At 43.4% G+C, this 72,089-nt stretch overlaps 1 protein-coding gene across 1 annotated transcript; it reads right to left on the bottom strand.

Annotated features, from left to right (window-relative positions):
- Window positions 1–35,576: 35,576 nt before the first annotated feature.
- FOXD1 (forkhead box D1) lies at window positions 35,577–38,616 on the bottom strand. Its single transcript, XM_039468845.2, has one exon. The coding sequence runs from the start codon at window positions 38,202–38,204 to the stop codon at window positions 36,798–36,800; it is 1,407 nt and encodes a 468-aa protein (XP_039324779.2). The 5' UTR covers window positions 38,205–38,616; the 3' UTR covers window positions 35,577–36,797.
- Window positions 38,617–72,089: the final 33,473 nt, after the last annotated feature.

Here is a 72,089-nt window from a genome sequence, read left to right as displayed (position 1 = left end):
CACAGTGGTGGGTGCCTGTAATCCCAGCTACTCGGAAGGCTGAGGCAGGAAAATTGCTTGAACCTGAGAGGCAGAGGTTGCACTGAGCCAAATCACACCACTGCACTTCAGCCCAGACAACGGAGAAAAACTCCATCTCAAAAAAAAAAAAAAGAAAGAAAAACAGATTCAGGCCAGCACAGTGGCTCATGCCTATAATCCCAGCAGTTTGGGAAGCTGAGGCAAGCATATCACTTGAGGTCAGAAGTTCAAGATCAGCCTGGCCAACATGGTGAAAACCTGTCTCTACTAACTATGCAAAAATTAGCTGGGCACAGTGGTGCACAGCACAGTGGCATGCAACTGTAATCCCAGCTACTTAAGAGGCTGAGGCAGAAGACATCACTTGAACCCAGGAGGCAGAGGTTGCAGTGAGCCAAGATCATGCCACTGCACTCCAGCCTAGGCAACAGAGCAAGACTCTGCCTCCAAAAATTTTTTTTAATTAATTAATTTAATTTAATTAAAATTAAAATACAGATTTATAGGCTCCACCCCAATCCACCAAGTCAGAATTGCTAAGTTTAGAGGCCAGGTACCTGCATCTTAAGGAAGCTCCTGAGGGTTTTATGCACATTAAAATTTGAGAACCACCAATCTGTAGTGGCAGAAAAGTCTGCCTTACATTCCCCATGGTGCTTTGAAATTCATTCCTTACTTTTCCTCTATTTTGAGTTGAAATTGAGAACAGCTGGTCAACAATTTTTCTTATATTTAAAAAACATTATAAAGATATTCTTCATTCCTTTTTCCCCTATAGACTAAATAATATAAATTCAAATAACATTAATTCCTTAGTCTTGATAGGATATATTTTCTAATCATTAAATCATTCACAAACTCTGGTCAAATTCTTTCCTCTCCAGAATCACAGACAGTAACTTCAAGCATAGAAAGAGAGCCTACTGTATAATATTTCAGATTAGAAAAATCAGAAGCTCAGAGAAGTCACACTGAAGCCATCTGTATTAGTCAGGGTGTTCCACAGAAATAGAACCATTAGGAGATACACATATATAATATAAATATATAAAATTATGGAGGCTCAGAAGTCCTATCATCTGCAAGTTCAAGACCCACAAATGCTAGTGGTGTAAATTCCAGTCTGAGTCCAAAGGCCCAAGATCCAGGGGCACCGACAGCATAAATCCCACTCTAACAGAAGGAGAAGACTGACTGACACCCACCTTGCAGGCACGCAGGAAGCAAAAGGGACAAATTCCTTCTTCTTCTGTCTTCTGTTCTATTCAGGCCCTCAATGGATTGGATGACACCCTCCCGCACTGGAAAGGGTGATCTGCTAGACTGAGTCCACCGATTCAAATGCTAATCTCATTTGGAAACATCCTTATGGACACAGCCAGAAACACTGTTTAATCTGGGCACCCTAGGCCTAGTCAAGCTGACACACAGAATTCACCATAACACTCTCCTAATCAGGGTTATTTCCAGCCTTGAAAAAAGGTGTTCTTATGTATTGAAAACCTAAGAGTGTCTGCCTCTAATTCCTCCTTTCTTCCTGTTAGCCTTTTGTGTTGACTTTGATCAGTGAAGGAACAAACCTAGTACTTACAGGCTGTGTCTGAGCCCTGTTGTGCCACAGAAGGATGTGAGTGATGATGCTGCAAAAAGGTACTCATGAGGTAAGACCTAAGCAACTTTTCACCTGACCTGGAGCTTTTGCAAGTCTTGAGAACCAATCACTCCTTTTTGAGCAACACAAAAATGACAATTGGTGAGGGCCATACACAGCATTCTGATACTGCTAGAGCCAGAAGGCTTAAAATCCTAGCACTGATACCTGCTATTTCTCAGCCTTTAGTTTTGCTCTCCCTTGAAAGAACTCTGCTGATCATTCACATATGCGTTCATCAAACATGAGTCAACATTCCCTGAGTATTTACAGTCTAGCAGAGTTACAACAGGTACTATGAATAAAGAATCTCTGAATAAGAGAGAACTTTGATGAGTTAGAGGAAAGGAAGAAAATAGAAGGGTTATTCAGATTTAAACTACACTGATCAAATGACTCAGAGCTCTTTGCATGCATCCACAAGAAAGAGACAGAGCCATAGGGAGAGCCAGGTTACCCAAGCTCCTGCCATTCATACTCTTCTAGCAGTAGAAAAGGTAACACTACTTGGCTAGTAGCCACTCCCAGATTTCTCATTCTAGAGACAACTGTGGGACTCTAGTGAGAGTGTCTTTTTTTTAGTCAGACTAGGAAAGTTAACAGTTTTAATGGCGTAAGTCATAAAGTATTTATGAATTACCCATTATGAGCAGAACTTTTTAAAATTAAGAATTGCTAAAGAAATTAGAAGATCAGTTAGGCTGTGAGGATTTTACAGTTTATTTAGGATAGAAGATATTCATATCATTAGAGAATGCTATAGGAATTCAAATTAAGAATTCCGTTTCCTGGAAAGGACGATTGATCACAAGAACCATCATGAGGAAGAGAGTCTAAAAGTGAGTCTTGAATAAAATGGAGGGTGGCATTGACAGAGAAGAGGAAGAAAGACTTACTGTGGAGGGTGAACTACACCAACAAAGACATGGCAAGGAGGAAGTTCACCAAAGTATGAGGAAGACCAAGAAATCTGGGCAAACTGAATAAAGGGATCATTTGGCAGAGCTGAAATAAAAGGTGAACCCAAGGGGTGGAATTATTTGAATTCAGCCTAATTATTAGGTCAGCCATATGAATCTTCTACTTCTGTAAGTCATTTACCAGGAATTTCATGTGGTTCAGTTGGAAATATGGTGGAGTTCGTGAAATAACAAAATGAAGAAGTTATTTTGGGAAGATTTTTCTGGTAATGGGTAGGCTGGAAGTCAGCTATACTAGAGACTTGGAGACAACTGGAATTACTCTAATAAATTGGGCATAAGATGGTCAGAACATGGATGAGGGCAGGCTGTGGATATGGAGAGGAAGAATCAAATCTGTAGACATTACGAAGGAAAAATTTCACCTAGACGTGATGACTAATTGAACAAGGGCAAAAAAGGAAGAAGGGTCCGAGATGAATACGAGATTTGCAGTCTAGGGGACTAGAAGGATGGCGTGGCCATTGACAATAGACGAATACCTTGATTTCTGCAATAAATGCTTTCCTGAAAATGTGTGTAGCACAAAATTTTACAAATCAGTTCATAATTTAAATACACTAAGAACGCTTACTGCATTTGTTAGGATACTGGTTTGCTGCTTTAACAAACAGAAAGATAAACCAGAATGGCCAGTAATGCCATGCCTTGGGGTTATCTTTACTGAATATGGGCCCTACTGAACAGAAATTAGAGTTTATCACAAGACAAGAAATTTTGTTTGAAAATAACCTTTTTACTCCTTTTTTTTATCTGACTTTAAAAGTAACATAGCGGCTTGACTAAAATAGATTTGTCTCTTATGTGAAGGTCTGAGCTGGTAGAAAACGCACAAAGCAGGATGGGCTTCGTGGAGACCCAAGTTCTTCTCATCTTTTTGTCCTATCATCCTTTATGATGTTGCCCTCATTTGCATAACCAAAATGGGTTCACTATCACCTGTTCTTGTGCCACGTTATAGAAAAAAGAAAGAGCGTGTCAAGAATAGCAGCTTCTACATTAGGATATACTAGAAGTTGTACACATCACTTCTACTCACATCCTATTGGCCAGATTGTGGTCACATGGACATATCTACCTGCAAGGGATCCTGAAAAATACAGTCTCTAGGGGTAGCCATGTGCCCAGCTAAAAATTAGGGGGTTTTATTCTATTAAAAGGAAGACTGGAACGCAGATATTGTGAGAAAATTAATAGTCTCTGTCACAGTTAGAAAGTCTTTTGTAAAATTCCTTTGAAAATAATAGTTAAGGGAAAATCCAGATTTTCAATTATCAGGTGGTCTAGGGCTGCCATATATCTGTATAGGGAATGGAAAGTAGAAAACATCACTTCCTTTTCCCAGAAATGTGCTCTCATCTCTGAGATTTTGAACTAATCAATGAGTCAGGATGCTTTCCTGACTAAAGAATTGTTTGAGCAAACTGGTTGTCAAATTTTAGAACTGGGAGGAATCTTTTAAGAGTACCTTATTAAACGTAGTGTAAACCAACAGGTTTTCTGGAAAGAGATTTCTCCATGTAAAATAAATTACCATCCAAGTGAATCTTCATTTCCGCCTCTGTCACCAAACCTAAGACCTTTCCAAAGTTGCATCTTCTGGAAGTATCACACTTTGATTCCAGCTGCCACTGCCATGCCTGGCTCCCTGGAATATCCAGTTTCTCCTTTAAAACTTAGCCTGGACACAAGCAAACCCCCTTTCTTTAGTGTCCTTTCATGCAGCTGGTATTAAAAAATGACTTAACAAGATATGATGGGAGAACCAAAAGAAAATCTAAAAAAAAAAAAAAAAAAAAAAGGTGTTACACAACAATCATCAAGTTATTGAGGTATAGAGAGAATTTTGAGCCAATGTTGACAGCAGTGGAAGAACCAGTGCAATGTCACAAACACCTTCCTTCCCAGCTCCCTGCCAATCTTTGCCAGGTGGCCTCTGGCCATTGCTTGTTTTTCTAACCTCTGGGAGCCAGGCCCAGACAGTTCTGCTCCTGAATGAATAGAAGACCTTTGCTTACCAAATTGGGGCTTCTAAACATGAACCAAAGGCACTAGTCTCCTAAGGCAGGGACTTAGGATCTCACAATTAGCAGAGAGTAAGGTCCATTCATTCTTGTTGGCCCCATGCCTAGTCTAGTAACTGGCACATGGTCAGGGTCCAGTGTAATGTCTCTCATGTAAAAAATCAAAACTTACCCTCATAAAAATGATCAGAGTTACCCAAGTCTTCCCACTTAACTCCAGTTTGGGATCTGAAGGCCTTGAATTGTTGGGATCGCAGTGTTGGGACATTCTGAATAGTCAATGCTTCAAGACTTATGTGATCTGCTGCACCCATCCTCAGACACTCCAAAACAGGCGATGACTTACAGACCTGACCTGAAATCAGCACACCCACCTCTTCATTTTGAAATGAAGAAGCTGAGGCCCAGAGAAAGATCAGTGACTTGCTCAGGCTCTCACAGTAATTCAGTGGCAGAGATGCTCCTGGAACCCAAATTGTGTAACGCCAGGTTTGTGTGTGTTTCACCTCACTACTCCTCATTGCTTAGCTCCTTGGTTTGTTTTCCCCAGAACCCTGATCTCAGAGAAGCTACAGAAGGCTCTGCTCACCCGCAGCCCGCAGGTGGTTGCTACTGTCCCTCAGCATCAGGCGGGCCTTCTGTTAGTTCCCAGAAGCTACATCATTCCTTTATGTTTACCCCAGAACCCTTGAAGTTCAACAGACATAAAAACATATTCTGCCCAAACCCGGGCTCACCTGTGGAGGCCTCTGGGAACTTGAAGAAGATAGAGTTGTTTGCTAAAGGCCTCTGGAGTGGTTCATAAATACATAAAGCACCTGTCAAAAGTAATGGTGACTTATTCTTCAAAAAAAAAAAAAAAGCAAAAAACAGAAACTTTTCTCTATTTTATTTGCTTTTTCCTTCTATTGGCCCAACTCTACCTTCTTGAAAAAATTGTAGGCAAACCCTCTGAATGTCTAATCCCTAGTTTTGAATACATAAAGCAGAAAGGCCAGTAACTCCATGCCTTGAGGATACCTTTACTAAGTATGGGCCCTACTGAACAGAAATTAGAGCTTACCACAAGAGGACAAATGTTCAAAAATAACCTTTTAAATACTTTTTAATCTGACTCTAAAAGTAACATACACTCTTGGAACAAAATTGTGGGGGGGAAGCAGAGAAATATCTTTTAAAGTTTTAAAAAATATAATCCCACCAACACTGCTAATGTTTTGGTATATATCTTTTCAGTCTTTTTTTTTCAACACACATGGAACTATCATATGGCTGCAGGCAGAGTTACAGACCAAAAAAAAAAAAAAAAATCAGTCTTGGGTGAGAAGAACAGGCAAGGAAAAAAAAAAAGGCTCACAGATCCTAAGAACTGTTGACTCATTTAAAGATAGGAAACAAGAAAACTTCATTTTTAAACTTGGAAAAAGAGAACTGCAGATGATATTCATGTTAATGCAACTAACTCTTTTCCATGAAAAAATATATATTAATCAGTTGTTGTTTAGAATTTGTTGGTCAGAATTAGAGTTAAGCGTTTGGTGTGGCTCTGACTACGGTCGGTCCGTTTCTGTTCTTTCGCTGAAGTGGAATGAATCAATGTGCTTGTCCAAGGGGACTATGGCAGAGGTGATGGCAGCAGTGTTTGCAGCAGCAGCAACAGCCTGAACGCAGGAAATCACATTCAAAGGGGGCGCTCCGGGCTGGCAGAAGTGTGTTAACCTTTCATCCATGTCATTGGGTTTAATATGTTAACTTTGTAGTAAAAGCTGCTTCTTTGAGCTCAGGGTTCATAAAAAGTGTGACTGGTCCTCAATGTTCCTAGTTAAGGATATTAAGGAAAACAGAACCCTGAAAGCTCACATTGATGGAAGCAAAGACAGAGCTGGGGGGTCAGCCCAGTGCCCCAGCTCCTCCCCAGCCTGACAGAACTGAACAGCTATTCATAGCCACTGGAGCACTTCCAAGCTGCGAGTGTAAATTTACTTGTATCATCTTTGCAGAGAGGAACTGTATAGTTCCCAGTGCCTCCTGGTTGATTCGGATCGACTGTTTATTTGTTTAGTCCTGTAATGATATTATCCACAGGGCCAGAGCCACACAGGGAGGACGAAGAATTCCTGGAGGAGGGGGGCTGTGTGTGTTTATTGCCCTGTCAGCCCTTCACGACAAAAGACAAAAGTTACCGTAATTTGTGTGTTCCCACACACGATCCATATGGACAATATCGAGTATAGGTGCTGATGAAGTGGGGAAGAAAGGGTGACTAAAAATCAAGACGCCGCTGCCTTGTGGGAAACATGGCGAAATGCTCTAGCAGGGAGCCTCTGACTGAACTCCACAGTTCCAGAGCTGGGAGGAATTCTGAGATGTTCTCCACACCAGAGGGAAAAAGAGCCACCAGCTCTTGACTGACTTAGGCCTTGTGTTGCCTCGGACCTTGAGTCTTATTTTTTTCTTTTCAAGCTTAAAGGTTTCTGTTGCCTTTGCAGGAGAATCTAGGTTTTTCTCCTACGGCAATGCTTATTGTGGGGGACCATGATTTCCCTTTTCCTCAGCACCTTTATTATTGCTCAGTTTCCATACAGTTCTTAGCTACGGGTGTCTTATCAGGGACAATTCTAGTTCACCTCGTCAGTGTCAGGCTGAAACCATCTAAAATGTGCTGCCAATTGGTTCCTGATTGTATTTCTGGAAGCTTGCAGCTCTGAAAGCTTTTTCTACCTCAGGAACATGCCATCCATCCAAGAAAGGCAGTACTCGAGACAAAGGGTACAATGAACACAGTGAGCCTGTCACTCAGAAGGCTGGCAAACAGTGATCTGCTAAGGGGCAGTTGTGCCCAACCTTCTTGTTGACTGTAAGTCCCCTGGGACCCTGCCACATGGAGGCTGCCATCACACAGCTTGATCAGTGCCAGGTCAGCCCTGAGGGTTTCACACAGTTCATTGATACCCAGACAGCAAAGGGCACTGCACTGCAGTGAGGGCTGACTGGAAAGTAAATGCAAGTGAGATGGATGGCTGCCACCAGCCTTGAGAAACAACACTCAAAACACCAAGCCGCCCAGGCCAGCGAGACATGATGGCACAGCCGGCAACCTCAAATCGCCTGGGTTCATTTTGAGTAGGAGACAAATCAAAGCATGGATGCATCGTAGACTTGCAGCCATCCCAGAAATAGTCATTATGGTTCCCAAACAATGGAATATTTCATGACCAACGCCAGGGAAAGGAATAGGAAGAGCCGCATTCATCTTCCTGGGCAGTATTACCATAGAAGCCCCACCCAACTGACACAGGACACCCACCCCCCCGCCCCGCCGCCCTCTGTATCTGGCGAAAAGCTGAACTGCCGCTATACAATTATAATGTGAATAATAAAGAAAATGGGATATGAAATAATAAGAGGAGAATGCTTAACGAAGGGACTAGAAATTCACTAGTAACCTTAAATTGCTGGAAGAGGCAGCGGTTGAAAGGCAGATGGATTCGTACTTAGCCGCGGGCTGGTACCCGCCAGCCTCTGAGCTTGCCTTTTCTGATCCTCTAAGAAAGAAAGAAAACCTCGAATAGTCCCCTCACTTTGCTTACCGGGTGTGAATGGGAGGCAGAGATTGAGGGTGGGAGAGAGGGAATAAACTTGCCCTAGAACAAAGCAAACAATTATATTCAACAGAGAGTTGTTACAAAAGCAAAATGCGGGCAGTGCATATATTTTTAATGAACAGGACTCGGTGCCCTGTGCAAACATAAACAGCTCCCTGCCTGCGGAGGGCTAGAAACCCTCCAGTCCTGGAGTTTGAGCTCCCTGCCACCCCCTCCTAAGGGTGCCTGACTGGCCCTGACAAAAATCATTTACAAATAAAGAGCTCTCAGAAATGTGCCCTACCTTCGGCCAAAGAGGAGAACCTCTTTTCCAATAAATATTTGGCCGGGAAGGGGGAAAGGGGGGCCAAGAGTAACAAAGGGAGGCAGCGGCCTGGTTTGTTTGGATTGCCCGGCCGGCGCGGGAGCGGCCGGGCGCAGCTGACCACGGGTACAGATAGGTTAATTTCCACATGGAGCTGCAGAAACCCTATCCGCGGGTTGCGAAGCGTGGGTCAGCCAAAGCATGTTAATCTGTTTAGCATGTGCGCCGCGCGGAGGAGCCAGACCACCGGGGTGCAGGAGGCGCGGCTGCAGCCGCACTCCTCCCGGGGAGTTAATAAAGAGCTTAAGGCAGGCAAGTAAGTCTATGGAGGTTGCGAGCGGCTCCGTGCCGGCGGCCCCGGGGATGGCGAGGCCCGGCTGCCGGCGCTCGCGTTCCCCGGCCCTCGGAACTGCGCGCCCTCGAGGCCAAGCTAGCCCCGCCGCACCAAGCCTCCCGGGCGACCGCGGGCCTAGCGCGCACCGAGGCGGGGGGCGCAGTACTGCGCTCCCGCCCCCCAGGAGCCAAGCCTCTTCGCGTTCGCACAGTGGAAGGAGGAGGGGAGCGAGGGGTTAGCCACCTCGAACATTTTTAACTAATCAAAATATTTGCTGATGAGTATTTATTTTTACAAGAACTCGGTTTGGCTGGAAACTTCCCGAGCAACAATATGGGCTGCCGTATTAGGTTTGTGACGGAGCCAAGTGCGGTTGGGCTTATTGAATCTGCGGGCCGGAGATCGCTCGCTCCGGAGATGTTTCTCCGTGCTGGGGAAGCAGCTTTCCCAAGACCTTCTTTAGGCAGATGGCTCTTAGAACACAACCACATGTCTCCTAAAGCACGGGAAGCTTCATGTATTATGTTTGGGCTGAATGAAAAGAGGAACGCACGCTCTTTCCTGTCCAAGCCAACAAAAGAGAAAATAGCGGGAAACGTCCCTGTCTTGAGAAAGGAAAGCCAAAGCTCAGAGGTTCCAGCGTAAGCACAAACAACAAAACTGGATGAGCGCAAAACATCCACCTCACCACATCGCTCCATCGTGCTAAGCTTTTTCTCTCTTGTCTTTCTTCCTCCCAATAGTCACCCAAGAAAGACTCACTTTTAACTTTACCGTAGTAAAGATGTTTAGTTCGGTCTGAAGGTGGTTGAACAACTGCTTCAAGTCATTGCAAAGCCACTGGCCACTCTCTAGGAAAAGCTATGGAAGATGAAGTTGAATCAAGTTTGAAAACGGACAAGTGGGGGCTTTATAGTACTTGAATTGTAAAGATAACATGAAAAATACTGGGCCATAATTTTTTGAATGTTACTGACTGATAATTAGCTAAAACATATCTCAACTGGTGGCAATAACAGTCACTAAGAAAATGGACTGCTATGGCAGGAACTCGTTATTTCTAACCTCTAACAATTCAACAGTCCTTAGAGAGTGCCCCATACAGAGGACTTTTCAAGGGCTCTTAAGAAAAGGGAAGTTGGGTAGGGCTTGTTCTGGAAGAGAGCATGCAGGGTATTGCTGGAAAGAAATGTCTGCAGAAAGTGTAAAAGAGCAGATATTGAAAATAGGAGGTTGATGGTTTATGCCTGTAATCCCAGCACTTTGGGAGGCCGAGGCAAGCAGATCACCTGAGGTAAGGAGTTTGAGAGCAGCCTGGCCAACATGGAGAAACCCTGTCTTTACTAAAAATGCAAAAATTAGCTGGTCATGGTGAGGGTCTGAAATCCCAGATATCCAGAAGGCAGTGGCTGGAGAATCGCTTGAACCTCAGAGGTGGAGGTTGCAGTGAGCCAAGATCACGCCACTGCACTCCAACCTGAGCAACAGAGCTCGACTCTGTCTCAAAAGAAAGAAAATAAGAAAATAGGAGGCTGAATCAGAGCAAACAGAGAGTAAATTTACCTGTAATGAAAAGACTTCCCAAGTGCAAGATGAGACAGAACTCATTCAAATAGACACAGAAGAGAAATATCTGAAGAGCCATAAAGATCTTAAGCTAAGTATCACTTGGCAATGCAATCTGGGGACTTTCAAAAGCAAGTGTAGTACTAGGAAATAGAAAGTAAAATGAACTATTTGGAACCATATGCCAACTTCTCCCTGGATTCTATACTAGAGATTTTTTATTCAGTCTGCGGAGCCACAACTGAAGAAATCTGGCGAATTAAAACAATCTTCTTTTTCTCCTATACTTCCTTCACTTGGTTTATGTTGCCCACGAAGTGTCTGAATCTGAATGACTTAATAACAGTGTCCACCTGTCTGATTTGGGCCCATATTCTCCTCCAACTCAAAATTAAGGTGTGAAAGAAGCTTAAGGCTCCTTTTGATCAAAGAGATCCATGGCCCTGTATTTAAAACAGAAAAGGAAAGATAGCACTAGTACAAATTGCCTTCAGTTTACATTATTTTGAAACTGATTGGCAGAAATGAGGGGAATAGGAAAGCAAAAATTTCAGCAAACCAGAAAAAAAAAAAAAAATCACAGCTGAGGAACTTAAATTCTCTGGAATCAAAGAAAATAGTTTTCAATAATTCCAACCTAAATTTCCTTTATTAGTGATCCCAGACCAAAGAGGACACTTTCCTCCTACTAATCAGTAGAAAGACAACAATAAAGAGCTTGGAGCCCAGTAAACCAATGAGACTGCCTCCCTGGACGATGGCATATTCCCATACTGAGGCTGAGGTTTCTGATGCTCCCCTCCTCTCCATATGAGAGTGTCTTTGTCAGATTAAGCAGCTATAACAAAATACCATAGACTGGCTTAAACAACAGACATTTATTTCTCACAGCTCTGAAAACTGGGAGGTCCAAGATCCAGGTGCTTTCAAATTTGGCTCCTGGTGAGGGCTCTAGTCTCCTTGCTTGCTGACAGCCACCTGCTTGCTGTGTCTTCATATTGCAGAGAGAGGGAGCTCTAATCTCTTCCTCTTCTTACAGTGACACTAATCCTGTCATGGGAGGCCCATTCTCAACACCTCATCTAAACCTAATTACCTCCCATAGGCCCCACTTCCAAATATCATGACATTGGAAGTCAGGCCTTCAATACATGAATCTGGAGTTGGGGGCACAAACATTGAGTCTATAATGGAGGTGCTGCTATGTCAATGCAATGCAGCTGGTGGCTGGAACATGGGATGACAATTTCCACCCCACCTTCAAGGCCCAGACCAAGGCCCTGCAAAGGGACCACCGACTCTTTGAAGCTTTTTCTCTCTTCCTTTCATGGTCCCTTATTCCTCTTTAAAAATTTTAGAGCATAAAATTTTATTTAGTAGCATCTTTATTTAGTAGCGTAAACTACTTTCAAATAATGTATATATGGATTTACATATAAAAATTTATATAATATATACATGGATTAATATATATTCCATGGCCTTGACTAGAATGTTGTATCAGTAACAGTGATAATGTGGTGATGATCATGATGACAGCAGCTGTATCATCTGCCAGTGCTTTGCATGAATTGTGTTGTATATTTTTCACAATAAACCTTTGAGAAATGAGTTACTGCCCATTTTACAAATGAGAACACTGTGGCTGAGGGAAGTTAAATAGCTAATCCACCAGGTTGCTATGTGACAGGGCTGATCTCCAATCATTGGTATATGCACTCCGAAGCCTGTGATCTTAACAATGCACTATCACATAGACCCCTTTTCACGTATACAGCATCCCCCAATGTCTATGAGGGATAAATCTAAATGTTCATTCCAATGCCACTGGGATCAAAGTTCTCTTAATAGAAACCTAAAATTTTGAGTATCAATACTTTCCTTACTGGGTAAAATTATATTTCCATTCTCAACAATGAATTAATTATTGCCTCTCCATTTCTTTTAAACTAAGGCCTCTTTCCATCACCTATAACTAGATTCTGTTGTGCACCTTCCTTCACCCTGTGTCATTTCATTTGCTGCAATGAGAGTGATTGATGGTTCTAATTCTTACGTATTTAATTTTTTAATATATTAGACACCAGACTGGGAAAATGTACTCGTCCCATTTGTCATTCTAAAAAAATCTAAGACTTATGAGATATAGAAAAAAAAGAACTTACATGGAACTGCGTTTCCCAGGCTCCCGAGTTGGTAGGTGGAGTCAGGGCAGGAAATGAACCTAAGGCTTACTGAGGAGCTCCAGTGGAAGAGAGTGCAGAAACCCGGGAAAAAGGCCAAATGGGCCTGGAACCAGCCTCCTGCTATGACAGTCCTTGGTGTAAGGAAGTAGATATCCTTCAATCAGAACAAAGAGAACAGGGCAGGGATTTAATTAGCTGACGGTTTTCACGCTTACAAAAATGGAACTGGCAATAGTGGCACCTCTCTTCTAATTAAATGTGCTGCCAGATTGAGGGACAAATTTGAATTTGGCCAAGTACTTTGAGTACCTCTGAGGAGGAGAGCACCACAGTAAGGCTCCTTCCTTCCCTCCCTCCCTCCCTCCTTCCTTCCTTCCCTCCCTCCCTCCCTCCCTCCTTCCTTCCCTCCCTCCCTCCCTCCTTCCTTCCCTCCCTCCCTCCTTCCTTCCTTTCTTCCCCCTTCCTTCCTTTCTCTTTCTTTCCTTTTTTCTTTTTCTTTCTTTTCTTCTTTCTCTCTTTCTTTCTTTTTCTTTCTTTTGTTTGTGACAGAGTCTCACTCTGTCACCCAGGCTGCAGTCCAATGGCACCATCTGGACTCACTACAACCTCTGCCTCCCGGGTTCAAGGAATTCTCCTGCCTCAGACTCCTGAGTAGTTGGGACTACAGGCAGGCACCACAGTGCCCAGCTAATTTTTGTATTTTTAGTCAAGACAGGCTTTTACCATGTTGTCCAGGCTGGTCTCGAACTCCTGACCTCAGGTGATCTACCTGCCCTGGCCTCCCAAATCTTCCCAAAGAGTTTACAGGTGTGAGCCACTGTGCCTGGCCAGAAAATCACTCTTCTAAAATGACATTGCCTCACTCAATTGTCAGAAAGTATTTCTTCCCAAATAATGTGATTGATGAACTGAAGAACTTTCGAAGTATCATGGGTCCATTTCATTTAGATAAGCCATTTGTCTGGGGTTCCAAAACAGAATCAATTCCCCACAATTCCTCAAACATCAGGTGTCCCTATATGGGCCAGACTTGCCTGAAAAGAACAGAATGATATTGCCCAGTGAATCCCCTAGGCTTCACATTCCAAAAGTATCCCATTAAATGAGTCCAAGCAGTTGCTTCTGAAATCATAAATTCCAAAAGACAATGAAAGTTGCAATCACAAGGGGTAACAGAAGCCAAACACATTAGGAACATGTTCCTTGTGCAAATAGCATAATCCTGGACACACGGGAACACATGGTTTGCCTCAGGCATGTTTCATTTTGTCATCGCACTGAGTGTACAGTATTTCTCTTTGGGTGCAAGAGTGATTGATTTCCTTGGGAGAATTGTTTGTAAGAACATGAAAGTTGCCAAAGCAAACACATTGGAGGGAAGTGTGGAGAAGGGGAGTAAGAATATTTGGAGTAGATCTGGGTTTGGGAAGTTCATGCAGAGGTGAGACAGTGAGATGTAGAACAAATAAAAACATTCTGCACACTTCATCTACATAAATTATGTTCTGAAATTCACTCTGTGTAGACATTAGCTGTGCAGCTACAACTCTCCCTAGTGTGCCTCTAGAATGTGGGCACAAAGCCAAGTCTTAAGTGAATGATTTGTAACTTTTCCTCCACATAAATTAATCTACTAATATTTAGATCATCCTGATTTTAATCCACAAAAGTCAGGTAGTCATTGTAAAAAAATACCCAATAACCTATTTGTCTTTTATGATAGAATTATAGTACTGACTTTTATTAATAGATCTGTCTTGAGATATGTTGATAAAATTGAAAACATTATGCATATTTCCTTTGATCTCTTTCTTTACCATAAAAAAACCTACCTAAATAAATACAGCAGCATTTATAAAATGTGAATTTGAAATGTTCCTTTTGGTTATTTACTTCAAATGTTAAATTGTTAAATATGAGCATTTTTAAGCTCCTATCTACCTATACGAACTTGCTTCTAAGAGATGTGAACTCATTGTAAAATACTCATGACACTTAAATGCTTAAGTGTGTCATGACAGAGTAACAAACGGAATTTGTTTACTCCATTAGAATTTTGTTTTCCATATAGCTATTCTTAGAGTACAAAATAAGAACTTCTGAGAATGAGCAACAGAATATCTAAATAAACATTCCCATTTAAAGATGATTCTCTTAGTAAAACATCAATAATTTAAGCCCCAGAGAATAAAATGCTTGACCTGGCTCTGTACAGCACCCAGAATAGCTTCGTTACATGAAGGTTCTCATCATTCACAATAAGGCACAGTTTTTCTCAAGTCTCCCCACTGTTGTTCTCCTGCCCAGCTAGTTATCTATTGCTGCCTAATAGATTGCCCCCAAACTTAGCAGTTTAAAACAACATTTATTATCTCATAGTTTCTATGGGTCAGGAGCTGGGCATGATTTGACTGGATCCCCTAACTGGGTCCCATGCCTGGCTAGTCATCTCAAGGCTTGCCTTGTAAGGGTCCACTTCCAAGGTCACTCATCTGCTTGATGGCAGGAATCAGTTCCATGCTGGTTGGTTGGTGGACTGAGGCCTCATTTCTTCCAGGGCTATTGGCTGGAGGCCTCCCTAAGCTCCTTCCCATGGGGGCCTCTATGCAGATCACCTTACAACATGTCAGCTGGCTGCATCAATGCTAGCAAGCAAGCGGGCCAGAGAGGGAGTACTAGCAAGATGGAAGACACAGTCTCGTCACCTGATCATGGAAGTGACAGCCCATCACTTTGGCTGAATTTTCTTTGTTGGAGGAAAGTGACTAAGTCCTGCTCACACTCAAGGGGAGGGGATTATACACAGTTTGAATTCCAAGAGGTGTGCATCATTGGGAGCATGTCGGAAGCTGCCTTTTGTATCACTGGTGATTATTAGGGATGTACTTCCCTTGATAGTTAATTTTAGGTGTCGACGTGACTGGCTTAAGGCTACCCAGAGAACTGGTAAAGCATTATATCTGGGTGTGTCTGTTGGGGTGTTTCCAGAGGAGACTGGCACATGAGTCTGTGAACCAAGTAGGGGGAAATCCACCCTCAATGTGGGCAGGCACCACCTAATCACCTAGAGGCCCAGAAATAACAACAACAACAACAACAACAACAACAACAACAACAAAAACAGAGGAAAGGTGGTTTCCTCTCTCTCCTGGAGCTGAGACATTCATCCTTTCCTGACCTTGGACATCAGAACTCCAGGCTCTCCAGCCTTTGGACTCTAATATTTAACCAGCAGCCCCCCGGGTTCTCAGGCCCTTGGTTTCAGACTGAGAATTAAACCATGAGCTCCCCTGTTCTGAAGCTTTCAGACTTGCACTGAGCCATGGTACTGGCATCCAGGGTCTCCAGCTTGTGGACGGCATGTCACGGAATTTCTCAGCCTTCATAACCATGTGAGCCAATTTCCCTAAACATTACCTCTCATCTACCTACCTTTCTATCTACAGTCATCCCTTGGTATCTGTGGAGGACTGGTTCCAGGATCACCCCTCCCAAGTGGATACCAAAATCCACAGATACTCAAATCCCTCATATTAAATGGTGTAGTATTTGCCCATAACCTAGATATATCTTCCTGTATGCTTCAAATTATCCCTAGATCACTTATAATACCTAATACAATGTAAGTGTTATGTAAATACTTGTTATACTTTATTGTTTAGGGAATAATGACAAGAAAAATGTCTTTACACGGTCAATACAGACAAAACCATCCATTTTTTTCTCTAATATTTCAATCTACAGTTGGTTGAATCCAGGGATGTATAACCCATGAAGGGCCAAGTGAATATATGCCTATATCTTATATACATATGGTGTACATGTGTAGGGTATATATAGAGAATATATCATATATATACACATACACACACATGCATATATTATCTATATATGTATATGTATATATATAGATATATATGCATGTGTATGTGTATCTATGTCTATAGATACACATATAGATACATGTCTATATATTTATATATATTTATATGTATCTAGATATATAGATACATATGCATATATATTATATACATATAGTGTACATATATAGGATATATCTCTGATTGGTTCTGTGTCTCTGGAGAACCCTAAACCACTTTCCTTGCATCGTGAACCCCACTTGATACCCTAGGACAGTGGTTCTCACAGCGTGATTCCTGGACCAGCAGCATGACTCAGGAACTTGTTAGAAATGCATATTTCCAGGCCTACTCCAGATCTACTGAGTCAGATACTCTGGGATTGAGGCCTAGTATGCTGTGTTCTAAGAAGCCCACCAGGTTATTCTGAGCATGTGAAAGTGTGAGAAGTACAGCATTAAAAACAAAAGGAGCAGAGCTAGCTGGGCCTCCTCATTTCCCTCTCACAAGACCAGGATCCTAGTCATGGGAATACTTGTTACTGCTAATGGGTTTAATGATGATGACTTGCTACATAAACCAGTAAACAGCTTATAATGGTACATCATGTGACAAATCTACAAGAGTATTTTAGTTTTTATTTATCTGGGATTTCAGTCTTTCAACCTAGTGAACCTCATGCACCTAACCCCAAAGGCTGGTACTTTACATGTTTTGAGGCTAAAAGGAACTAGGCCACTTAAAGCTTCAGAAATGCTGATCAGCAGTAGAAACTTCATTCAGTTGTACAAATGCCAGACTTACTCATATACTTCAATTCTCTTTTCTTTTCTTTCTTTTTTCTTTTTTTCTTTCTTTTTTTTTTTTTTTTTGACAGAGTCTCTCTCTGTCTCCAGGCGCCAGGCTGGAGTGCAATGGCGCAATCTCAGCTCACTGTAACCTCTGATTCCTGGGTTCAAGCAATTCTCCTGCCTCAGCCTCCCAAGTAGCTGGGACTACAGGCGCGTGCCACTACGCCCAGCTAATTTTTGTATTTTTAGTAGGGACGAGGTTTCACCATGTTGGCCAGGATGGTCTTGATCTCCTGACCTCGTGATCCTCCCACCTCAGCCTCCCAAAGTGCTGGGATTACAGGCGTGAGCCACCGCGCCCGGCCTACCTTAATTCTCTAAAAGGGTTATTCTTGTACTCTTTACCACTCCCTGCCCACCCCCACCCCCCAAATAGCCACAATTGTACTCCTAAGGTATAAGGTAGCTAAGAATAGCTAATTATGTGTACTAGGTCCTTCTAGTAGGAATGCAAACTATGAAGTGAGTTAGCATCATAGCCATGGAATACTATGCAAAATCTCCTCTCCTCCCCATTTGTGTTCTTTCTGGTTTCTCTATAATTGTTTCAAACTCATCATCGTTGGGAGACCTCCACGATGTTGTAGGAAAGAACATACTCTCTGCATATGGAAGATCTGGGTTCACCTCTAAGCTCTGATACTTAGTACAGTCATGCATTACATGACAATGTCTCAGTCAATGACAGACCACCACTAACAGACAGATATTGATCCCATACGATTATTAGACTCTATTTTTATTGTGTCTTTTCTGTATTTAGATATGTTTAGGTATATGAACACTTACCTTTGTGTTACAAGTGCCTACAGTATTCAGTATAGTAATACTGAACAGGTTTGTAGCCTAAGAGAAGTAGGTTGTACCATATAGCCTAGAAGTGCAGCAGACTATACCATTTAGATTTCTGTAAGTACACCCTATTATGTTCACACAACAACAAATTTCTCAAAACATATCCCCATTGTTAAGCGATCCATGACTCTACATCTATACTAGTCTATAAATTTTGGTCAGACCAATCAGCAGTCATCCAGCATAGCAGTGCAAATGCCAGGTATCTGAAAGGATGAATTACTACAACCCTTTGCTTTTGGGTAAGTAGACAAAGCCAATCGACTCCAAATGATTTTATCCACATTATTCACCTGGTAAATTAGTCAATTTATTAATCGGTCAAAATATTTATTCAATGCTAATTATGTATACAGAATTATGGAAATCTAAAGAATTACAAGGCATGACCTTATTTTTAAGTAGCTTAAAATATAGTAGAAACTTAACAGTGGACTTAGTAAAGATTGGCCCTTCACAAACACTCATAAATACCAGGTGAGTGGTCCACATAAAAAATTACTAGGGACTGGGGAAATGAGTCCTTCACTGGGGGCAAATAATAGTAATAGAGCCCAAGGGCTGGGCATGGTGGCTTATACCAGCACTTGGGAGGCTGAGGCGGGCAGATCACCTGAGGTCAGGAGTTCGAGACCAGCCTGACCAAGATAGAGAAACCCTGTCTCTACTTAAAATACAAAATTAGCCAGGTGTGGTGGCACATGCCTGGAATCTGAGCTACTCGGGAGGCTGAGGCAGGAGAATCACTTGAATCCAGGAGGCAGAGGTTGCAGTGAGCCAAGATCACTCCAGGCTGGGCAACAAGTGCAAAACTCCATCTCAAAAAAGTAAAATAAAATAAAAGATTAATAGAGCCTAGGCTCTAGAATTTAACCACCTGGATTTGAATTCTAGCTCATCCACTTATAGATCTATGACAGGGCAATTTGCTTAACCTCTTCATGCTTCAGTGATTCTTTTTTGTTTTGTTTCTGTTTTTATTTGTTTGTTTGTTTTTCTCACTCTGTCCCCCACGATGTAATGCAATGGAGTGATCATGCCTCACTGCAGCCTCAATCTCCTCAGCTCAAGCCATCCTTCTGCCTCAGCCTCCTAAATAGCTGGGACCACAGGCTTGTACCTCTATACCTAGCTAATTTAATTTTTGTAGGGATGGAGGGCGGGGGTCTCACTGCATTACCCAGGCTGGTTTCAAACTCCTGAGCTCATGGGATCCTCTCACCTTGGTGTCCTAAAGTACTGGGATTACAAGGGTGCGCGACCATGACTGGCCATGTTTTCCTCTTACAAACCTTGTAGGATAGCTCCGAGAATAAACGGGCTAATTTACATCACATACTTAACATAGTACTAGCCCAAAGCACTCCACACATGTTATCTATGTAGTGGTAGCTTTCATGGGGTAATAGAATTCATGAAGAAGAAAAAAGTCTCGGCAGGGTCTTATGAAGACTATAGAGTCAGGAGGAAAAAGTCTTACAGATATGGACTATAACATCAATAGCACAAATTTCAGTAAAATGGTGGTGTCGGCTGGGATGATAAATTTGGCCCAGTTGTAAAAGGGATTACAGGCATGAGCCAACATGCCCAGCCTAAAATATAAGTATTTCAATGGGAAATTTATTTGTATTTTTTTCAACCCTTCTGCTACTTTATGTCTACAATGTTATACAAATCCAAGAATCTCATAATAAATGCACATTTTGACACTTTTTATAACATTTCATAAGAAATGGTTTTACTTTGTTATTAATTTTTCATGTATTTTATTGACTTCTTAAATGAAAATGTTCACATTTTTTTCTAAGAATTTATGTAAGGATATTACAGAACAAAGTAATGTATCAAAAGTTGCATTGTTCTTAAACTGTTTTCAAGCAAAAGAAGAAATGAACAAAAACGTAACATCATTATTAGGGATTTTTCTATATAAAACAATTTTTGTCAGATACTCACGATGTAGTTTTTCTGCTCAAGTTTCTTAGACTCTGTGTGGTCTCCTCTGAATTATTTATATAGACAGGAGCCCATCTATGTGAGCAGGTAGATGAATGGGTGCAATGAAAGAAGCCAGTCTCTTTCTCTACATATAAATCTCCAAAAATAATAGGATACATGTGTGAAAAAGTGGTAAACCACTAATAATATTTATAACTCTACAATTCCTAGTGGAAATAAAATAATAAAGCAATAAAACATTTGAGGAAAGGAACAAGTACCATGGTTAAAACACTGGCATCAGGGCTTGAAACTTGTCTGAAACCCAGTCACTCACGATTTTGAATGTTTACAGTAGGAATTTAGATTGTTTTATGACATGGTCCACTTACAGACTGGCAGGCCAGATCTTGGGCAGGATCTGTATTAAACTTGTGCCATATTCCTACTGAGCACAAAGACTGAACACGCTCTTCATCATTAGAGATTTTTTGCTACTTAACTAGTGGTACTACTGGTTGAGTCACCCTTATACTTTGGTAGAGGGGCTAAGGGAGTTAAAATTTTGTGTAGAGTTTTAAAAAATTTCACTTGCATGGCCAGGTATGGTGGCTCATGCCTGTAATCCCAGCACTTGGGAGGCTGAGGCGGGTGGATCACAAGGTCAGGAGTTCGAGACCTGCCTGGCCAACACAGCGAAACTCTGTCTCTATTAAAAACACAAAAATTAGCCAGGCGTGGTGGTGGTCACCTGTAATTCCAGCTACTTGGGAGGCTGAGGCAGGAGAATCACTTAGACCCGGGAGGCGGAGGTTACAGTGAGCCGAGAATGTGCCATTGCACTCCAGCCTGGGCAATGAGTGAAACTCTGCTTCAAAAAAAAAATAAAAATAAAAAATTTCACTTGCAGTAGTTCAAAATTATAAAACACTTAAGATGGTGTATATTGCTTTGTCTTAGAAAAAGACCAATAAATGCTATCTTTTAAACATTTGAATACTTTGCTTAATATACTATTTCCAAAATAAGCCATACACATATTCAAGGACCATCTTTAATGCATGACTACAAATGACACAATTTTTTTTTTAACCTTCATCAAACTTACAGGAATGTTGTCTTCTAAGCAATCACCCTGGGAGCACACCAATCCCAATGATGCTGCCTTTCCTGAGGACATCTTGAGAACTCTCCTTTTGTAGCCAGTTTACAAGGCACACAAGATGATAAATCTTGAAGGATATGTCAGTTTTGAAAAAAAAATTTTTTTAACTCAATTTTTCATCCGCTTTATTCACCATATTTGACTTGGTAACAATGGCCATTTGCAAAACAATAAATCTACCTTCAAAGTATGAAGTTTTTCAAATAAATGAACAGTATTTTTTTTTACATTTAAAAAAGTTTTCATGATGGGGCCTATTTATAGAAAATGCAATTGAAAATTATCAGTCTTTTAAACATTGTTTATGAAGTAGCTGTTGCAAGGGAAGAGCTAATTACCCTTATTAATTATGAAAAAGACAATGAAAGTACTTGGCATCAGTGGACTTTTATTAATGACACACAGACTGAATAATTTTTTCCTTATTTTTAACTATTTTTTAAAAAATAATTATAGACTCAGGAAGTTGCACAAATAAAGTTCCACACACCCTTCACCCAGCTTTCTCTAGTGGTGACATATAATTGCAGTACAGTATCAAAACTAGGAAATTGGCATTGTATAACACTGTTTTTTATGTGTGTGTGTGTGTGTGTGTAGTTTTTGTTTGTCTTTGTTTTTGTTTTGAGACAGAGTCTCCCTCTGTTGCTCAGGCTGGAGTGCAGTGGCACAATCTCAGCTCATTACAACCTCCCCCTCCCTGGTTCAAGTGATTTTCCTGCCTCAGCCTCCCGAGTAGCTGGGATTACAGACACACACCACCATGCCCAGCTAATTTTTGTATTTTTAGTAGAGACAGGGGCTTCACCATGTTGGCCAGGCTGGTCTTGAACTCCTGGCCTCAAGTGATCCGCCTCAGCCTCCCAAAGTGCTGGGATTATAGGCATAAGCCACCATGTCTGGCTCAGAAATTGACATTACGTATCACTGTTAAGTACACTACAGGCCTTACTCAGTTTTTGCCAAGTTGTACATGCATTCATGTGTGTATGTTCTATGCAGTTTCATCACATGTGTAATTGAAGTAACCACCATAACAAGGTACAGAACTCTTCCATCACTACCAATGAACTAATTCCTGGTCCCCTCTTCTATTCGGACCCCCACCCTTTTCCCTGTCCTGTGGAGGCCACCATCTGTTCTCATACGTACAGTTTTGTCATTTTGAGAATGTTACATAAATGGAAATATGCAGTATGTAACCATTTAAGGTGGACTGTTTTCACCAAACATATTGCCCTTGAGATTTTATTTGTTGTGCACATCAGTAGTTTATTTTTTTTTTGTTCCTAAGTAATATTCCTTTGTATGAATATACCAGAGTTTCACCACTAAAGGACATATGGGTTGTCTTTTTTCTTTCTTTTTTCTTATTATTACAAATAAAGCTGCTGTGAACATTCATGTACAGATTTTTCCGAAAAGAGAAATTTCCATTTCTCTAGGATTAATGCCCTAGGGCATGGCGGCTGGGCTGAATGGTAAATGCATTTTAGTGTTGTAAGTAACGGGCAAACTATTTTCCAGCGTGACTGTGCCACTTTACATTCACATCAGTAATGTATGAGAGATCCAGTTTTTTTGCATCCTTGCTAGCATTTGGTATTATTGCTATTTTAGCTATTCTAGTAGGTCCATAGTTTCTTTTTTTGTTTTGTTTTGGTTTTTTTTGTGTGTGTGTTTTGTGTTTTTTTTGGAGACAGAGTCTTTCTTTGTCGCCAGGCCCCAGGCTGGAGTGCAGTGGCACGATTTTGGCTCACTGCAATCTCTGCCTCCAGGGTTCAAGCAATTCTCCTGCCTCAGCCTCCTAAGTAGCTGGGACTACAGTCGTGCACCACCGTGCCCAGCTAATTTTTGTATATTTTAGTAGAGACAGGGTTTCACCTTGTTGGCCAGGATGGTCTCCATCTCTTGTCCTCGTGATCCTCCCGCCTCGGTCTCCCAAAGCGCTGGGATTACAGGCGTGAGCCACCGCGCCCAGCCCTAGGTCCGTAACTCTAATTATTTCTGGAAATTGCCGATTCAATGTATTTGGTCCTATGAATTCAACAAAGCGGGCTTTTTGCCTTCACGATGTCTTCCTGGGTATGAACTTCAAGACTTATTTTATATTTATATTGAGTTTTAGCTTTAAAATTATAAAAAGAGGCCGGGCGCACTGGCTCACGCCTGTAATCCCAGCACTTTGGAAGGCCAAGGCAGGTGGATCACAAGGTCAGGAGTTCAAGACCAGCCTGGCCAACGTGGTGAACCCCCAACTCTACTGAAAAAAAAATACAAAAATTAGCCGGGCACAGTGGCACATGCTTGTAATCCCAGCTGCTCAGGCGGCTGAGGCAGGAGAATCGCTTGAATTGGGAGGCGGAGGTTGCAGTGAGCCGAGATCGCACCATTGCACTCCAGCCTGGGTGACAGAGTGACACTCCGTTTCAAAAAGAAAAAAAATTATAAAAGATGTGTTCACTACTTCATTTACCAATATCCAGTATAAGTGACCAAAAACTCACTTCAGGCTCTTTTACCTGCCCTTATAATTTCTCCCACATCATAAACATGCCTTTGTCTAAAAACTATCTTTCCTTAAAAAAAAAAAACAAAAAAAAAAAACAAGTCCTACTGGCTTCCTTCTGTTTCTGTTGAGGGAAGGAGGACTAATGTTGGGCTGTGCTGGTTGCCTCTTGTTGGTCACTGGCAGCATGAATTCTACTATGAGTTCTGGCTTTGTGGCTGGATTTCTGGTGATGCGAGGAGTGAACAGGACAATCATGATTCTGCCGGTTTGCTCTATTCAAAGTTAACTGGTCTGTATGGTGACCCACAGATAAGACAAAGTAGAGACTGCTATGTTCGTTGCAAAATGATCACTTTACTTCAAACAGAATTCAAAGTGCACTTGAGAGGCTGTTGCATTCAGTACTTGCACAGCTGAGGTAGAACACATAGGATGCAATTTACTTTCCCCCTCAAGTTCATCCCATTCTTTGTGAAGAGGCCCAAAGTGCTTACTACTAGTCTTAGGGAATGAAATGGCAAGTCGGAAATAGAATCCAATTACAAAGCAGCTTGTAGCTTCTGCTCCCCTTACGTTTACCTGCAACTGCATCTTGGAAATGATAGTAACAGTTACTATGTGTAAATCATTTCATTTTATTTACTTATAAAATTACCTCTGTTAGGTTAAAATGTTGGGGTTTGGGGAGGAGGCATATGTTTTAATTTCAGGCTAAGATAAAGCTTTCCCTATTTGCTTCCCATTCTTTATCTATCTAAATTGACTTATTATTTATATTATTTTATAAATAGGAGTTTGAAGAGATGAATCTCAACATACTGATGAGTTAAAAAAAAAAGTCAAACAAAAGACTCCATACATATTGTATAATTCCATTTATATGAAGTTTAAAACCATGAACAACTAATCTGTGGTGAAAGAAATGAGAATAGTGGTTGGTAGTAGAATGGCATTTATTGGATAAGGGCACAGAGGAGTTTTCTAAGGTGTTTAAAATATAACAGTGGTGGCTACACAGGTGCACATATATGGACAATTCACCGAGGTGTACACTAGGAATTGGATACTTTATTGTATGCATGTTATTCTTTAATTAAAAGTTAAGCTAACAACTGAAATGAAAAAAATACGAGGTTTGGTGATAACATCACAGACAGAATCAATTTGGTTTTTCCTTTCAAAGTTTCCAGGAATTTTTACATCTTGCAAATTGTCATTTTCTTCAATGCAAATGAACTGCTTTTCTCATCTCTTTCCTCTTCTCTGCCCCTCCCAGTTTGTAAACTAGTTAGATTTATGGTGCGATGTCATGCATATTGTAACTGTGAAATTAAAATATTGTGAAGCAGAGTGTGGAAGCAATAAAAACCTATTAAGATCAGTTTAGGGCTTTAAAAATTCCATGATTCCTTTCCCTCACGTGACATCTTTCATTCCTTTTTTTGAAGTTTGGATCCAAGGAATTTTGCATGCTGTGGGTTGACATTTAGTTAATAGCATCTTTTGCTGAGGTTCTATTTTCTAAATTAACAAGATCAAGAACAGTGACCTGATGATATTTCTCTGTACATTTGGCTCTTTTCCAAAAAGAAGGATTAAGGGGGGAGGAGGTGGAGAGAGAGGAGAGAGAGGAAAGAGAGAGAGGAATCAAACCCCTTTGGGTCACCTTCATTTTAGGGCAAAGTTTGTTTCAAATTTTTGTAAAAATATCAGACAACAACTTCTCACCAACAAAATGAACTAACAAAATCTGTAGTTGGAATATGTCTACTATTTCTCATTTCTATTTTGCTTCTCTATTATCTTGTGTCTGGAGTTCTTTCTAATAAGCCACGAAAAAGACAAAGAAAAAAGTACATCTACCTATAAACTAGGGGTACAAAATCAACAGCTTGCCTATGGAATTGAACTAAGTCAGTTTTAACTTCTTAAGACATACTTTGGGGATGGACTAAGAGGGAAGGAAGAAAAAACTGGGGAGCATAGTAAGAATCTGTCTAGCCACACAGTAGATGCTCCACACACATTTCTATATACAAAAAAAAAAAAAAAAAAAAAAAAAAAAAAAACTGGTAACAAAAAATACAAATTATTTATGCAAGCGAGGAACTCCTACAGCATAATGTTTGGCCAAGATAGTGGCTTCAGGATGGCATCCGACCCACTTTCCTCTGGTTCCCAAATGCTTTACTTGGAAATTCCATGTTGCTAAAAGTGAGGAGGGGGGAGAGGGAGGAGCCAGTAAGTATGTGAGAAATACGGAAGACAGATGGAGAGGAAAATATGTAGCCTACCGAATGCAAAGAGGTGCTTTCCAAGACAGAAGGAGGGAACTAGGCGCCTTTTTTCCACTCCGCTGCCCCTAACGTCTGGGCTGTGCGTTGTAACGCAGTTGGCGGGGCCTTCAGCTTGGGATGAGGGCGAAGGGGCTCGGGATGGGTGGGAAAGCAAGGGCTGGGCAACAGGTGGGGAGGTGGCGGACTTTTGTCTTGGGGAAGGAAATCGGCTGTGCTGAAAGGGCGGAAAGCAGTAGCGCGCAGAACTAGTGTCTGCGGGGTCCCGGGCGCTCTCGCCTTCGCCCTGGGCTCCTCTAATTAGAGCGGGGATGCAGGGTGGCATTAGTTCCCAAACGTTTTAATCGAGCCTCTTTTCAATGGCCTGGGATAAATGTAGCCACTGTTACTCTGTGCTGAATGGGTCGCAAAGGCCCCCGCCCGGCCCCCAGCGAGGCCATTCAGGCGTCTTTTCACAACCCCTAAGCGGTTCAGTCCCTGGGCCTAGCGACACTCCAGAGCGCTCCTAATTAGTCTAATTAGAAAGGTGGATTGATAGATGGAAAGAAGACAGAGTTGGGTTAGGAAGATGCTCAATGCTGCCAATCTCGGCTGGATTGCCGCTTATTCTCTGGGTAAAGAAAAGGCCGCAAAGAAGGAGGTTGGAGCCGAAGCCTGCCGCCCGCGCCAGGGCTGGGCTCTGGCCGGATCGCCGGCTGGGCGGTCTTTGACCCCCGCACCTCCAGCCCACAGCCGGAGCCCGGCAGCGGGAAGTATCCGCTTCGCCGAGGAGCGTCTCCAGTCACGATCTCGGGCCTTCGCCGAGCGAGGTGGGCGGGAAGGAAGGGCTGCGGTTGAGCGGCCACAGCCTCCCGCCCCAGCCCGAAGCTTCTCCGCCCCGCCGGGCCCCGCGGCCGCCCCTTCCTCACCCGGAAAATCGTGCGGAGACGCGGCCTCCGCGGCGCAGCGGCCGGACCCCGGACCTCCGCGTCGGGCTGCGCCACGTGGCAGCTCCCCGCGCCCTCCGGTTCCGGCCTAGCGTGCTGTCGGGGGAGTGCCTCGTCCCAGCCAGGCCGAAACCTCAGGCAGGAAGTCACTCTGGGCTGGGGACACGGCCTCGCTGCGCTGGCTGTCGGGTGGTGTGCCCGAGGTTTCTCTGCCCCTCTCCGGGCGCCGGCGGGTCACTGGAGCCGCGGCTCCTGAGGGGCGCTGGGCGCGGAACGGCCTCGGCCCCAGCCCGGCCTCAGGCCCGGGCCCCGCGCATTCCTGCGCTCCCCGCAGCCGGCGGGAGGTGGGGAAGGGAGCAGCCCGGGTGGCTTGGAGAACACTGAACCTTTAATTGGGCTATAAATCAGACAGGGGAGTGCGGTGGAGTTTATGCAGGTGTAAAAACAGAGCGGAAAGCCCGGGCAGAGCAGCCAAAGCGCCCGGGCAGGTCAGAACCTCCAGCAAACTAACATCTTGATAAGTCCGCTGACAACAAAATAAACAGTGGAGAGGGCCGGGGGCGGGGGGCGCCGTCGCCAGCGGCCCCCTCGCAGCAGCTCGGCTGCAGTCTGCGCTGGGAAGGCAGGCCGCCCTCGGCTTTTTGTTTGGGGCTTTAGGAGGGGCGGTTGGAGGAGAGAAAGCAGCAGAATTATCTCCCTTTCCGCGTCCCGTTCCCGTGGATGGAGGGCCCCGGGAAGGTTTGACGTTGGAGGTTTGGGACGTGCGCGCTGCCTCGTCGGCCCCTGCGATGTGGGGCGCCGGAGCTGCCGGGTTCTCCAGGCAAGAGGGGAGCGGCCCCCTTGTCCCTCCCGGACACAGCGCCACCGAGAGGCCAAGGCCCCGCTCCCGCTGCATTTCAAGGGCTGACGCCGGGAAAACACCGCCAGGCCCCTGGCCGAAGGAGGTAACTAACCGGATCGAAAGGGCGATCAGAAATTAATTCAGTGCCCTGCTCAGGAGCAAAACCCTGTCAAAACCCCATCGAGACGTTGGCACAAGCGGCAAGCGGATTCACACACAAAGGAAAACAATATAAGTCTCGTTAGATCATTTTTCTGGACATTGTTTAAGGTCTGAAAGGGACCAAATAGTTTCAAAATGTTGCCAGTAAAAATTATCCTATGTGGAATGCAACTAATCCTTTTAGGTTCCTGTCAACTGTTTCCACAAAAGGAATCCGATTTTTCAAATCAAAGATCCAAAAGTCTTTGGGGAGAGATTTATTACATGCCAGAGCTTTAGTTACAGAATAGAGTTACCGTAACAACCGGCACCCACCAACTCCCTAAAATAAGGGACCCTATCCCACGTAACTCCAGAGACCTGTGGGAGACAGTTTGCTGGAGTCCGCAGATGGGAAGTGGGGGCCAGGGAGAGGGTAGAAAGGTAAAGAAATAGTAAATTCCTTAAATAGAAAAACAGAACAGAACGCCTCAACATTTTACTTTTCTCCTTTGTACCCCTAGTTACTTTTGGAGAAAAAAAAAAAAGTTGGTGACTTGGAAGCAGTTCCTTAATAATGACAACTTAAAGGTGAAATGAATGCTTGAGTTGAATGCAGAAAAACTCTTGGGTGCCTATACACCACCCCCAGTGGTCCCAAGCCTGGATTCCCTTGACTGTCTGCATTTTGAAGATGCCAACTACAATTTCAGCAAGTGGGAAAGTATTTTAAAGTTTAACAAGGAAAGTATACCTGATTTAATTTTAATTCTGTATTTGTAATAAAATGTTTAGGCCTGCAGAAAAAGTGCCCTGGGGTTTGTTGTTGCTGTTTTACTGGGTCTCTGTATTTATCTCTTCATAAACCTATGTGAACCTAAACTCACTCGGAATAGGTAACAGTCTCCGTTCATAATGATACCTAAGGGCCTGATCACAAACCATCACCCTCCTCCTTTTTTAGTTCTTCACAGAAAACTGTCAGCAAGGGATAGGATTTGATCCATTAGTAAAAAGCTGTAAACACTTGGGAAGAAATTAAAATTCATAGTGCCTGGAAACTTCAGGCACTGGGTTGCCTGCATACTACATAGACAAAGGTGCTCAGGTGTTTTAGTCACTTTGTGAATAAATTGGCCACGCCAGAAATATATTGCCAAGAAGCTATGATTAGTTTCATTTAAACACTAGGGAGATTTTCGGTAATGAAATGAAATGGTTTTGTTAATGGAGGTATTTTAAACACTAAATCTTCCTAACCTTCCCTCTGCCCCATTGTTTCCTGCTAAAAATGGCTTGCTCTTGTTGTTCCACAGTGAGTGCTTATTTGTGGTAGCAATTCTTTAATTTGTATCTTATATTTAAAGCAGGAGTAAAGGGATTTACAATGTAGCAGGTGCTCAATAAATAGTGCAGACTAATCCCACTTTTCAAAGCTTAGAGGTTAAAGGGATGATCAGGAGATAAGTAGAGGAAAGAAATAGAGCAAGAGACTAGAAGAGTGGATTTAAAACACCAGTGCTTTGTTTATTTTAGAAAGGGAAAGCTATCTGTCCAAATACACATCTGGCTGAAGTAAGAGAAAACACATGCCATCTCTTTTGTCCTCATTAAATCTAGAAGAACTAATTTATTTCATAGATAGGGATGGAAATTTTGAAGATAAATTTTAATATATGGCCAGGGATTTCTCTTAACTAATTTAGGGATTTAGGTATACGCCAAAGTTTAGAAGTCTTTTCTTTTTCCTTGAAAAATAAGGATGGGGAAAGACGCCACAAAAGGATCATAATTCTTATAGATGATATAGGTTTTATGTTTTCCGAAGCATTTTCACATAAACCGTATTATTTGACCTCACAACCTGCCCTACCCCACAAGAAAAATGCAAATAATTATGGAAACTGATCTAATGTTTAGTTTCAAACTAGTTTTCTTTCTTCTCTTGCAGGCTTTGGAGATTTTCTTTTTCTTTGGCTTGTAATTTTTTTTTCTCTATAGTCAATCATCTAACAGAACAAAATTTTGCACATCTTCATATATATATGAAACTCTCTGCATAAGAATAAGCAAAAATAGAGAGCCAGTTATTTTTCCTTTGTAATAACTCTTTTTTGTAGAACTTTCCAAAAATATGTTGCTTCCTTTAGCTGCTGAAAAGACCTGCCTTCTAGCTATTTTAACAGGGATTCCTAGGCAAGTAGGCAAAGACACTTCTGCCTTCTGCCATAATTATTCTCTGCCCTCCCCTCTTTGCCAGTCTGTTATTGATCAGCAGTTGCAATAAGAATCTTTCCTCTGTCCCTGGCTCCCTCTGGGACAGAGAGATCCAGGCAAGACCCCAGGGCCTCAGATTCATCCTGTACTCACCCATTCCACCCCACACCTGTTCCTCTCGTGGTGCTCAGTGGACTGGTGGGGCCTAGGTTTTTTTTGTTTGTTTTGTTTTTTAAACCATATTTTCTCCAGTAAATCAATGTTCTCTTGTATTAAGCAGTGTCCCTGGGAAAGACTGTCATACACACTCTCCTTTGCACTCTGCAGCTCACAGTAAGGCACAATCGCTGCACTGACTCTGGTATGAATGTATTCACACTGGACAAAGCAGTGGCCCCGGCCCATGCCTGAGGAGGCAGGGCTGCAACAAGGCTTCTGGATGGCAGTGGACAATGGTAAGCTCACAGGTAGTCTGGAATTCCCCCACAAGCATTTTAGGAGATCTCTGGCAAGGCAGGTGGATTAATTGTATAGGGGCGAAAGGACTGGCCCAAGCCACATGATATGCAGCTGTTCAAAGACAACAAAATATCTTCAAGGGTATACTGGGAGAAGGGAACATGTCGTCAGAAAAATGTTTCCTTTTCTCATTAAGTGCTAAATCAGTTGATGTGACTCCTTACGTATTCTTCCCTTTTCCACACAGGAAGGATGTGTCCCTAAGGCCAGTTGTAAGGCCTGATTAGTAGTTTAGTTAAAAGTTCTAAACTAGAGCATCTTGACCTTTAAAAATCAGCATGAGAAGCCAAGGAAATGGAATAGTACAAAAAAAGTTGTGTGTGTGTGTGTGTGTGTGTGTGTGTGTGTGTGTGTGTTGTTTTAAAGAAAACTGTTGATGCCAAAAAATTGGGGGGTGGGAAAGAATGCTAGGCAAGTATCATGTGCATCATGTAGAACTACGTGGAAGAAGCTGATGCCTCTGAAATAATTAGCTCTCAATTCCAAATGAATCTAAAATGAGGTGCTAGAGTATCTCTCAGAAGACCTGGGTGGAAGTGGTAGGGAGGAGGGTGTGGCAAGAATGAAAAAAAAAAAACAAAACTGTGTAAGAAACAAATGACTCTTTTACACAGTGACCTCTAAGGCAACTTCCCTACCACAGTTGGTGTTTAATAAATCACAATGATGGCATAAAAGTAGCAGTGTGATGTAACAAAAATAAGATGGGTTTTAAATGCTGAAGTCCCAGTAGCTGTGACCTTAGATAAGTCATTTAATCTCCTTTGAGCCTTGATATCTTTATTTGTAAAATTGGGTTCAATAATAATTCTTGTCCTCACTATTTCACAGTGCATTTGAGAGAATTATTAGTGAGTGTCCTTATACAAAGTCAATGTGTGGTGATGATATTGACTGAATAGACAGGAAAAGGGTTCCAGGACACTGATAACATCTGTTTCTTGCTGTGGTGCTAGTTACATAATACATATGTGGCTACTTCAAAAAGTTGTTAGGATTTGCACACTTTTCCAAACATATACGTCCCTAAAACTTTTACTTTTAAAAGTTATAGTTTTCTCGAGGTGGGACACTCATGATAAAAATGACAAGAAAAACACTAAATATAAGTCATCGGAAGCTCATCACTGTTATCCTCATTTCTCCTCCTAGGCACCCTATCATAGTTGGAGGTTTGGGAATCAAAAGGGATCTCTGAGAATCATCAGTTATTTTCTCTGTGTCTGTTTTGCTTCTTATTGACTAGTATTTTCCTAGAGGAAAGCAGCTGGAAGAACGAACCAGGAAGTTTCCTACATGCCAGCGGGGTCAGCACCAAAAAGAAAGAAGCCCAAGTTGTTCACATCAAGGGAAAGATGTGATTAGAGAGATGTGACATGCAAAGAAATTATCTGAAAAGTGAATTCAGTTGGGAAAGTATAAGCCCCAAAGAGCCCTGAGCAGCTGGTCATGATCAGATTCTCCATCTTTCTGTCAAATGTAATCGTATCCGAGTTGGCAGGGTATTTATTGCTAAAGTCGAAGGGCCAGATTTTACACTAAACATATTTACACATTTACATTCGTTGCCCTATAAACACACCACGTTTCACTGGCCATGACATCAAACACGTTTACCAACAAAAAGCATATGTCTAATTACAAAATCATAGAGGAGGTAAGTGGCAGCTGATGGGCAATAAGCATGCATGCCTGTGTATGTGTATGTGTGACCCAGCTGCACCACCAGGAAACCGGCAGAGACAAGAATGAATGCAGACAATGCTGGGCCCACTTCACTTGTCCTCTGCTCTCCAGGCCTATCCTTGTCTGGTTTAGTTCTAAAGGGGGTGATGGACCCCCTGGCATTCCAATTAGATGCATAGTTACCCCCCTGGAAGAGCCCTGAGAGGTGAGGGCAGTTCCTGGGCAGATTTCTGATTTGGATTGAGTTTGATGCTGATATGACCTTTAAATTGCCCCCAAAATGACTTTTCTCAGTCCGTAATAAAAACAGGTGTGAGCAGAATGTGTAGCCAGCAGAGAATTTTAAAATTTTAACTGGAGCCCTTGATTCCTAGTTTGGGTAGTATGATCAGATCCCTACCCATCAATAGCAATTGTAATAACACCATTAGCCGCTCCAAGCTTGGTCCTCGATCCAACAAGGAAATCAGAGCCACTGGGGCTCTAGAGAGAGAAAAACACAACAGGCACAGCCTCAACCACTGGCCTCGGACAGACTTTAACAAATGACAAAGGCTGGTTTTCCATCAAAATAACCTTCCATCAGAATAACCACCTCCCCCAACTCTGTCAGAGGACAGGCTACAAGAAGAAATGGAAGGTTTATAAAAAAGAAAAAAAAACTGTGAAGGGCAGAAAAGCCTTTTCCTGAGATGAATGTTTACTACATTCACTGCAAGAATTTTGATCATAAATATATCCAGAATTCCAGTTCCATCAACAGAAAATTTGGCCAGGAAAGAGCTGCCAAGGGGCCAGACAAGTTGAGATGTATAAACATACAGATGCTTCAGGGAGCAAAAAATAAGAAGCGTCTTCACAAATTTTTTCCTTCACCACCCCAGTTCCTTTTTTTTTTTTTTTCTTTTCTTTTTTTAAGGGGAAGGGAAGGGAAGTGGCCCTTAAATAAATGCATGGGATGGGATCGACAGGCACGTTGCTGAGAAGAAGCGCTAGCTTCTTATTTTAAAGAAATAAAATAATTACCCAATAGAGAAAAGAGAAATCAACCAAGGAACGATCTAAGGTCATGACACCATGTGTGGTACAAGAAGCAATTCAACCCATAAGGGTTTCATTACCCCCGCAATAGATAACATTTGGCTAAATCTAGCTGCAGATTAAATCTCCGCAGCACAACAGAGCCCTGAATGGAGAGGCTCCTTTTTGTGTGGTCCTTCTCCGGGAGCTGCCTGAACCATTAGCCCCAATATATCCCTCTCCCTATTAACTGCAATTCCGTCCCGACTGAGCTTCGGTCATTTGTCTCGAGGCTCTACGGGGGCGTTTGATGAACAGAGAAACAAGGAGAAGGGGAGAAAAGCGTCGGGTTAATGAGTTGTAGCAAATCCACACTTTGTAGTTGGGAGGAGGAGAGCTGGTGGCCAATGTTTGTCCAACTGGTTTATTTTTCGAGACCCAGCCTATTGAGGGAGGCTTGTTCAAGCAGGCTTCGTTCCTACAAACACACAAACATCCTTCTGTTTGCCTACAAAGAAAAGGGGACCAGCGCTGGATTTGCATGCGAATGAGCCCCAGGAGGAGACGTCCTTGCCCATCAAAGGCCTCGGTAGCCCGGCGGCCCGGCGGCCTTTGTTCCAGCACCTGCTCGCCGGCGCGGCCTGACGGGGCTCGCCCTGCGCTCCTGCCTCGCCCGTGCAGGGTCCTCGGCCCACTTGTCCCTCGCCTGGCCTGCGGTCCACACCTCTCGCAGCTCATACCGCTTGGTGAGCAAGCCCGCAGGGTAGCCACGACCGAGAGCGGAACCCCAAACCCAGAGGGCGGGGAGCTAAGCGGCGGGACGCAACACTCAGAATCCAGGCGACTTGGATTTGCACGTTCCTTTAACTCTGGGCTCACGCTGCTCTCCACCTGTTTAAAAACAGGCTTGCGGTCTCCAGTGGGGGCGCGTGAAGCAGGACCCCAACCCCGGGACCTGGAGCGAGGCCTGGATCACCCGGTGCCTTCTTGCCATTCTCTTAAATGCACTGACACCCCTGGACGTGGAGCCCATCCCGGCACTTTTGAAGACGTGAGAATAGGAACGAGGAGTCAAGATTAACCAGGATTCCCTGCTTTCGGGACATCCAAGCATCGGGCAGAAATTAAAAATACACACGGTTTTGTTCTGGCTGTCTCTCCTCGTAATTATTTTCAGATCTAAATTTCAGATGCGTGCATTACAGAAGGCTACAGGCGCGCCAGCAGTGTCTACCGTTTGGATTCCGCCTGCCAACGCCTCTCCACCCGGGGCGGTGCGTGGGGTCCGGACGTTCTCGGGGTCAGTGACTCCTCTCTCTTATCCAGGCTAGAGTAAAAGTAACTTTCTATATAAAATTTTGCTCTAACAGTATTTCAATTTGTATCTATAGAGTTAATGGTAAGTTTGAACGTGAGAGGGTTTAACCTCCTTCAAACATTTCACAAGGTGGGGGAGGGGTTAGACAAACAGCTTCATTTGAGCCCGTGAAAGTCCGTTTTTTCCCTAAAAAGAGACAGGGTGTCATGAATGATTATCATTACAAAATATTGACCCTATAATGCAGACTTCTTTAACTTGGTAAGTTAAATCTGCAAATCTTCAGATATATACCTGTCCAGACATTTTAAAGAAATTGAATAAACAGATTTAATCCCCACTAAAAACACTAACGTCAGACATTTAAATTATGTGTTACATATACCTAGGTTTTATTTGGAGCGCAGTGTCTCACGTTTTTCAAAGAACTAGAAATTTCTCGCAATAGTTAATAAAAATACATTAAAATTTGAAAGATAAACCTAAATTCAGTAAATATAATTAACTCAATGAACACCTGATGTATTTTCATTTTTTATTCTTTATACCATCCTAAAGTTGAAGGTTTATCTTAAATACCCTAAATCATTCATTTAAGTCATAATTTCAATAAATTTGTCTTTTAAGAGAAAAACCTCTTTATACTATTACTCGAATTCCTTCCATCTGCAACACAGTAGCTGTAATAACTGGCATTTTAAAATATTATTTATTTCATATATGCAAATACGTCCTTATTCAGGGCTTTTAAGCTACTTAACTGATGATCATCTCTCTACTAATTTTTCCTATTAGAATTCTGAAACTAGAAACTGCCTCTTTGCTTATTTCACTTCCGTTACAAGATACTATGCAGAGTTTTTGCAGACACAATATTGTGAACTGAGTGGAAACTGAATGGGAAAGAAACTCAAAAATGAAATGCAAAGTTTCTATAAAATTATATTTGGGTACCTGTGGCTTTAATTTTAACATACCTCAATGCACTTTAAAATGACATAGAATCAGATTTGAAAATGTATACCAAAGTAACTTATTTTATTTGCAGTCATTTAAAAGTAATTTCTGATCTCCTACAGAAAATTCTGATCTTCCTGGTTTTCACTTAGTAAGTTCAAATGAAAAATCATGGCATGATGCTGCTGTTAAAATTCTCTCTGAAAATATTTAAGTCTGTCCCATATTGGGTTCCTACTTACCTCACATAGAAACTTTTTGTAAGCAGAAAAGAAAATAAACTAAGAAGGGGACAACTGAGGCCAACTATTTTGGTGAATTTTCTTTGAAAATTAAGCATTTTTATTTCTGAAAAAGTGTAAAAATCTTACATTTAGAATAGTACAATAATAATTGCCAGTAAAATTTACAATACTCCTTGTAAAGAATACACAGTAAGTACAAAATAAAAATTCCGCACATCTGTTATGATATAAAACACAGGTTGAAATAAGAAATGATAATTTTGACTTTTTTCCTTGTGTAAACATGTTAACCATTTTTTTTCCTTTTCATAAAAAAGTACTCCAGACAAATGTCCTCAAATAAAAAAGTATTGCTTCGCTGGCATTCTTCGAGACCGTCACTATTTTTGTATTATTATTTCGAACATTATTATTAACGCCTGGACCTGAGAATCTGTACACCTCAAAAGGCTTAGTTGTTACTCATCTGCCAAACACCTAGGGAGCCCCTAGTGCCTACACAGGGCGGACCCCCTTCCCCAACACCGTCTTCCTCCCTGCCCCAGGTCGCGGGGCTGTAGCATCGAACGACTCTGCATAAATAGAAGGACCCGCAGAGCCGAAAAGCGCGCCCGAGCTGTTGACAAACAGTTTCGTCTTAAAATTCGCAGCGGAGAAAATGGGCGCGCGAGGTCGAGAGGGGCCGCGCCGGGAGCAGCGAACAAAACACCGAACCACCGAGAGGAGAAAAGGAGCCGGGATTCCTACCTTTATCCTCGAGCAGGCTAACATAGCGTTATTAACAATTGGAAATCCTAGCAGTAAAGTTCTCGACACTGGACAAGGCAGTCCCTTGGTGCAGAGTCCCCAGGGCGGCGGACGAGGAGACCGAGGAGGCAGCGGCGGCCGCGGCGGCCACGAGGGAGCGGGTGAGCGCGGCTGCCGGGCCCACGGCCGCCTGCGCCGCGCAGCCTCCTCCGCCGGATCCGGGCGCGGGCGGTGCCGCCACCGGCGAGGGCGAGGGCGAAGCCTGAGCGGCGGCGGCGGCCTGCGCAGCGGCGGCGGCAGCGGCGGCCGGGCCCAGGCTGCCCCCGATGATGCTCTCGATGGAGAAGGGCGACCGCGCCAGCGCCGAGGCGCCCGGGCCGCCTGCCTTCGCCGCGGAGGCCGGCAGGGGGCCGGGCAGGGCGGCGCCGAGCGGGTGCGGCCGGTAGCCGAAGGCTGTCCGGGCCAGCTCGGCGGCCGCGCCGTGCGGCGGCGGAGGCGGCGGGGGCGAGTGCGGATGGAAGGCGGCGGCGGCGGCCGCGGCGGCGGCGGCGGCGAAGAGGGCCGAGGGCGGCGCGTAGGGCGGCAACTGCAGGCCGTAGCCGCAGCCGTAGGGGCCGTAGCCGTAGGCATGCGGGGGCGGCGGCGGCGCGGGCGGGAAGAGCGCTGCGGCGGCGGCCGGGTCGCCCGCGCCCCCTGCGGCTCCCGCGCCGCGCAGCAGCAGCGACTCAGCGGCAGCGGCGTTGGGCGGGAGGAGCGGCTGCCGCTTGAAGCGCTTCCTCCGGCGCAGGAAGCTGCCGTTGTCGAACATGTCGGCGGACTCGGGGTCCAGCGTCCAGTAGTTGCCCTTGCCCGGGTTGCCGGGCTCGCGGGGGATCTTGACGAAGCAGTCGTTGAGCGAGAGGTTGTGGCGGATGCTGTTCTGCCAGGCGGGGAACTTCTCCCGGTAGTAGGGGAAGCGGCCGCTGATGAACTCGCAGATCTCGCTCAGCGTCAGCCGCTTCTTGGGGCTCTGCAGGATGGCCATGGTGATGAGCGCGATGTATGAGTAGGGCGGCTTCACCAGCGGGTTCTTGGCGCCGCTGCCCGCGCTCCCGCCGCTGCCGCCACCGCCGCCGCCCGCGCCCGCGCCGCCGCCCCCACCGGCTCCCGCCCCCGCCGCCGGGGCCGGACCCGGGGGCGCCGGGGACCCCCCAGCAGGCGGGGCCAGCAGGATGTCATCGTCGTCGTCCTCTTCCTCCAGGTCCTCCAGCTCGTCCTCCCCCGCGTACGAGCGCCGCCGCCGCCGCTGCGCGGGGACAGACAGCCGGGGCCCGCCACCACCGCTCTCGTCGTCGTCCTCCTCTTCCTCGTCGTCTTCGTCCTCGCCCTCCCCCACCACGTCGATGTCTGTCTCCTCCGCGAGGCCGGAGGCATCGGACATCTCCGTGCTCAGGGTCATAGCTGTGGTGCGGCGGCGGCGGCAGGGCGGCGCATGGGGGCGCCGGGCTCCGGGCTCCCTCTGCGCCCCAGCCCGGGTCCCGGGCGGCTGGCCCGGCCGGGGGGCGCCACGCTGGGGGCGCTGCGGCTGCCGGAGCTGCGCTGGGGCCGCCGGATGGCGGCGGAGTCTCGCACGCCGACTTTGTAACTCCTGTGCCGCCGCGGTAGCCGCGCGTCTGCTGCGCTCCCTGGGCTCCGCTAGCGCCCGGCCCGGGCGGAGGACTTGACCTCCTCCTCCCGGAGCAGCTTTTGCCCCGTCGGTTGAGGAGGGGGTGGCGGGGCGCGGGCGGGCGAATCAGAATGCCAGGCGCCCAGGAACGTGCCGGACGGGCGAGAGTCTAGGAACAGAGCTCGGCGAGACCAGGGCTGAGTCCAGGAGAGGGCGGACCTTCCTCGGCTTATAGCAGAAGGGGGCCTGTCACATGGTGTGCACGTCAGAGCGCTGCCGAGGGAAGGAAAGAAAGCCTAGGAAATCTGCCCTGCTCGGGAGAGAAAATTCACTCCTAGGAGGGAGGCAGCAGCTGAGAAGAGCGGGGAGGAGAGCGGACCTCAGTATTTCTTGCTAAAGGGGCTGATACCCGAATTACGCGGCGGTCTATACCAAGAGCCTCTGCACAAGTTAGAGCTCCCAGGCTGCTTCTCGATTAGTCATCCACTCTCACCTCAGAAGCACACCCGCAACGCTCTTGTCTGACCCCTCCACGGCCTGTAGGAGCCGTCCAGCTGGGGGACAACCACCCCATCCTCTGAGGTGATCCCTGGGTGACGCTTTGAGCTCTGTTGGGGGTGTCCCAGCTCCCTCAGATTGGGAGAGTGGCTCCCCATTTTAAGCACGTTAATAATTGTTTTTTGACCCTTTAACTCGTTCTCTTCGGCTTTAGTCCAAAGACGTTTGTTTTCCGCCATCAGTTAATAAAAATGCTGTGCGGCTGGCGTTTTAGTCACTTATCTGCAACTGAATGCCCTAGAGGCTTGACAGTTAAACTAAGCCACTCTAATGAGAAGATCTGACAAATGTCATGGGAATTAAGAATGTAACGATTGAATTCGGAGAAGAAATAGAAAATTTTAGTGAAAACCCAAATACATGCACAAAAACTGCACCTATGAACTACTCAAAAAAGTTCGACCAGCCTGGCCAACATGGTGAAACCCTGTCTCTACTAAACCTACAAAAACCTAGCGGGCGGCGCCTGTAATCCCATCTACTCAGGAGGCTGAGGCAGGAGAATCTCTTGAACCCGGGATTTGGAGGTTACAGTGAGCGGAGACCGCGCCACTGCACTGCACTCCAGCCTGGGCAACAGGAGCGAAGCTCCGCCTCAAATAAATAAATAAGTAAATAAATAAATAAATAAAATACGGTTTGCTCATAATGAGACTAAATAGTTCTCAGTAGGAGGAACACTCTAGTCAGCACTTCATAGTAATCTCAAAATACTTACATTACATAACATAAATATTTTACTCAGACAGGCTTATTAATAGAAACTAATGATAGTGAACTTTAAGATAAATGTGTTTTTGGAAAATCCATTGCTCTTAATACTTTCTGGTGAAATGAAAAAAAATAATGAGATTCATATTCCGCTTAATTCAGTTTTCTCAGGTGACAAGATAGTGGAACTAATTAAAATATGATGCTTTTTTAAAAAGATACCTATCTTTATCACCAACTCAAACGAGCTATTTTGGTTCGTGGAAAAATCCTAATAGTTGTGGAATTCATATTGACTTAGTCATACCTTCTGGATTGGTGCATTTCCTAGAATGCTTCTATTTCAAAGAGGGGAGCTTGCCCTAAAAGCTTAACTTTCTGATTAAAATGACCTCTTGACAAGAACTAAGAATCAAAATTCAATGGCGTTCTATAGGAACAGCCATCAGCTGCCCCTGTGTATATCTTTTTATTGACCAAATACTTTTCGCATTTTGAAGTGTGTCATTACTAGCACTATCAATCACAGAGCTTCAAAAATAAACTGTTCCTCCATCTAAGACCTATTTCAAATTCGAGTTTTTTGGTGCTGAGGACTGCTACCAGCAGTTACTCTTACAAATGACCCATAAAGGCTATCATAGGTCTTTGAACGATCTATGAGAATGCCTCGACGTTCTAAATAAATAATTTTTCATTGACTTTCGTTTGATATATGGCTGAACCATTTAATTACTGTAATAGGCTGAGCACTAACCTGAGCCAACATTAATCAGCACTATTAATCAGGCGTCACATTGCTTTGTTGATGCAGCCAGGAGTCCTTACGAAGGAGTTCACTTTTACATTGAAAAGTTTAAGTTTTACAAGTACTCAGTCGATATCTAAATAAACACCATGACTTTCGCAGCACTGAGGGTCGGTATGTGACGAAGTATTCAGAGATGAAACAGGAAAAATTTCTTCGCAGACCATTAATTACTTCAGGCGACCGGTTACAGACTTCATTCCGTTCATGGAGCGGAAGACAGACTGCATTCGTTCGTAACTTTGTCCTCAAGTTCTTCCCCAAAGGGTTAAGAGACTCTTCCCCGGAAACGTTTGCAAAACGTGGCGAATTATCACCGGGCCACTCCGGGGAAAGTGTTAGGATTTACTGAAGGTCAGAGTTGAAGATCAGCCCAGAGGGACCGCTGCAGAGTCGGAGAACAGCCACCAAGATTTGGATGAGCTTTACTGAAGCCCCACCTTTGGATGTGACCACTTGTTTTGTTTGCTTAATTAGCTAGATGTTTGAAGGCAACTTTCAGCTCCGCGCTCGCGAAGTTCCTGGGACACAGAAACCCAGGCGATTCACGTCTCCCACGTCCCCCTGGTCTCCCCCGTCGTCCCCCACCCCGGGCCTCCCTCTCTACTGCGCTTCCAGCTTTCGGCCGCGACTGGTAACTCTCCTCCCGCTCCTCACCCCGGAGCTGGTGCGTGGGACGAAAACCTTTCCCACCGGGGAGCCGGGGAAGCAACGCGGCGACCCCTCTCCCGCGCACCGCGCTCGCGTGCACGCGGAAAGTGGAGGGGCGCGGGTCGCGGTGGTGCCTGCGCGGGGCAGAGCTGCCCCCTGGCGGCGGCGCGGCGACCTGCGGGCCCTCGCATCCGGGCCGGGAACTCCCAGGGAGCTCGGCTGCTGCGGGGAATTCGCCCAGCAGGCTGCCTTTTTCGAGTGTGGGCGGCTGGCTCCCGGGCGTCTCTCCCACTGGCTGCGGACCGCCGGGACTGGGCGGGCGTGGAGGCAGGTCCTTGGATTGCAGGCTTCGGCTCTCCCTCCCCCCAACCCCGCTAGCGGTTTGGGCGCTCCAAGGAGCCCCCGCGCGGGGGTCACGGGGATTACGCTCGGTGGGAGCCGGGGAGGCAGTGCGACCCTCGGGAGACCCCTGACCGTGAGCGCCCCAGGCCCAGGGACCTCCTTCGGCAGATAAGGGCTGGCAGAGACCTGGGGGGCGCAGACTCCCGGGGCAGGAACCTAGGCTATTCCTTGTGCATCCCACGACTTTACCCGTGATCGTGAACATGAACGTGTTTTCAACCCCGGCTGTTCCCCCGGCGCCCCATCCCTCCTGCGAGGAGTCATTCCAGAAGCCTGTATTGAGATTCTGTCTGTGCCTGTCAATCTGAGTCCTGTAAAGAGAAGAAAACGCGAGTCCCCCTGGTCTGAGGGTGCTCCGTCCCGTGTGTAGCCAGGTAGGTACTTATTCTGCCCAATGATGAGTGCCTCTTGAGCGCCCCGCAAAGAGGAGGGATGCCTGAAGTCGCTGCCCAGGGCCCTTTCAGCCCTCGCTGTCCTTCCCTGGGGCTGCATGCATTTCCACTACTGTTAAACTCAAGCGTCTGGAAGCCAAAACCTGGGATCTGAGTTGTTTTTTGTTTACTGAGGTAGCGGTAGGGGCTGGTAGGGTTGCAAAATATACATAATTTACCATTTAAGCCATCTTAAGTGAACAGTTCAGAGGCACTATGTACAGTCACATTGTTGTGCAGCTGTTACCACTATCAATTTTCAGAACTTTTCCACTATCCCAAACTGAAATTTTGTACCCATTAAAAAGTAACTGCCCACTTCCCCAACCATCCTTCTATTCCCCCTCACCTTTTGCGAGCCACTGGCAACCACTATTCTACTTTCTGTCTCTATGCAATTATCTACTCTAGGTACATCATCTGAGTGGAATCATAATCACATTTATCCATTGTGTCTGATTTAGTTCTCTTAGAATAATGTCTTTAAAGATCATCAGTATGGAAGCATGTATCAAAGTGTCTTCTTTTTACCACTGAATAACGTTCCATTGAATGTATATGTCACATTTTGTTTATCCATCCGTCCACTGGTGGACATTTGGGTTACTTCCTCTTTTTTCTGTTAGTTTTTGAACCTCCACCCAGCTCTTTGTCTACTCTGCATGCAGTAAACACTGATAAAATGTTTGATATATTCATTTTCCTGTATCTTTTTCACCCCAGAAAGCCTCAAAGGAAGCCCATTGTTCTAACAGCGCATACACACCGGTGAAGTGACAGGGAAGGTTTCTGCTGTGTGCAGCATAAGGGGGACTCACCCTTCTGGATTTGAAACCTCAACATGTTCCCAATTTTGAGACTTTCAGACTCAGACAATGAACATCACCTTCAGTAAAAAGGCATGAGTCGAGACTCCTCCAGAATTAGTTCTGGACAAGACTGTGATCTTCCCCACTCCCACCCCATGCTTTTACACCCTTAGCCCCCTTCCTTACCTGTCCTGATCCTTAGGAGCCCCAGAATGACCTAAAATTTTTCTCTGGCGGTGTAGGGTGCTCCACTTTAGCATTCTTCTGTGGTGAACATTACCTACCACTCATGCTGATTCCCACATGCTAAGCTAATTTCAACCACCGGTGAGTTGGGTACCTCCGTATGATGGCTGAGGAAACAGGTTCTGGGTGTTGCTACTAAGCCTCATGGAGGCAGCCATGACAGAGCAGAGCCTTCCATCCTTCTGTCCAGATCGGCGGCCTCTCCCAAAGCAGGACGCCATGGGCCAGGCTCTTTCCACCCCCACCCTGCTTCTTCAGGCCAATTCTTACATGGTAAGTTGGCCAGAACTTACTTCAGGCCAGTTTTTACTGAAAATAAGCCCAAGGCAAGCTGCTACTGGCTGATGGTGTTTGGTGCCTTTCCCAAGAATAGGTTCATTTTAACCCGGGCATCTGTTGATACTGCCTTAATCAAGGTTCCACTCATGGGTCTTTTATAGAGAGTGTGGTTGGGAGGGGAGATTCCCTTGTGAAGAAGATATTTTAGTGTCCCACTAAGCAGCTTGTGCTTGCACAACAATTCCTTTAAAAAAGGATTTCATTACCTGAGCAGTACTCAGATGTCAAGAATTCAGAATGTCAGCAGAAGGTCAAATCTGTGTTTTATAACACCAAAATTATTTACACGGACTCAGGAATTTTCATCACATTGTACCCTGGACACCCTAACACACCCACACACAAACTTACTTAGCTCCGCATCTCAGTGGTTTGCAGTGGCACATGTTTAGATTTTGTACCCCAAAGCCAAAAGCTCAAAAAGTATCTTTTTTACCATGAACTTAACTGAGAAATACATATATTTTCATTCCAGAGAGAACTCCTCTTGTTGGGGGCTACCTTCCACACCAGACTCTCCAGAGTACATCTTTGCAGCTCCATAATTTTCTGGCATTTATTTACATTGTCTAATAATTTCCTGGAAATACACTTAGTATTTTTAGTTATAAGAAGAACCAAAAAACAATATTGCTATTCTAGAAGTGCATTTATTTATTTTGCATTTGCAGTTCACCCAGAGGCTGGCTGTGCAGACAAATCTCTCTGCTTGGGAAGGACAGGGCTCTCTAAAGTGGTTCTAAATATGCAGCTGTCTACAAGTCATACTTAAAAAGACAAGATTGCTTATGAAGCCATGAGAAAGCCTTGTCATAAGTTGAAGTTATAATTTTGTGTGTGTATTTAAAATATATTTGGTGACCACCCTTTTCTATCACACACACTTTTTATTGGCTGATGTCCAGGCTTAAACTGAGACTGAACTATCACTTCTCTGTTATAACACACTGAAACCTCATCATCTACACTGATGTCACCGTCTGACACCAGGCTGCAAGTCATAGGTTGCAGTCAAGTACATAGACCCTTTTGCAGAAGGCATTCTCAATAGCTTCCACTAGAGGCACGTGTGAGCACCTTCACTAGAAAGCTTTGGTTGGCTAGCCTTTCAGAGCCGAAAAAACTGGGAATGGCCTGAATCCAAAATTTACAGAAAAGTAAATACAAATAATGAATGATCACTACTAATCAGAGACATGCAAAATGGGAAAGAGAAAACTCTATCAAATTGGCAAATTCCATGAGGATGATGAACATGATAGTAGGAACTCAATTATATCACTGCCTGTGGAGCTGTAAAGTCACACAAACCTTTCAAAAAACAATTTGACAAAACAGAGCTTGGATCTTACTGTCTGTTCCCTTGAATCCATTCACTCTAAGATTCTATCGTATGGAAATAACCAGAAATATGAGCACATATTTATTTACAAAATATTTGTTGCAGCTATTTTTTTAAGAAGCAAAAAAAAAAAAAAAAAAAAAGAAAAAAAGAAAGAAAGAAAGAAAGAAACATTCTAAAGCTCAGGATAAAATATATTATTCTTATGATGGAATATTTTGCAATCATTAAAGCAAGGTCTGTGAACAATTTTAATAACTTGATAAAATCTTAAACTTGAGAGAAAGGTTCAGATAGAAAATTACATACAGTATTTTCTCAATAATTTACTGTAAATAGAAGGACTGGAAGAAAATACAATAAAATGTCAGTTGGTTAACTCTCAGGATGGTGAAATTGTGTGTGGTTTTTATTTTGTTATTTATATTGTGTTTTTCTATGTTTTCCAAATTTTTCAGCCTGAGCAATTTCCAAAGTGCTGAGTTGAGACAGCTGAGGAGCACAATTAGTATAAAAGAAAGACTACAGATGGAACAGTTCATGTCATTTGAAGCATAATTATTGGAACAGACATCAAGAATTTAAAGCAAGCGTCATATATATATCAAGTAGGGAGGAGAACTTATTAGTAACATTAAGCAAGAGAAAGAAATAATTGTTTTCAACCTAGTGGAAACATTAAGTATGAAGAAAGTAATAAAATAAAGGACACATAGATGGAATAAATAGCACAATGTAGCACAACAGTGTGACTATTGTCAATAATAATTAATTGTACATTTTTAAAAATAACTTGAAGAGCGTGATTGAATTATTAGTAACACAAAAGATAAAAGCTTGAAAGGAAGGATACCTCATTCTCCATGATATGATTATGCATTGCTTGCCTGTATCAAAACATCTCATGTACCCCATAAATATATACACCTACTATGTACCCACAACAATTTTTTTCCTTTTCAGAATTTCTTTAAAAAAAAAAAAAACCCTCATCTGGAGCCACAACAACTTAATTTTTAAAAAACAAATAAGCAGAATAGATACAACTGAAGAGTGGATTGGGTTTGAAGAGTTCGAGGAACTCTCCCAAAAGCAGCAGGAAAAGACAAAATTCTGGCTCATGAAATTGATTTAGTGTGTTTTGACCACAACTGAGAAAGAATAAAACAGAACAGAATGGGATGGGTTAGAATGGAATAGAATAGAATAGAAAACATCACGCACAGCACATAATAATGCTTAGAGTAGTTTGTGAAAACTTTCGGTTTTTATTTTTATATTTTTATGCATGTGTATGTATACTGAGTTTCTATGTAAAATGATCTCTTGGTTTGCTTGAGCCCAGAAGTTTGATACCAACATAGGAAGACCCCATTTCTGCAAAAAATAATAATTAAAAATAAGCAAAATAATCTCTTAGTGTGGGTTATAATAAAGAAGTTTGAAGGCTTCTCTTTTATTTATTTTAGATTCAGGGAGCACGTTTGCAGGTTTGCTACATGAGTATATTGCACAATACTGAGGTTTGTGCTTCTGTTGAACCGATCACCCAAATAGTGAACGTGGTACCTAACAGGTGGTTTTCCAACCCTTGCCCCCCTCCCTAAGTTTGGAGTCCTCAGTGTGTCTATTGTTCTCATCTTTGTGTCTCTGTGTACCCAGTGTTTTGCTCCCACTTATAAGTGAGACCATGTGGTATTTGGATTTCTGTTTCTGCATTAATTCATTTAAGATAGTGACCTCCAGCTGCATCCATGTTGCTGCAGAGGACATGATTTCATTCTTGTTTATGGCTGTGTAGTATCCCACAGTATGTATGTACCACATTTTCTTTATCCAATCCACCGCTGATGGGTACCGAGGTTGAGTCCATGTCTGCTATGGTGAATAGTGCTGTGATGAATGTACAAGGGCAGGTGTCTTTCTGATGGAATGATTTCTTTTCCTTTGGATATACATGCAGTAATGAGGCTGCTGGGCTGAATGGTAATTGTGTTTTGAATTCTTTGAGAAATCGCCTAACTGTTCTCCACAGGAGTTGAACTAATTTACATTTCCGCCAACAGTGTATAAGTGTTCCCTTTTCTCTGCTACCCGCCAACATCTGTTGGTCCCCATTGCTTTCATACCCTCTCTCACCTATCCTTAGGGCCTCAGTGTCTTCCCTGCTCCATCCACCACTGCTGTGGTAATCAGTGTGCCGTGGAAAAACCTGGCCACAGAAATTTTGGAAAAGATGAGGTACATCAAGAAAGCGGTTGACTTTACTGCAGCGCTTTGAAATGTTTAGGTTTATTTTGTACATTGTGACTTTTTCAGAGGACTATACGTATGACGTAATATTTTCCAAATTTATTTTAGTATGGGATACCAGTTTGCAAAATGTCATTCACTGAAATAAAGTGATACAGACAGGGTGCAGTAGTCACATCTGTAACTCCAGCACTTTGGGAGGCTGAGGCATGAGGATCGCTTGAGCTCAGGAGTGCATGGCCAGCCTAGGCAACATAGTGAGACCCCTGTCTCTTAAAAAAAAAAAAAAAAAATCCAAAAAGTTATAGCGTCTACAGTGACTTTCTAATTTCTCAGAGTTAAAATTCTTCTCATTCATTTATTTAGCAAATATTTATTTTATGGAATGTCTGCTATGGGGCAGGTACTGTTCTAGATGCTTGGGATACAACAGTAAACAAACGAACAAAAATCTTCACCCTAAAAAGCTTTACATGTTTAGCAGGAGAAAGACCATAAGAAATAAGTAAACTGAATACCTTAATTAAGTAATGATATCATATGTTAAAAGGTAATATCTGCTGTGTGGAAAAACATAGAACAGCTAAGGTGGGCTGGAGGTGGTAGTGGCGGGGCAGCATGGAAAGGACAAGTGTGTGGACATTTTAAATAGTGAGCAAAGACTAGAATATTGCTACTGCTGGATATCTGAGAGAAAAGGATTCCAAGCAGGAGGAACAATTTGGGCAAAGGCCCGAATAACCATAAATAAAAATAATCTTAAAGACATGTTACAAACTATTATGTAATTATCCCCAAACTTAGTGGCTTAAAATAATAATTTCATTATGCTAACAGCTTTTGTGAGTCAGGAATTCACAAAGGGAATCAAAAGGTAAAAGGTGTCTTAGTTTATATCTCTACCAGTCAGTGCTAGCTGTCAGCTGGGATTATCAGCTAGAACACCGTGTGAACTTCTCAGGTGGTCTGGGCTTCCTCACAGACCAGTCTCCCAAGAGAATCCGTGGAAGGTGTATTGCCTTTTATGATCTAGCCTACGAAGTCACATAATGTCATTTCCACAGTAATTACAAGCTACACAGATTTGAAAGGAGGGAAATTTATTCGTTTGCTATGGCTGCCATGACGAAGTACTGCAGACTAGGTGGCCTGAATAAGAGAAATGTATTGTCGCATAGTTCTGGAGGCTGGAAGTCCAAAATCAAGGGGTTGTAGGGTTGGTTCCTTCTGAGGGTTGTAAGGAAGGATCTGCTCCAGTCCTCTCCCTGCTCTCCTCTCTTCTCTCTCTGTCTCCTCACATCATCTTCCCTCTCTGTGTGTCTGTGTTCGTTTTTCCCATTTTTAAAAGGACACCAGTGATACTCCATGAGGGCCCACCCCAATGAATTTATTTTACTTGATTAACTCTGTAAAGACCCCGTCTCTGGTTAAGTTCACATTCTAAGGTACTGTAGGTTAGAACTTCAACATAGGAATTTTTGGGGAAACACAATTTAACACATAAAAGGAACATAGACCCAACTCTGAATGGGAGGAATCTTCAAGTCACCATGTGAAAATTGCGTGGGAGAGGTGAGTACTGCCATCTTTGAAAAATACAGTTTGCCACATCATGACATACAAAGTTTAATAATGAGGCTGGGCACAGTGGCACACACTGTATTCCCAGCTGCTTGGGATGCTGAGGCATGAGAATCACCAGGAGGCAGAGGATGCAGTGAGCTGAGATGGCACCACTGCACTCCAGCCTGGGTGACAGAGCAACACCCTGTCTCAAAAAAAAAAAAAAGGGGGGGGGTAATAAATGAGTGTCCATGACAACTTACATATTTTCTATAAATCACCCCACAACATAATGAAACATAACTTGGGGGTAACTACTTTTATGTGTTTAAAAAAATTTTTTTAATGATAGGGTTAGGGTGCAGTGGCATGATCGTATATCACTGCAGCCTCAAATTCCTGAGCTCAAGCAATCCTCCCACTTCAGCCAAAAAGTAGGTGGGACTACAGGCATGTGCCATCATACTCAACTAATTTTCTTTTCTTTTTCTTACAAAAAAGAAAAGCTGGCACATGTCTCACTATGTTACCTAGACTGTGTTTCATATTTTCATAATGAGTGGAAGTTCATATACCAACTGTATGGTTCCAGAAAAAAACACCTGGAAAAATCTACAACTGACTCTTTCCCAAGGCAATTCAAGTCTGTGCTTCAAAAACCAGTGCTTTCTAGCAGAACTTTCAGCAAATCATTATTTCTGGCCCAAGGATTTGCTCTACTTTAAGCTCCTTTGCTGATTTGCTTATTTGTAGAAGACATTCACTATTAGTTGATGTAATTCAACCTTGACCAGTCTTGTCTTCACTCAGAAGAATTCATGCCTGTTAGTTTTATTTTATGTGCAAAGTAAATTAAACATGTATTATTATCAAATTTTTAGGAGAAACAAATGTTAAAAGTACTTGCTGTAACAACAAATATTATTATGCTTTATTTCTTGCCATTATTGTTACTACTTGAGATGAATCTTATGCAAAATAAACTCTGAACCTGGGTGGGGCTCCCAACAAACCCAGAAAAGTATTGGTAACATCTTACTGCCCCAATGCTCACCAGCAAATTTTCTGTAACATCAATCATTGAATAAAGGTGACACAAAAGCCAATATCTTTTTGCCCTTTCTAAGCTCTAAACATTCCTTTTAAAATGAATAGAAGAGACCCAGTTATCCTACAATCCGGTAGACTAATCTCCATTTTGCCTTTGGAATATTTATCTCCCTAGCTGCTTCAATTTCCATAGCCTCTTTTCACTGATCAGCGTTCCCCAAGCCACTGGGATGCACATATCACCACCAGGCTAGGCTCACCACAGACCTACTGAATTAGAATCTCTAAAGGGGGGGCTCAGGAATTTATTTTGCTTTGTTGTTTTTGTTTGTTTGTTTTGTATTTTTGTGGAAGTTCCCCAGGTGATTTGGGTGATCATTTAGGTCTGATTACTAAATTCAATTGCTAAACTTCAAGTTCCTTAAACTTAGCATAAAAAGGGCCTCCACTCTGCCTGACCCTACAACTGCATCTCCTGCTACTTTGCACTTCATGATCTACCTATTTGCAATATTGAACTACCAATAGCTCACAACACTAGACGTACTGCCTCCCTCCTCTGGGCCCTTGCCTGAAAAACCCTCTGCATACTTTGACTGCTGAACAACTTATTTTCCTTCCAAAATTCAGCCCTACTGTCTGCTTCCAGAAAGCCTTGCCTACCACCTCACCTCCACCTGCTCTGAATTCCACTGCACCTCGTTCACACAGCAGTCAGCACCCAGTGTGAAAGTATATTAATGAAACTGTCTTTGCACAGTTATGACTGAGACAGTGAAAGAGATCTTATTAAACCAATTCCATCTTGCTTCTAACCTCCAAGCTATCCTTGTTCATTCTTGGGCATAGGTTGAAATAACTTTCGGAGAAATTTATCAAAGTTGGTAGTAGCCCTTCCCCAAAGCAGAAGGAGGTCTTCTTCTGCTTTGGGGAAGGGCTAGGGACTTGATTGCCTTTGTGGACTAACATTAACCACAAGATTAGAAATTATAGTTTTAGAGTCGTGCAGCTGGAGGCTACAAGATTCTGGCCCTCCCTAAACTGCTCCTAAGATCAGTGCTTGAGATATTTTGCAAACCCTGCACTTGATGGATCAGCTGGCCCCACAGAGATCAATAAATACGGTCATCTGATCTTGTGGCCCCCACCCAGGAACTGACTGAGCCAAAGAAGACAGCTCCAACTCCCTGTGATCTATCTCTGATGAATCAGCACTCCTGGCTCACTGGCTTCCTCCCACCCACCAAGTTATCCTTAAAAACTCTGCTCCCCGAATGCTCCAGGAAAGTGATTTGAGTAATAATAAAACTCTGTCTCCTGCCCAGCTGCCTCTATATGAATTACTCTTTCTCTATTGCAATTCCCCTGTCTTAAGGAATTGGCTTTGTCTAGGCAGCGGGCAAGGTAAACCCCTTGGGGGTGACATTAACACTTGCTCATCTATCCTCTCTGATAGAGTGTGATCTATTTGAAGGCAGGTTCCATGTCATCTTCACCTCAGCATTCTCAAAACCTAACCCAGTGATACAGGACCTAGAAAAAAATCATGTAGGCAGTTAGTATAAGAGAGTCCTTGGCAAGGTTTCACTTTTAATAAAAAGCAGTCCCCAAATTATTTCTTTTCTAACAAAGGGCAGCTGCAGACATAGATAAACAAGCTGGAAGCTTGCATGGGTGAATGCCAACAGCTGTGCCAATAGGAAAAGGCTACCTGGGGGCCAGGCATGTTCAACATGGACCACTTTCCCTTCTCTTTGTCAATCACGTGTGCAGTAAAGGAACAGGCAACATGGCTCTGGCCAGGTAGAGAACCCAACTGCATAATAAAATGTTATGGTGGGGTAGCCAGCTTCTTTGCATGCTATGTAAACGGCACAACTGGGCCAACCAATCTTTTGGGCCCTATGTAAATCAGACACCATCTCCTTAAGCTCTTCTATAAAACCCTGTGCATTTCACCATGAAACCAGAAGACCCGGTTGGGAGCCCCTCTCTGCAGAAGAGAAAGGTTTTCTCTTTCTTTTGCCTAATAAACCTCCGCTCTGAACCTCACTCCTTATGTGTCAGCATCCTTGATTTCCTTGGTGTGAGGCAACAAGCCCCAGACAAATAATGCCACTTCACCACACTCAGAATTGCTGATGTAGAGGACCTGGGCTGTGGCCTGAGAATAGCATTTCTAAAAATTTCCTAGATGATACTGATGCTGGTCCAGGGACCGCACTTTGAGAACCACAATTGTACAGTGCATCTAGGGGGTTGGGAGGAAAGGGAACCAAGCTACCAACCTGACTTGTTAAATCTAGAATAGTGGTTCTCAAACTTGTCTGCATGTTAGACATATCAGAGTCATCTGGGGAGATGTAAAAGCTCTAGATGTGGCTGGGTGCGGTGGCTCACACCTGTAATTCCAGCACTTTGGGAGGCTGAGGTGGGCAGATCACCTGAGGTCAGGAGTTTGAGACCAGCCTGGCCAACATGATGAAATCCCATTTCTACTGAAGATACAAAAGCTTGCTGAGTACAGTGGCATTTGCTTGTAATCTCAGCTATTCTAGAGGCTGAGGCAGGAGAATTGCTTGAACCCAGGAGGAAGATGGTTGCAGTGAGCTGAGATTGTGCCGCTGTACTCCAGCCTGGGTGACAGAGCAAAACTCCATCTCAAAAAAATAAATAAATAAATAAAAATTAAAAAATAAAAAGCTCTACATGCCCAGAATGCATCCATTATAATGAAATCAGATTCTCTGAAGTAGAAGCAGAACATCAGTATTTTTTTTTTTTAACTCAAGTGCTTCCCATGTACAGCCAAATTTGAGAATCAGTGATTGATATGGTTTGGATGTTTGTCCTCTCCAAATCTCATGTTGAAATGTGATCCCCAGTGTTGGAGGTAGGGCCTGGCGAGAGGTGTTTGGGTCATGGGGGCAGATCCCATATGAATGGCTTGACACCATCCTCTTGGTGACGAGTGAGTTCTTGCTCAGTTCATGCAAGGTCTGGTTGTTTAAAAGAGTGTGGGCAAAAGAAAAAAGAAAAACATATTTTAATAAGAAAGAAAAAAAAACAGTGTAGCACTTACTCCTTCTCTCTTTTTCTCGTTTTCTCTTTTTCTATCTCATCATATGATGCTCTGGCTCTCCTTTTGCCTTCTGCCATGATTGTAAGCCTCCGGAGGCCCTCACCAGGAGCAAATGCCCGCTCCATGCTTCATGTACAGCCTGCAAAACTGTGGGCCAATTAAACCTCTTTTTATAAATTATCCAGCCTCATGTATTTGTTTGTTTGTTTTCTGAGACAAAGTCTCACTCTGTTGCCCAGGCTGGAGTGCAGTATCATGATCTCAGCTCACTGCAGCCTTCAACTCCCAGGTTCAAGCAATTCTCCTGCCTCAGCCTTCCAAGTAGCTGGGAACACAGGCATGCACCACAAAACCTGGCTAATTTTTGTATTTTTAGTAAAGATAGGGTTTTGCCATGTTGGCCAGGCTGGTTTCAAACTCCTGACCTCAAGTGATCCTCCTGCCTTGGCCTTCCAAAAGCACCAGAATTACAGATGTAAGCCACCACGCCAGGCCTCATGTATTTCTTTATAGCAACACAAGAATGGACTAAGACAGTGATCTAGACCAGCAGTTCTCAGCCCTGGTTGCAAATTAGAGTCACATGGGGAGATTTTAAAGTTTATTCCTGCTAGGACCCAACCCCAAACCAATTAAATTAGAATATCTGGGTGTGAAGCCCGGGCTGGCTTGCTTCCTTCTGCCCTTTATTTCTTCCTCTTCCCAGTTTCCCAGAGTTATTTAAAGTTCAGCCAGTGTTGGAGGCTATTAATCTGGACTTGGGTGCACCCCTGTTATAATCTGTATTTCTGTTCCAACTAATAAACCCCTTCTTCTTTTGAATAACAACCAAAAAAAAAAAAGAGAGATAATTACTTTGATGTTTTGAAAACTAGAGGGGAATGATCTGCATAGTCTGGGTAAGGGTAGGGGCAGGGGGGAAAATCAGGCTTCAGAGCGGATCGCCTAGAAACAGGGCCAGACCTTCTCTGAAAATCACCTAGAGCAGCAGTGCTCAAGCAGTCTCTGCACCTGCAGCATCAGCATCTCCTGGGAGCTTCTTGGGAATGGAAATTCTCAGGTCTCACTTCAGAAATTCTGAGGATGGATGCAATGGACTGAATGTTTGTTTCCCTGCCCAAAATTCATGTGTTAAAATCCTAACCTGGCACTTTGAGAGGCTGAGGCAGGTGGGTCACCTGAGGTCAGGAGTTGGAGACCAGCCAGGGCAACATGGGAAAACCCTGTCTCTACTAAAAATACAAAAAAATAGCCAAGCATGGTGGCACCCACCTGTAGTCCCATCAGGAGGCTGAAGCAGGAGAATCACTTGAACCCAGGAGGCAGAGGTGGCAGTGAGGAGAGATCACTTTGCACTCCAGCCTGAGTGACAGGGCAAGACTCTGTTTATACACACACACACACACACACACACACACACACACACACACATATGTAAAATATTATTCTGAAATGTGATTGTATTAGGAGGTAGGACCTTTGTGGGGTGATTAGGTCACAATGATGGAACCCCCATGAATGGGATTAGCACCTTTTTAAAAATGATCCCAGAGAGCTCTCTACACCTCTTTCAACCATGGAAGGATGGATACAAGGATAAGTTGGGCATCTGCAACACAGAAGAACGTCCTTATCAGAACCTGACCATACTGGCACCCTGATCTCAGACTTCCAGCCTCCAGAACAGTGAGAACTAAACTTCTGTGCTTAATAAGCCACCGTGTCTATGGTTCTTTGTTATAGCAACCCAAACTAAGATTGTGGTGCTCCTGAATCTGTTTTTACCAAGTTCTGCAGGTGATTCTGATGCCCTCACTGGAAGACAGCAGTGGGGAAATTCAAGATCTTGAGCTTTCTTTGCTGATGTTGATTTATCTCTATTTTTATTTTAAAAACATTCTCCCCATACTGCCTCTCAAAAGGAAGACTGTAGCAACAGCGAAGCAGCCAAGTCAGAAGCTATCTGACTTACTGCCATGTGTCTCAGTGTTAGATGGAACACTGCAAACTCCACCCTTCACTTCTGTGTATGCCCTTTGTGCCCTGACCTTTTTAAGGTTAGGTTTTGTGTCCCTAACATGATGGCCACAGTTGTAATCCCCAAATTATGACAGTCACGAGCATTTAGTAGCTACTCAGAGATGGTACTGCCAGACTGATGTGATTAAAAAATGTTTTAGGCGGCTCTTTTTGGCTCCTATTTGCCCATCTTTTGTTCTCCATTTCCTCACCAGATGGGGTTACATACTCTCCAATTTTCATGCAAGCCACAGCACATTAGCCTGTACAGCTGGGGAGCTGGAGGGAGGTCATTCTGGATTCCACCCAGCAGTGTTTTACCCTAAGCCAGAGCTTTCCTCTCAGTCTGGAGGCCAACAAAATAGGAAGCAGCTCAACTTTTTTAGCCAAGAACCCTTTATCCTGGGTTAGCAAGAGCCTCAGACAGTGTGAGGCCTTAGAGCCTGTTTGGAGTGGAGACCACACAAGAACTGTAGAATGACACCTGTAGGATAAGTAGTCCCATGGCTGGTTTTTCTCAAAAAGGAAGGAAACCTACCTTTATTAAACACATACTAATTCTCAGGATTTTACATACACAATTTTACTTAAACCCCACAACACTGTGAAGTTAGTGTTATTATTCCTACTTATAGAAATACAGACATACAGAAAACAATCTGAGAATGATTGAACAATTTGCCTGAAACCCCACAGCTGATAAACTTTGATTCGTGCTCTCACTGTTAACCTGCTCTTTCCATTCAGGGGTGGCTTTGCTGAACACATGGTACAGAAATGCCAGCCCAGCTTGCATCTGCTACTGCACTGAGTTCCCTGAGAGAATGTTGAAAGTGAATGCAATTTTAAAAAGAAGCCAGGTAAATGTGTGCTGGGTTTTAAGAGCTGATTCTTGAGATGCTCTATAAAAATAAAAAGCTGAGCAAGGAAGAATTATGAGGCAAAACTTAGATGCAATGGCATCAGAAATGACAAGCACTCCCTCGGATCTGTTTCTCCCTTGCTCTCCTGCTGTCTAACTTCCTAACCCATCAAGAACTTGCATCAAATCGCCAGTTGGGATGGCCAAGACTGATAACACATCCAGCCTCTTTAGGGACATGAGGCTGTCTGCCTGTAACTGTCCTACCCCTTCTCCCACACTCTAGCCTCAGTTTCTACCTCTGTGTGAACAATCTATCTAAGACAGGGAGAGTACCTACTTCCCCACATTCTTGTCCATTTTGAGCACTATATTCTCTTAAAATCTTTTCCATTATATGATAAAAAATAAAAATCTCATTATTGTAATGTGCATGTCTGTATTGATATTGAGGTTGAATGCACACATATTTGAATTTTTTTCTTTATGATTTCCCCATCCATGTTTTTTACCTACCTTCTTTTGGGGAGTGATTCTTTCTGATATATTAGAACTTTTTGTTGGCCAAGGATATTAATCCTTTGTCACGTGTGAACTGAAAAGCATCTGAGACAGGTCTCAATTAATTTAGAAAGTTTATCTTGCCAAGGTTAAGGCTTCACCTGTGACCCAGCCTCAAGAGGGCCTGACAACATGTGCCCAAGGTGGATGGGGTACAGTTTGCTTTTGTACATTTCAGGGAGACATAAGACATTGGTCAATACATGGAAGATAAGCATTGGTTCTATCTGGGAAAGTGGGAGAACTCAAAGTGGGGGCTTCCAGGTCATAGGCAGATTTAAAGATTTTCTGATTGGCAATTGGTTGAAAGAATTAAGTTATTATCTGAAAACCTGGAATCAAAAGAAAGGAATATTTGGGTTGCAATAAGAGGTTGTGGAGACCAATGTTTTATCATGCAGACGAATTTCCAGATGGCAGGCTTCAGAGAGAATACATTGTAAATATTTCTCATCAGACTTAAGGTCTGTGTTGATATTAATGCTGGTTGGCTTTTCCTGAACTCCCATAGGGAGGAGGGTATAAAGAGGCATGCTCGATTCCCGCTTCCCATGACGGCCTGAACTAGCTTTTCAGGTTAATTTTGGAATGCCCTTGGCCAAAAGGAGGGGTCTGTTCAGATTGTTAGGAAGCTTAGAATTTTATTTTTGGTTTACATATATATAAGCAAATATTGTATCCCAATTTGTCTTTTGACTTTGGTTGTTTTTGCAGCACAGCAATTTTTATTTTATATGGCCAAATCTGTGGTTTCTTCCTCTAGGGTCATTTTTAGAAGACCTTCCCCATGCCAAGCTTTTAAAAATATTTACCCATACCTTTTTATACGGTTTTTATGTCTTACTTTTTGCATGTAATTTATCTGAAATTAATTTTGTTGTAATGTATGGAATAAGATTCTGAAATTGGCTTTCCCCCTTCAAGGGGTAGCCAGTTGTTCTAGCACCATTTATTGAACAATATCTGTTCTCCTCACTGATTTGCCTGAACTCAGGGGTTAGAGACCAGCCTGCGGAACATGATGAAACCCCATCTCTAGTAAAAATACAGAAGAGTAGCTGGGCATGGTGGCACATGCCTGTAGTCCCAGCTACTTAGGAAACTGAGGCACAAGAATCATTTGAATCCTGGAGACAGAGGTTGCAGTGAGCCAAGATCATACCAATGCACTCCAGCCTGGGTGACAGAGTGAGATTCTGTCTCCATGAAAAAAAAAAAAAAAAAAAAAAAAAAAAAAAAAAAAAAAAAAGAAGTGCCACCTTTCTTCTGGGCTCAGTCTTCATATTTACATTAGTTTCTTTCTAGGCTAGAGATTTTCCACTGATTTATCTATTCTTGTGCCAGTACCACACTGGTTTAACTTCTGTAATTTTTTTTTTTTTTTTTTTTGAGATAGGGTCTTACTCTGTCACCCAGGCTGGAGTGCAGTGGCACGATCTTGGCTCACTGCAACCTCCAACTCCTAGGCTCAAGCAATCCTCCTACTTCAGTCTCCTGAGTAGCTGGGACCACACGCACATGCCACCACAATGGGCTATTTTTGTATATTTTGTAGAGATGGGGTTTTGCCAGGTTGCCCAGGCTGGTCTCGAACTCCTGAGCTCATGCAATCCTCCCGCCATGGCCTCCCCAAGGGCTGGGATTACAGGTGTGAGACACCATGCCCAGCCTAATTTTTGTAATTTTGTAATGTTTTAATATCTGCTAGAGCTAGTTCTCTAATGATTACTTAATGTCTTCTGTTAACATGACACTTTTCTAGGCACTAGAGACACACACAAAAATTTGACCCAATTGCTGTCCTCAAGAGGCTACTAATCACATGTAGGTGAAGAACATTAACTAATAGGCACGTGAAATCATGATCTCTGCTGTGGGGGGAAAATGAACTGGGTAAAGAGTATAGTAAATCTCCTAAGGGAAGGGGTGGACCTGAAAATAGCAAGAGGACTACAGTGCTTCATCACCGGGCCAAGTAGACGGACTAATAGAGGCCCCACGCTCACTGTGCAACATCACTACTCTATTAATCAGGGCTCTCCAGAAAAACAGTGTGTGTGTGTGTGTGTGTGTGTGTGTGTGTGTGTGTGTGTGTAGAGGAAGAGAAAGAGAGAAAGAGAGAGAAAATATGAAAGAATGAGATTTATTAAGAGGACTTGGCTTATTCAACTGTGAAGGCTGAGACATCATCCCACCATCTGCCAGTTGCAAGGGGGAGACCCGGGAAAGCCAGTGACATAAACTCCAATCTGAGTGCGAAGGCCTGAAAACCTGGAGTGCTGACGGTGTAAGTACCAGTCCAAGGGCAGAGGAAGACCGATGTCTCAGCTGCCACAGGCAGAGAGAGTTCAACTTTCCTGCCTTTGTTTTTGTTGTTGTTGTTCTATTTGAGCCACTGATAGATTGAAAGCTATCTACTCACATTGGGAGAACCATCTGCTTTACTCAGTTCACCAGTTCAAATGCTAATCTCTTCTGAAAACATGCTCACAGACACACCCAGACAGAATGTTGAGTGAGATATCTGGGCATCCTCTGGTCCAATTAAGTTGACATATAAAATTAACCCTTGCAAAGACCCTAAGGTTTCATAGAGAGATGTTTAAGGAATTTAAAATAAAAGTCTACATTCCATCTTAACGCTACATTTCTAGTTTCTCCTACCTCATGCTGAAAGTTCTGTTCAGATTATGTCTCGCATGCTGACAATAATGCAGACACCTCCCCTGCTCTACAGCTCTCCTAATCTTTCTAAGCAGTATTGAAGAGGTATCATTGTCTTGGGTAAACACCTGAGGTTTGTTGTCTCACGCCAGGGAAATTGAGGACATGGTTACACAGGAGGTGAGTTTAAGAGCAGAGGTTTAATAGGTGAAAGAAAGAGAAAAGAGAATAGTTTCTCTCCTGCAGAGAGAAAGGGGCACTCGAGTGGGTCTTCCGGTCCTGTGGTGAAGTGCACAGGGTTTTATAGACTGACTTGAGGAGGTGGCCCCTGATTTACATAGGGATAAAAGATTGGTTGGACCAGGCATCACGTTTATATAGCAAGCAAAGGAACTGGCCACCCACCCTAATCTTTTATTATGCAATTGGTTTTTCACCTGGCTGTGCTGTGTTGTCTGTTCCTTATTGTACACATGGTTGACAAAGAAAAGGGAAGATGGAGCCGCCATGCTGAACATGCCTGGGCCGCAGGTAGCCTTTTCTTGTTGTCACAGCTGCCAGCATTCACCTGTGCAAGCTTCCAGCATATCTATGTTTGCAGCTCAATTTTACAGGCTGCTTTTTGTTAGAAAAGAAATGTCTTGAAAGCTGCTTTTTGTTTGTTTTTGTTTTTGTTTTTGAGACAGAGTCTCACTCTGTTGCCAGGCAGCTGGAATGCAGTGGCATGACCTCAGCTTACTGCAACCTCCAAGTCCCAGGTTCAAGAGATTCTCCTGCCTCAGCCTCCTGAGTAGCTGGGACTACAGGCATGCGCCACCACACCCAGCTAATTTTTGTGTTTTTAGTAGAGACAGGGTTTCACCATGTTGGCCAGGATGGTCTCAATCTCGTGACCTCATGATCCACCCACCTCAGTCTCCCACAGTGCTGAGATTACAGGCATAAGCCACTGCGCCCAGCCAGGAGCTGCTTTTTATTAAAAGGGAAACCTTACTGAGGATTTTCTTATCTTCACTATCTGCCTAAACAATTTCTTTTTAACTTTTATATCAGTATTTACTGATTTTATATCATCTACAACCTGCCCCCTGTCATACTCCAATAGAGATGGCACCACGTCCGAGAAGAGGCCTGGAGCCAACAAACAAGACACAGGGCTTATGAGGACTTAATAGATGACCCCATGGCCTGCGAGGACTTAGATACAGGGGTGGTCCTGTGGCCTATGAGGACTTACAAACATGGGTAGTCCCATGACCTATGAGGACTTAGATACAGGGGTGGTCTCGTGGCTTATGAGGACTTAGAGACATGGGTGGTCCTGTGGCCTGTGAGGACTTAGATACAGGGGTGGTCCCGTGGCCTATGAAGACTTAAAAAAATGGGTGGTCCCATGGCCTATGAGGACTTAGATACAGGGGCAGTCCCGTGGCCTATGAAGTTTGACAAACATGGGTGGTCCTGGTGGCCTGTGAGGACTTAGATACAGGGGTGGTCCCATGGCCTGTGAGGACTTACAAACACAAGTGGTCCCATGGCCTGTGAAGACTTAGATATAGGGGCGGTCTCGTGGCCTATGAGGACTTACAAACATGGGTGGTCCCATGGCCTGTGAGGACTTAGATACAGGGGCGGTCTCGTGGCCTATGAGGACTTACAAACATGGGTGGTCCTGTGGCCTGTGAGGACTTAGATACAGGGGCAGTCTCGTAGCAGCAGGTGGACAGGAGAAACACTACTGTTCGTAAAAAGCGTGCAGTTTACATAGCATTTTCACTTAGCACCCTCTAACTAGCACCCTCCACCTAGCAACCTGTATTTGACACAAAACAAAGGGCCTCAATCCCCTATATGGCCTGCATTTTAAGGGGAAGGCCAGGGATTTGGATGTCCCTCACAGATAAGGAGCAAATCTTTGGATTGGCCACTCCCTGATTCTTTAGCTTGGGACTTCAAATCCTCATTCTTCTTAGACTATAGGGTCATTCTCAGAGTATGCCTCATTATGGCTGTCAGGTACCTCTGCCATACACGTCCCCGCAATCTTGTGAAGTGGGCAGATATTATAAATTTCACTGCAAGTGTAAATAGATGTGATTCATCCAAAGTGCTTGGTGATGGAGCCAAGGCTGAAAGTTAAGTCTCAGATTCTTGGACCACTTCTTTATCATTCCCAATGGCTTACCAAGTAAGGCTGATTTTCTGTTCAATAAAGTCCTAACAGTACTACTCAACCTATCTGGCATGTATTTTAGTATTTCTAGGAGAAGATATGTCTGGAATTCTATGACACCTCTGCTCCGGCTCTCCCCTCCCACTACTGTAATGAAGTGGGGGATCCTCTCTCTATATATCCTTTCATCCAACACACACCTACATGGAGAAAAGAGGGAAGAGACTACAGTAAGACTGCGGCGAAGATCTGGATGGAAACCAAAAAAATGGAGCAGAGAGGAAACGGACCTCTTTGGGATGAGGGTTCCAGAAGTTGCGGCTGTCAGAATTTCCTACTAATGAATCTCCAAGCCGCCTCCCAGTCACCCAGCCCGCCCACTTCCTTTTCCATCGCCACTCTTAGTAGCTATTTTCTTTTCCTTTTCTCTTCTCTCTTTTCTTTGCTTTTCATTTCTTTTCTTGTCTTTTCTTGAGACAGGATCTCACTCTGTCTCCCAGGCTGGAGTGTAGCGACATGATCACGGCTCACTGCAGCCTCGACCTCCTTGGGCTCAGGTGATCCTCCCACCTCAGCCTCCCAAATAGCTAAGATTACACGCGCATGTCTCCATCCTTGGCTAATTTTTCTATTTTTTGTAGAGATGCGGTTTCGCCATGTTGCCCAGGCTGGCCTCCAACTCCTAGGCTCAAGGATCTGCCCATCTCAGTTTATCAAAGTGTTGGGATTACAGGCTTGGGCCACAGCGCCTGGCCCTTAGTAACTTCTGAACAGAATTTCTCTCCTCTCTGTGAAGAACAGAATTCAGTTCCAGTGAAGAACAGAATTCAGACTCGGCTTTCCACCTCCCCACACACCTTTTAAAAGCACACATATGTCCTTAAGGTTTTTTTTTTTTTTTTTTTAGCTGTTAAAGGTTTGTATTGCCATTAACAGCAGAGAAAGAGGCAGGGACTGAAAAGGCAAAAGGCTCCACCCGGCACTCCCCTCTTTTGCTATTTCATGTAGCTATTACAGAGAAGGAGGGAAGACATTTCCCCTATCCCCAATTTTTCTTTGGGACTATCTGGGACAGAAGATCTATGTACAGCTCTTGTAGACCTAAGCATTTCATTTCTAGAGCTGAGATGTGAAGAGAGGAGTCTGGGACAAATGTGAGGAAATAGGATGAATGCTGCCAAGACTAATATTAGGGCTGGGTGGGGACCGAGAACAGCTGTAAGGCAACGTTCTTCCCTACCTTAGCCTCCAGAGCTCATGCTGGACCAGCTGAAGGATATACAAAGCCAGAGGAGGTGGGGATCTGGGCCAAAGAAAGGGCAGGAAAGAAGAGAAATCTTAAGTCAAGCAATTGGAAGGAAAGGGAGGTTCCTACAGCGGACTATGGGGCAGGAGAGACGGGAGAGTTGGGCGTTTGGCCTCTCACATATGTGTGTTGGAGTATCAAGAATGAGGGTGCAGTTAAGGGACGTAGGTAACTGAGCAAAATTGGACCTCTAAGGCCAATTACAAAGCTTGTTTCTGCATGTAACGTGTGTACCATCTGTCTCTCCATGCCAGTAGAAGCACTAATAAATGTTACGTGATGAAACTTTTGCACTAGCTTGTACATAAAAATTCCATATGCCAATTGACTGCACTACATGACCACATCTGTCAAAAACAGGTCTCTTAGGCCCAATTTAGGACATTCCAAAGCAGCTTTATAAGTGCTTCAGCCTCCAAATGGTATGAATTAATTCTCATAAGCCAAGTCAGTTCTCACTGAGTAAAGGATTGGGCCAAATGTCCAAATAATTCAAGTCAAAAACACTCTCTTACCTTTATTATACAGAGTATGAGTAGTAAGATCTTTTCCCCCCAAATCGTGCTGCTCATTGACTCCTGTTTGATGTCATGTTGTTAACAGTATGTTAACATGGTCAAAAGTGATAAAATGCTTTATTGTATTATGGGCATGAAAAAGACTATATTTTGCATTTTTACAAAATTCTGTTATTCCAGTTATGTTTACAATTTACAGTGTATGCTAACATATATTAAGTGGTTAAATCTCAGATGCCAAGTAGATTTTATTTTGAAAAAGTAAGTATGTATAACCCCCAAGACAACCTGTTTAGACCCATTCTCTCTCTGCAGTGGAAGATGCATAAAGAAGAATATAATCCTCCTTTCTAATCCTCCTCTTTTTGTTGTTGATTTTTGAGATGGAGTCTCGCTCTGTAGACTAAGCTGGAGTGCAATGGTTCAATCTTGGCTCACTGCAACCTCCGCCTCCCGGGTCTCAGTTCAAGAGCCTCCCAACTGGCTGGGATTACAGGCACAAGCCACCATGCCCAGCTAATTTTTTTATTTTTTAGTAGAGATGGGGTTTCACCATGTTGGCCAGTCTGGTCTTGAACACCTGACCTCATGATCCGCCCGCCTTGGCGTCCCAAAGTGCTGAGATTACAGGCGTGAGCCACCGTGCCTGGCCCTCCCTTTTAAGGTAAAGCTTAGATTTACACTTCACATGCCCAAACTCAGCACATATGTTACCTCTAGGAACTGGAAATTTTGCTTTTTTTTCCCCTCATGCTGATTTTTTTGTTTCTGTTAATTATTAACTTTTATGATAATATTTTTAGAAAAGCAAGTATAAATACATGAATGAATAAATATATTCGATGATAGAATCAGAATCTTTAAATATCTCAACATGATGTAATAATGGGGAGATTCTAACAATGAAATGTAACAGGTATGAATGCCAGTCACACCTAGGTCCCAGGAGCAATTCATCTTAACTGCAGGATGTGTAACGAAAGCCTTAGGGATTTCAGTTCACCGTTCATAGGCTTTTTTTTTTTTCTTTTTGAGAGGGTCTTGCTCTGTTACCCAGGCTGGAATGCAGTGGTGTAATCATGGCTCTGACAGCCTTGACTTCTTAAGTTCAAGCAATCCTTGCACCTCAACCTCTCTAATATCTGGGACTACAGCCACACACCACCACATCTGGTTAATTTTTAAATTGTTTGTAGAGCAGGGGTCTCACTGTGTTGCTCGAGTTGATCACAAATTCCTGGCTTCAAGTGATCCTCTGGCCTCAGCCTCCCAAAGTGCTAGGATTACAGGCATGAGCCACCACACCTGGCCCACTACAAACAGGTTTTAGAAAGCCATTCAGGCTGTTCCTCACTCCATGCAATCTAGACTGTGTTACTAGATAAATGCTGTCCGAAACAGCAGAAGAGATAGCCTTTCTCTCCACTTTGTGTCAGAATGCTATATTGAAATCTGGGCACCTCATTTCAACAACAGATTGCAGGGATCCAAACAAAGAAACCAACTTGGTAATCACAATAGTGCCTGCCCATCAAGGACTCCTAACTCAGTGGGGTTGGTATTAACATAGCAGATACACAAAATGTACGCAAGATTGGTACCAAAACTATGGTAAGTACATGGCTGTGACTGGGGAACTTCTTCTCAATTGATCGCTCAATCTCAGAGTTATATCATGAGAGGTGGCCTTTTCATACCTATTGGCTGTTATTGACTGCCTTGAGTTATTGTCTGTATTTGATCCTCAGTGCTTTTGTGTGTGACTTGAGCTTTGGGAATTAAAATGATATATATTTTATTATTTAAACATATGAAGTTATTCAACTATCATTAAATATGTCAAGTTCTGAAAAGAAAAAATAACAATATCTGAATAAATATTGACTATCTCAGCTGGGCCTGGTGGCTCATGCCTATAATCCCAACACTTTGGGATGCCAAAGCAGGAGGATTTCTTGAGGCCAGGAGTTCAAGATCAGCCTGGGCAATATAGCAAGACCCCCATGTCTACAAAAAAGAGAAAACTTGGCCAGGTGTGGTGGCTCAAGCCTGTATTCCTAGCTGCTCGGGAGGCTGAGGCAAGAGGATCATTTGAGCCCAGGAGTTTGAGGCTATAGTGAGCTATGATCGTATCACTACACTCCGGCTACCCTGTCTCTTACAAAAAAAAAAAAAAAGTTATTTTCTCATATAAAGCAAAAGTTAAACATTCATGTTTAAAAAATCAATTATTTTCAAGTATTGTTTTTGGTAGAAAAGTACTAGTTTTGAATGATTTTTTAAAAACTACATTGCTATTATTATTTACTTATATAAATGGCCAATTTACATATATAATTTGATGCATTATAATTATAGAGAAATAAATTGTATACTTAGCAAAGATAGTTATAAAGATAAGTTAAAGGTTAATAAATTTTATTTTTAATTTAACTAAAATTTTAAATTAAAATTTTATTTCGTCCTTCCTAACCCTGTATCAGATAAAAAGAAAAAACTTTGGCCGGGTGTGGTGGCTCAAGCCTGTAATCGCAGCACTTTGGGAGGCCGAGGCGGGTGGATCACGAGGTCAAGAGATCAAGACCATCCTGGTCAACAAGGTGAAACCCCGTCTCTACTAAAAATACAAAAAATTAGCTGGGCATGGTGGCACGTGCCTGTAATCCCAGCTACTCAGGATGCTGAGGCAGGAGAATTGCCTGAACCCAGGAGGCGGAGGTTGTGGTGAGCGGAGATTGCGCCATTGCACTCCAGCCTGGGTAAAAAGAGCGAAACTCCGTCTCAAAAAAAAAAAAAAGAAAAGAAAAAGAAAAGAAAAGAAAAAACTTTACTCTTCTTATGTATGAAGTATAGACATAACATACAGTACATAAACAGATATATACTAGATCTGTGGTATTAAGAAATGTTATAGGGAGGGTGATTAGGCAAAACATGTTTTTATTTATTTTATTTCTATTATTGTGTTTTTGAGATGGAGTTTTGCTCTTGATGCCCATACTGGAGTGCAATGGCATGATCTCTGCTCACTGCAATGTCTGCCTCCCAAGTTCAAGCATTCTCCTGCCTCAGCCTCCCAAGTAGCTGGCATTACATGCACTTGCCACCATGCCCAGATAATTTTTTTTTTTTTTTTTTGTATTTTTAGTAGGGAGAGGGGTTTTACCATGTTGGCCAGGCTGGTCTCGAACTCCTGACCTCAGGTGATCCACTCACCTTGGCCTTCCAAAGTGCTGGGACTAGAGGTATGAGCACTGTACCAGCCTTATTTTCATTTTCTAAATTATTTTATTTTTTATTATCAATATTCAATATGTTTTCTTTTTTTAAATTATTGAGATAGGGTCTCATTATGTTGTCCAGCGTGGTCTCCAACACCTGGGCTCAAGCAAGAGTCCCACCTCAGCCTCCCAAAGTGCTAGGATTATAGATGTGAGCCACTGCACCTGGCCAACATGTTTTTAAAAGCTCCTTGGGGAAATGATATTTTTTTAAAAGTTGAGAAACTGTGAATTAAAACTTCCCAGGCATTTTGACAGGAACGTATTTTGCTGTTGCTTTTCCACAATGAATCCCAGCCAAAGTCTGAAACTAAGAATGGATTTATTCACACTCTTCTTGTTGTCATATCCCATTTCTTGCCATTTTTCCTCCCCCAACTTGTCGTATGTCTTCTGATAACAGACTCATTCTTTTCCTGTTGGGAACCACCATCCCACTCCTTAGCTCCAGTGATGGCAGGTGACACAGGTGTGGCCAGGAGGAGACACATACTTCGAGCCAGGCCAATCTGAGTCATTCCTGGGACTTTGCTGGAACTGGGAAGAGGAGATCTTTTCCGGTGGGGTTACGAGTGTTAGGTTGTGAGCCTGGAACTACCGGAGGATCTCTTTGACAAAACCTAGGAAAAGTTTACCCAAAAATAAAACCATCCCAGCAGAAGCAGAGCAGAGAATCAAAGATGAGAGACAGTATTCCAGGATATCACTGACAACCTAGATGTAGTCATACCTGGAGCTATTTAAACCCCTGGCATTCCTGGTGTCCTTTGTGGCCTAAGCTAACTGGAGTTGTCTCTCTCATTAGCAATCAGAAGGGTTTTCACTTAATTCCAGCACTTTGGGAGGCTGAGGCAGGTGGATCACTTGAGGTAAGGAGTTTGAGACCAGCCTGAACAACATGGCAAAACTCTGTCTCTACTAAAAATACAAAAATTACTTGGGTGTGATAGCAGGTGCCTGTAATCCAAGCTACTTGGGAGGTTGAGGCTAGAGAATTGCTTGAACTCAGGAGGCAGAGGTTTCAGTGAGCCAAGATCATGCCACAGCACTCCAGTCTGGGCAACAGAGTAAGACTCTGTCTCAAAAAAAAAAAAGAAAGAAAGAAAGAAAGAAAGAAAGGTTTTCACTTAGTAAACCTCCTCTGGACAAGCTGAGGAGCTCAGTTTATTTAAGTCTTCTTACCTGGGGCCCCCGACTTATCACATGTGCCTTCTCAAACTCTCCTCTTAATTGCTACAATTCTTACTGGGTACTGTTTTGAACCTGAAACACTAATCCTGTACCAGTATTTTTGATGCCACTTTCAATTTCTTGGTTAAATTGTGAATTACTGTTTGTTTGAAGGAGTCTGTTTTATTTCCTTTCTGCTGACCCATCCACAGTGTTTGCCATATGTTAAAATATATAAATTAATTATGTGGCATTCTATTATTATTAGGTCACTTATCATTAAGGATATATTATTAAGGTATTATAACCTGAAGGGCAATCAACATGAATCTATGTTTATGAAACTCAATTCTAACTGCCATGAAAAATACCTATTGCTAATTTATGTCAGATAAGTAGAAGGTAAAACTGTCTTAGATATTTTTGTTGCAAAATATGACTTCTACAAATATTTTTCTAGTTGAACTGTATTATATTAGCTAATACTTATCGAAATAAGGTTTGTAAGGTTTTAATTAGCAACCAAAGGTGTTAAATATTTCTTATGAGCATATCACATTTCATAGTCCAGTACTCAATAATCTGAAACTAAGTGAATTATTGATTTTCATTTCTCAAGTACTTTCTCCTTAAAAGGAAGTGGGGTGTGGAATTCATAAGACAAAGATACAAGCAACAAAAGATAACTTCTTTAGTTCTCATAATCGGTTAACTGTGTCCATTTCTTATGTACACAGATTATTGAACAGCATGCCAACTAACGGGCAGTAAAGTCACAGCCTGCAATGTATTTTTTGTTTGTTTGTTCTGAGACAGTTTCACTCTTGTTGCCCAGGCTGGAGTGCAATGGCAGGACCGTGGCTTACCACAACTTCTGCCTCCCAGGTCTAAGAGATTCTCCTGTCTCAGCTTCCAGAGTAGCTGGGATTACAGGCATGCACCAACAAACACAGCTAATTTTTTTGTATTTTTAGTAAAGATGGGGTTTCTTCATGTTTGTCAGGCTGGTCTCGAACTCCCAACCTCAGATGATCTGCCCACCTCAGCCTCCCAAAGTGCAGAGATTACAGGTGTGAGCCACCGTGCTTGGCTTGTTTGTTTGTTTTAAAGGCAGGGTGTACTCACCCAGGCTGGAGTACAGTGGTATGAATGTGGCTCACTGCAGCCTCAAACTTCTGGGATCAAGTGATCCTCCTGTCTCAGCCTCCCGAATAGCTAGGACTATAGATGCATGCCACCACATCTGGCTAACTTAAACATTTTTTAAATAGATACTTGCTATGTTGCCCAGGCTGGCCTCGAATTCCTGGGTTCAAGTGAACCTCCCACCGTGGCCTCCCAAAGTGCTGGGATTACAGGCATGAGCCACCTTGCCTGGCCAGCAATGTATCATTTCATCAGCCTCAGTAACTGACAATCAAAAATGGGATCGTTAGGGGTATTTGAATTCACCAGGAATATTTAGATTGAGATACATTACATTTGAGGACATCCAAATGGTTAGAGTCCAGAGACATCTGAAGATACAGGCCTGGGAGTAAGGGGCTAGAGTTTGTGAAACAAATTCAAAATGCAAAAGTCAGCAGAGACTCAAATGAATGGAGGCTCAGGAAATGGCTGAACTCTCTGGAGGAGAGTGGGAGAGCAGGCATGCAACTGCAGAGGGTCCTGTAGAGCAGCGGTCTCCAGCCTTTTTGGCACCAGGGACTGGTTTTGTGGAAGACAATTTTCCACGGACGGGTGGAGGGCCAAGGATGATTTTGGGATGAAACCGTTCCACCTCAGATAATCAGGCATTGCATTCTTAGAAGGGAGCGTGCAAGCTGGATCCCTCGCATACGCAGTTTACAATAGGGTTCTAGCTCCTATGTGAATCTATGCAGCTGATCTGACTGGAGGCAGAGCTCAGGCGGTCACACTCGCTCCCCTCCTGTGCGGTCCGGTTCCTAACAGGTCAGGGACCAGTTCTGGTCCCCAGCACGGGAGTTGGGGACCCCTGCTGGAGAATCCAAGGACAAGAAGAGGAGGGCCTAAAAACGTGACTGAAAAAGTAAGCCAGTCCAGCATCAAACCAAATGTCAAAAAAATAAATAAATAAACAAATAAAAGCCTACACTGTTAAATACATGCATTTTCACAGCTGTTGAGAAAGTGGGAAGGAAGTCTTATAGCAGGGATTTTGCTAAATAGGCAACAGGGCAATACTTGTTTAGGTTATATGTTATATATTAAGTCTTCTAATGGGTAGGGCTTTACTTTGATCCTCATTGAAAGAAGACAGACGTCTGGCATCTATCTACTTGTTTCTACAACCAAGTATGGCCACTGTCTCAGAGAAGCTGACAGTCACGCCCCGCCCAGTTTTTGTAGGTAAACGGTGACTTGCCACCAGTCGTGTGTCCAGATTTTGAGGGCAGTGAAGAGTAGTAGGAAGTATTCCACCCAAATTACATGGAAAGTGAGAAGTGAGAGTATATTGTTCTGTTTTGATATTTTTATGTACATATTTTGATGACTATTACCATAGTATCAGCAATATATGTTGCCTTTCAATTTCTTTTTTTTCTTTTTTTTTTTTTTTTTAGACAGAGTCTCACTCTGTCACCCAGGCTGGAGTGCAGTGGTGCAATCTCAGCTCTCTGTAATCTCCACCTCCCAGGCTCAAGTGATTCTCCCTCTTCAGCACCCTAGGTAGATGGGACTACAGGCGCATGGCACCACCCAGTTAATTTTGTATTTTTTGTAGAGATAGGGTTTTACCATGTTGCCGAGGCTAGTCTCAAACTCCCTGGGCTGAAGCTATTGGCCCACCCTGGCCTCCCAAAGTGCTGGGATTATAGGTATGTGTCACCATGCCTGACCTATATTTTAAATCTCTCATAAAAGTTTAGCATGGAATATTACCTCTGAAATTGATAACAGTCTATAGAGCTGTCATGCCTTATATTACTGAACTAGTTATTTTGTTCATACCTAAGCTGCAGTTATCAGCTAAACAGGGCAGAATGCTCTTAAAGGGATCTACCTCCCCACTTCAGAAGTCTCCACTGATTTAATTAACAGACCAAGTCCATCCGGAATAATAACTCTGAATTGTCTCTAGACAGACCTATTTGAGAATTTCCTCTACTTTACCCCACCCTACAGCAACGTTGCACTCCATTCAGGCTTTATCTTTGGTGGCTCTTTCCAAGTTTAACCCTCTCTTGTTTGACACTCTTCAAGTCTCCCCCATTTGCTTTAGCATTTCTTCCAAGGACCCTCAAGATTACTTCTTTGTCTTGGTAGCCTCAGCTCTTGCTACTTCTCAAGATGCAAGCAAGGCTTTGAACATTCAGTCTTTCACCTACTGTCTTCACAATTTTTGGCATACCCAAGTACCAGTGAACTGTTTACTTAATATTAATACATCAATTTTGATTTCTTAAATAATTGTTAAAAGGAAACTGTTTATTACTACCCAAAATAGCAAATCAGTTTCAATTGCCTAAAGCGAAGGTAGGTGTTATTTAATTCTACCTAGATAATGCTGCCAGTTGAAGCTTTGAGTTTAAGCCTACTCTCTCTTTAAAAGGAGATTAGCAAGTGTTACATAGGTGTACTTGCTAGAACCAAAAATGACTCCTGCTTACAAAAGAAGGTTTGAAAAAGAATTGGAAAGAGTGTAATTCTATCATTATGTAATGACTTATCTGGCTGAATATAAGCCAGATAGGACCTAGAACCACCACAGGAAATCTGAATATTAATTGTCCCATGCTTTGGAAAACACTACTGTATCCTTCTCAGATTACTTCATGGTGTCATGCTTTCTTATTCTTCTGTGCCTCAAATGCTCTGCTTTCATTCTCATCCAGTTTATTCCTTCAGTGTGTCAGGACCCAGAAGAATCTTCCCTGATACACACTTTCAGAGGAGATATGATGTCCCTTGTATTAATCAAGGTTCTCCAGAGATACAGAACCAATAGGAGATCTGCTAAGTATCTATGCGTGCACACGCACATGCACACACACACACACACACACATACACACACACATACATATATATCTACACACATTCATCATGCACACAGATACTCATAACTCATAACAAAATGAGAAAATACTCATGACAATTACAGTGCTCATTTCTAAAACTGGTCATGTGGTCAAAGTTAGTATTTCTAGTGACTACCTTCTTCTACTACAAATCATATTTCCTTTGTCTTCATAAGCACCTCAGCTGGCTGTGGTTCTTTACCTGGTGGAGTGACACAGACCTTCATTCCTGAAGAGTCTGGGCCATTCATAGTCCTGCCTGGATTGGGTTGTGGAGGTTTCCACTGACTTAATCACAGGACATGGCAATACTAGAAGACTCCCTAAGGAATCGCCTGTATTCCAGACAGACCCTTCCTTACCTCCGTTGTGGAATACAGTCCAGTTTCCACTTGGTAGTCAGGATCAAACACAGCCAGCACTATGACTCCCTTCTTTACTTGTTGACTCAGAGGCATGAGGAACCCAGTGTCCAGGTGGCCATCTTTATTTCTCATTCAATGGGATCACTGCTGTTTCTCCTGGTGAAAACATTCCTCCCTCTGGAACTAAGACCTCTAGGCCAACAGAGCATAAAGTCACAGGAACAAGAAGCAACAATGTTGCTAGCGCATTATTGGGCTTAATAGTAAGCAATGCCACTCCCATTTTTACAGGCAATGCCTGGACCTATGAATCCTAGCTAGGGGACAAATAGCACCAGCTATCCAGCTATTAGATGCTGGTTCAGAGCATAAACAGCCTTCCAGAGAACCTTGCCCAAGTCCTGCAAGGTATCATCACCTAGCTAGTGCTGTAACTAAGTCTTCCAAAGGTCATTGTATAATTCTATCAAGC

Source organism: Saimiri boliviensis, chromosome 1 (genome assembly GCF_048565385.1).
Source record: "Saimiri boliviensis isolate mSaiBol1 chromosome 1, mSaiBol1.pri, whole genome shotgun sequence".
Classification (NCBI taxonomy): Eukaryota; Metazoa; Chordata; class Mammalia; order Primates; family Cebidae; genus Saimiri; species Saimiri boliviensis.
The sequence above is the reverse complement of the archived record's forward strand: the minus strand, read 5'-3'. Positions and strand labels throughout refer to the sequence as shown.

Bases quoted from the DNA above. Each gene is read 5' to 3' on its own strand.
- FOXD1 (XM_039468845.2), bottom strand. From the start codon at position 38,204: ATGACCCTGAGCACGGAGATGTCCGATGCCTCCGGCCTCGCGGAGGAG.